At 39.6% G+C, this 70,764-nt stretch overlaps 5 protein-coding genes and 1 long non-coding RNA gene across 10 annotated transcripts in view; 2 read left to right on the plus strand and 4 right to left on the minus strand.

Annotated features, from left to right (window-relative positions):
• Positions 1–11,071: 11,071 nt before the first annotated feature.
• LOC148831647 (uncharacterized) lies at positions 11,072–11,973 on the minus strand. Its single transcript, XR_016091323.1, has 2 exons — positions 11,751–11,973; positions 11,072–11,373 (listed from the first exon to the last, which is right to left on the minus strand). It is a non-coding gene; the product is annotated as an uncharacterized LOC148831647 (long non-coding RNA).
• Positions 11,974–13,669: 1,696 nt separating this feature from the next.
• Positions 13,670–16,224, minus strand: LOC148831648 (tubulin polyglutamylase ttll6-like). The gene is made up of 3 exons (XM_088921093.1): positions 15,977–16,224; positions 14,387–15,503; positions 13,670–13,817 (listed from the first exon to the last, which is right to left on the minus strand). Exons 1-2 carry the CDS (start codon positions 16,133–16,135, stop codon positions 15,282–15,284), a joined length of 381 nt encoding a protein of 126 aa, XP_088777219.1. The 5' UTR covers positions 16,136–16,224; the 3' UTR covers positions 13,670–13,817; positions 14,387–15,281.
• A 765-nt stretch (positions 16,225–16,989) lies between these two features.
• LOC148831649 (tubulin polyglutamylase TTLL13-like) lies at positions 16,990–23,371 on the minus strand. Its single transcript, XM_088920039.1, has 6 exons — positions 23,313–23,371; positions 21,913–22,343; positions 21,603–21,643; positions 20,284–20,402; positions 17,631–17,771; positions 16,990–17,028 (listed from the first exon to the last, which is right to left on the minus strand). Exons 2-6 carry the CDS (start codon positions 22,215–22,217, stop codon positions 16,990–16,992), a joined length of 645 nt encoding a protein of 214 aa, XP_088776165.1. The 5' UTR covers positions 22,218–22,343; positions 23,313–23,371.
• An 828-nt stretch (positions 23,372–24,199) lies between these two features.
• dhdh.2 (dihydrodiol dehydrogenase, tandem duplicate 2) lies at positions 24,200–28,446 on the plus strand. Of its 2 annotated transcripts, none has more exons than XM_088921082.1 (7): positions 24,200–24,317; positions 25,175–25,286; positions 25,822–25,985; positions 26,159–26,411; positions 26,739–26,863; positions 27,107–27,257; positions 28,211–28,446. In XM_088921082.1, the coding sequence occupies exons 1-7, from the start codon at positions 24,228–24,230 to the stop codon at positions 28,318–28,320; spliced, it is 1,005 nt and encodes a 334-aa protein (XP_088777208.1). In that variant the 5' UTR covers positions 24,200–24,227; the 3' UTR covers positions 28,321–28,446. The 2 variants fall into 2 exon arrangements, with proteins under 2 accessions (XP_088777208.1, XP_088777209.1); XM_088921083.1 differs by having other exon boundaries at positions 25,822–25,862.
• A 4,301-nt stretch (positions 28,447–32,747) lies between these two features.
• pkma (pyruvate kinase M1/2a) lies at positions 32,748–54,351 on the minus strand. Of its 2 annotated transcripts, none has more exons than XM_088922026.1 (11): positions 54,282–54,351; positions 44,768–44,958; positions 43,984–44,075; positions 41,163–41,294; positions 40,649–40,835; positions 39,888–40,158; positions 39,625–39,775; positions 39,350–39,502; positions 37,082–37,248; positions 34,529–34,710; positions 32,748–34,267 (listed from the first exon to the last, which is right to left on the minus strand). In XM_088922026.1, the coding sequence occupies exons 2-11, from the start codon at positions 44,928–44,930 to the stop codon at positions 34,161–34,163; spliced, it is 1,605 nt and encodes a 534-aa protein (XP_088778152.1). In that variant the 5' UTR covers positions 44,931–44,958; positions 54,282–54,351; the 3' UTR covers positions 32,748–34,160. The 2 variants fall into 2 exon arrangements, with proteins under 2 accessions (XP_088778152.1, XP_088778153.1); XM_088922027.1 differs by lacking the exon at positions 37,082–37,248 and adding an exon at positions 37,740–37,906.
• Positions 54,352–59,116: 4,765 nt separating this feature from the next.
• LOC148831652 (protein mono-ADP-ribosyltransferase PARP6) overlaps positions 59,117–70,764 on the plus strand; it is a 24,688-nt gene continuing 13,040 nt past the window's right edge. For 2 of the 3 annotated variants that reach the window (XR_016091352.1, XM_088922028.1), the window contains exons 1-11: positions 59,117–59,392; positions 63,891–64,070; positions 64,881–65,044; positions 65,385–65,479; positions 66,475–66,535; positions 66,659–66,749; positions 67,082–67,148; positions 67,716–67,865; positions 68,205–68,355; positions 69,135–69,266; positions 70,623–70,718. Coding sequence is in view for 2 of the 3 variants with exons in the window: in XM_088922028.1 (XP_088778154.1) it covers positions 64,931–65,044; positions 65,385–65,479; positions 66,475–66,535; positions 66,659–66,749; positions 67,082–67,148; positions 67,716–67,865; positions 68,205–68,355; positions 69,135–69,266; positions 70,623–70,718 (957 nt within the window). In the remaining variant the exon portion in view is untranslated. The remainder of the gene's footprint in view (positions 59,393–63,890; positions 64,071–64,880; positions 65,045–65,384; positions 65,480–66,474; positions 66,536–66,658; positions 66,750–67,081; positions 67,149–67,715; positions 67,866–68,204; positions 68,356–69,134; positions 69,267–70,622; positions 70,719–70,764) is intronic. The other variant, XM_088922029.1, reaches the window with a different exon arrangement.

Here is a 70,764-nt window from a genome sequence, read left to right on the forward strand (position 1 = left end):
GGAAGATATTGATCTTCCTATTTAAGATCCAACTTGGCCATGCTAAGCTGACAAGCAAGGTGCATCTGACTGACACTGAATCTAAACTACAATAAATTCTAGGGACTGTGTTACAAGATGGTACTCAAGCTAACCATATGATTGAAAAAGCAGAACAACCAGAGATTGTATCAGTGAAACTGAAGAAACTGGAACCAAACATTATCACTAAAGGTGCATTTCTCCTAGAAGAAGCTTGTGAGATGCTCAAATCATTCTAGGGAGTCTCTAAAACATTATCTGGGGCCAACTATCCAGCCACATCTCATCAGAATTTGCAGAGCTAATGGAAAACGCTGAACAAAATCTGAAGGTTGACTGAAGATGAAAGATCTTTGAGCCAAACAAGGTTTTAACAAGGTTAACAGGTTAACAGGTTAACAGAGTTATGAAGTAAATAGAATGCCCTTAATTGTCAAAATCAAGCTCTGCTGATCCAGGGTTGAAAAACAGATTCTTTGACAATGACCACAAAGAAGCTGTGATCGAAGACCTATTTGATCTATGTGTAACATGAAGAGGATCCAGTTCCATCCAAATGCGCATGCATTCACACAACTATGAGCTGTCCAACAGCAGTCCTCCAGCCCTCCAGATGATGACATGGAAGGATCAGTTTTGCATAATAAGCTGAAAGTGTGTTATGCAGCAAAGAAGAGGGATTTCTTCTCTACTTTGACATATTGGAAAATGTGCAATTATACATTGTCTTTGTTGGCACTTCTGTTTTTGTTTTTACTTCTGCAAGATCTGGTGAAAGTAAAGGGACTTCAAAGTATTCATGGCTTCATAGAATTCAGATCCTGTAAATGGTGAAGAAGTCTTTCTGATCAGCTGTAACCTATCCCTAATTAAGGACTGAGAAATGGGAAACTAGAAAAAAAAGTCCATGTCAAAGAGAGTAAAAGCTTCAAAATACTATAATTGATACAGTGTACAAAACCATGTTACACTGTTTGTAACAATGTTACAATGTTTAAAATTAAATCAGAAATGTGTTTATTGTGTTATTAGTTTTACTCAATTTGTATGCCTTGTTCTATATTTAGCTTTTACTATTACATTTAACAAGTAACAAGAGAATGATTAATTTCAGTCCCTCATACTTTTTATTTTGTTGATACGGTTCATATGTTCACGTATAGTATGTTGATAAGCACCTAAAATGTCATACAAAAATTCTAACGAAACATAAAATCTATGAAGCTTTGAACAGGTTTTTTGAGTGTTATCTGACTCATAAACACATAATTATCTTGGATGCTCTAATGCCAGTACCACCCTAGTTTGTGTTGTTTTCTGTGTCTGTGGAGCTGGAGTCAGAAAAGCAGACAGACCTGGAGCAGCATTAGAGCAGGAGCAGGGACTTCTGCAGCCAGCCTGGAGTTAACCTATGGAAGCTACTCTCAACTGGGAGCCTGCAGACTCGGAGCACTGACAAAGCCAGTGTGGATCTTTTTAAGTTAAGGACTTATAATGCTAATCCTCTCCACGATATGTAAACCATCCATGTTGTTAAGTTTTTAAACTGAGCGAAGACTTTTCCCTTCTTGCCCTGTGAAAAGGAAACTTTCATTCTGCTGAATCTGGGATTCAATGTGTGTATGCAAAGGTTTTAAAATCAACATGTGTTTTTTCAACAGAGACAGCTTTTACTTCTGTCTTCAATTCACTCTATGATTTATTTGAAGTAATTTGTCAATGACAAAGCACCTTTCCTTTCATATATTTCCTTTTTTCTATCATATTTATTCTATAGAAGCAAATCATGTAAATGACGCACATACCCATATATAAACCTTTTTGGCTGAGTATTAAAGACTGAAAAGGGGAGTATCAAATTGCACTATGACACAGATACCCATATATATATACCTTTTATGCTGAGTATTAAAGACCGAAAAGGAGAGTGTCATGATAGTATAGTCTGCTTGTCTCTTATCATTATTAATACTGAAAATATAATGTGAATAATATAAAACTATAATATGAATAATATGAAACTATGAGAACACAAGATAATCCAGCCGACTTAAATGCATCCTGTTCAACTAGTATATGAACAGCAGCTGTAACGAATTGTGACATCTATGTGTCGCACATTTTAAGTCACAGAATATCAAGAAAATTATTAAATTCCACTGGTGTATGATACAAATCAATGTATTTTTGGTATTATGTCTTCAGTTTGTCTTCCCTCTACTGTTTGTACCAGCAGAAGTAAACCAGTTGTGCTCCCTGCATGACACATAAAATATTTTTCACATCAACTTTTCTTTAGTGAAACTCATCAAGTTTGCATAGGATACAAAACCAGGAGAGTAAGAAAACACTGTAGAAGCTACAAAAAACATCCAGAAAGACAAAATTCAAGGCTGGGAAAACATCATATAGAACCCATTTAATTTAGAACAGTGTTACATATACATTTAAAATGGGAAACTGTGATCTTGAAAATGCTGTTAGTAAAATAATTATCAATGTCTTTATTGTGTTGACATTATTTTTGTGAAACTTGACAATGTGGAAAAGCAATAATAAATTGCACTGTTTCAAACAAGGTGCAGTATGTTATGTTAAAATCGCAAAATGCGATAGTAAGAAGCAATTTATTTTACAATAAATTTACAATTTATTTGGTAGTCTCCTATAGAATAGTATCCGCTTGTCACAATACTAGGGCATTGATTTGTAAATTCTGATCCAGATGGAAGAGTGTCGCCTACTTGTCCAGCCAGTACTGACCAGGTCCAGCCCTGGTTTGCTTTCTAGATTTGATGAGATCAGACTATAAGGTGATAGCCCTGTAGTCAGGTAGTTTCATATTATATCCTCAATAAATTCAGGGTTACCCTGCTATCTCCAAGATTAGTTTCTCTTGGGCTGCAAGGTGCATAAAGAAGCTTGTGATGCAATGAACTAAAAATGTATGAGGACTGTAGATCATATGACCATGGTTCTCGTGATCTGCATGAATCAAAACGAGTTCTGCCAGGAGGATACTCAAACATTATCATAATCATACGGTCAGGTATTTAAAACCAGGAAACTGCTTCGGCAGTACAGTACACCTGTGATCCCTGATAAGGTAGTGAGACAGCTCAAACTAAAACAAATGCGTCAGTTATGCGCACGGATCTTTCAATAACCTGTTGCAGAACACACTGATCCAGCGATAAGGGAATCACATGCAGCAGGATCAATGACCCTCTAAAATCTTTAACTTTAACACGTGTCTGAGGAAACCCATGTCACTGAGCTCTGCGTGCAGGTCAATAGGAATGTAGAAAGGGAACTTTAAGGAAAGCTTTTTTTGACAAACTGTATTTGTACCTTTCTTTTGTATCTTCCCATCATACTAATGTCTTTCCTACAACATTTGACAAACAAAATCATATTTATTTAATCGATTCTGCAATTTCTACAGTTTAACCCTTACACACTGACCCCTGAGATGCCAATTGGATGCAGATCAATACCAAAATGAAAATTCACTGAAGCTAAACACACACTTCTATTTCCCAGCACAGGTACATTGTCAGTTTAGTACCATTGTGTAAGAGGGTTGGCAGTTATCTAAGGCTTGTCTGAAGCTTTGTTCTGTATCTGTTGCTCTTTTTTAAATGCGTACACCTTTTTTTAAACCTTCTATGCAATACACGTCTGCAAAATGTGATTTCAAAGATCATTTTAAAAAGAAGCAAAAAGGAAATATTGCAAAGGCGTAAGACAAACCTTATAAGACACAGCATATGTCTTAAATACAGATGGAGCCTCTATTTGTATTTAATCATGTTGACAAAAAAATAAGAATGTTTGAGCTAATTTAGAGTACTAAAAAAATTGTTGGGATACAGGCACAAACCTTCCAATGTACAAAGTTCTGGGGAAGGCAAGAAGGACAAATGAAAATCTTGCTGATTTTAAAGTTGCAAAAAAATGAAAACAGAAAATTGTAAAAATTGCACTTGACTTCAGCTTTTGCAGATGTTTGAGCTGTGCTGATCATTGTCCTGCATGTCAGTTGTGACATCAAAGAAAAGTAGATTTTATACTTACGTGCACAAAACTAAAACAATTCTTTAAAAAAATGTACAGCTTATGCTAACTTCCATATTACAGTGTAGAGAAAATAAGTGATTTAAATTATTTTATCACTTGCTGCTCAGAGCTATTTTCCCTAGATTGCCTTTGTTTACTAAAAAATAAAAATGCCACAGACATTCTAATCAAGTAGATAGTGTATACTAACATTTTTTCCAGTTTTTCTTCTCAATGCAAATTTGTATTGCAGAACAAATAATTATTCGTCCAGTAAGTAAGTGAGTGATTATGATTTCGAATCAAAAGGAAATAATATGAGATGAATGTTAGGGTGAAACTGTTAAAAAGGCACTAAATCTATTGCTTAATAATTTTTCATATTATATGTATCACAGGTGCATGGACTACTACACTTTATACCGTAATTCACTTACTGTAACTCCATCCATCCATTTTCTAACCACTCCATCTAATTCGGGGTCACCAAAGCCCATCTCGGCAAGCAATGGGCACAAGGTGGGGCACACCCTGGCACACAGACACACACTCACACAGAGCCAAATTCCCCAGAAGCCAATTAACCTACCACTGTGGGACTGTAGGAGGAACAGGAGCACTGGGAGGAAACCCACACGAACACAGGGAGAACATACAAACTCCTTACAGATAGTGCCCCAGGAATTGAGCCCAGGGCCCCTGCACTGCGAGGCTGCAATTGTGTATTTTTTAATGCAGCCCCCAAGGACTTAACATTAACATTAAAACATTAAATAAAATAGACAAACTAGCTATGATGGGAACTAGGCATTATGGACAGAAAACCACAGAAAAAGGAACCTTTGTGAAGAGTTCAAAGATGGTTCAAAGAGTTCAAATTTTACTTTTGTTGCGATTGTCCAATGGAAAGTAAAATTTTCTCTTAGCTAAAAATAAAACATAATGCTTCCAATTCGGAAAACAGGTTCTTTGATTCATTCAATCAAAAAACCTGTCAGTTGACTTTGTTGCTGAGATGTAACCATGGACAGAGCAACAATGAAAAAAAAGGCAAAAAACAGTAATCTTTAATCTCTAACTCTGTAGCTATTTCATCTTGAATATTTAGAGTTAAAGAAATCTCAATATGAAGCACTTTATGCCTTTTACATAGTCCCAGAGGATAGACACATACACTCTGTTTTCAGTTTAGCAGATTATTTGTAACAGTCATGGAAGGAGACAGATGCAAATCAGATGCTAACTCGATCGTAGTGGGTCTGTGAGTTTTTGTATTTATTTATTTCCTCCAATTTAAAATGTTTGTCTCCAACGCACCACTATAGAATGGTGAAAAAATGTGTAGGATCAATATTGCAAGAAACACAGAAAAGGGAAGTTCTAGTATTATTGGCAGGTTTTCATCCCTGAAAACAAACTGAAGTAGATATTAAGTAAATAAGTGTTAAAACATATACATCTTTGAATAGACTTTTTTTTCCACATAGCAATATTCAGGTATCTGCTGGACCAGCAGGTTGTGTGTTTTACTGAAAATGTTACTTGCTTTAATTGTGTTATTCCTATTGTTTCGTTGTCACGCAATCAACCCCGTCACTGCAGTGAGTGATATGGCTACCACTCCCACAAAGCAAGTACATGGTTAGCTTCTACTTGCCACTGGAAGGGCTGGATGTTCAGGTTTAGCAACATCTCTGTACTACTTGTTCTTGTAAGAGAGCTGCTAGCCTTTCCAAATATACCGAGCATGCTCCAGTAGAGGACACCTCATGTAAGGAACTCTCTGTTGTCTGTGGGAAACTGAAAATGTTCAGCGAGTTTGATTCCAACTGTAGTTTCTCTCCAATAATGTTTCAGTTTCATGTTAATGTTTTCACAAAGCAGAAGCTATAATGAGGGTGGCACAGTGGTGCAGTGCTGGAGCTCAGGGTTCAATTCCTGATCTTGGGTGCTTTCTGTGTGGAGTTTGTCTGTTCTCCCTGTGTTCACATGGGTTTTCCCCACAGTCCAAAAGCCTACTGGGAGGTTAATTGGCCCTGGTGTGTGTCCATTCTCTGATGGACTGGCGGCTCCCCTTGTGCCTTTTGCATGCTGGAATAAGCTATGGATTACTTGTGACCCTGAATTGGAAGAAAATAGTTAGAACATGGAAGGATGGATAAAATGTAAAAACATCTCATTTTAAATTGGATTTAATATCAGAGCTTTCAAAACATGGACTGTGTTATTATAGTTGTGCTCTCAATAAATCCATTGGTCCTAAATTAACAAAGAACATTGTTCTCCAGTTATGTTAATTGTTAATTAAATGTTAATGCAGGAGTTAATTACGTTCCCGTGCTGTTCTTTGAATTCTTTTTAAAGTTATAATATATGTTTTGTGGTATGGTAACTAAAACTGAATAAAAAAATAAATAAATTGTGTTTTAAAATTATGTTGTAAGCCTCATATTATGAAGTCCTGTTGACTTCAAGTTACATGCTTTCTTCCCTCCCTGTACTGTCTTAATGAGGACATAGAAGAATCTTCATGAACATGGAAAGTCTTTCCATTCATAGATTCCTACAGGTTAGAATCACACATGCCATTTGTATAATTTGTGTCCTGTTAGCCAGTAAAAGCTAAAGATAGTTGCAGTAAATTGACAAGTAACAGGGTTATTGTAAATACTAAGAAATACAATTAACAATCTGCTTGGTGTCTCTACTTTTTAATTGTATAATTATGGTAATAATTAAATTACATTTAAAAGACAAAACCACCTGTTACACTAAAACTCAGACGGAACGATTTTGTCACAGGATAGCTTCACTATTTACCTTCTGTCTGGCAAATAGCACGTAGACTCCAACGGGTATAATCCAGGGGCAGCGGCTGCATGTGGATTCCAAGTTGACTCATAGGGCTACTATTGTGTGATAACTGTCAAGTATCGGGGTGTGTAATTTTTTCCTTTTTTGTTGGTCCATCATTTCTAATCGGTCTTATATAACATTTAAACAAAGGAGTCATGAAACCCTCTTGTGTGTTAATTGATAAATGCCAAGAACAACAATGATAAGATTTATACACTGCACTAACTAGATTAAGAAAATGAGAGCACCTTGATTATAAAAAGCCGCGGTGAACCCAAAATACTTCACTGTAGAACTTCAGCGAATCGACTGGAAGTGATTGTTTTTGTTGTTGTTAATTTTAACCTGGTTCAAACTAGTTTCACTTAACGGACTTTAGCTGGGTAGTGCAGGCATGCAAGAGAGTGAAATAATTTTGTTGACTGGTTCTGGCTTTATTGTGGGTAAGCCTGTGTTTATCTACGTTGTCACTATTATAAGCTATCATTCTCAAATGTCTTATTGTGACTTTATTCTATAGTTGTAAGATACCTTGCTACTGAGGGACCTGCTGATAAAACAAACAGGTAAGATCTCTAAAACTTTAGTGTACTTCTGGGCTCTGGGAGTCGGCTTTTAGCCAGAAGAAAACGATCTGGAGTCTGGTGGTACTTCATTTACGACGAGCAGACCAAGAAGAGACATTGTAAAACAATACTGAAGATGAACAGAATGCGGCTACATTATAAGTTGAGAAAAAAAAGCACATTTGAAGCGCCATCTGATTCAACACGCAGACATCTCGACAGATAAGAATTTCACATTAAAGCTAGCCAACTAATTAAATAGAAGACGAAGGCTCCACGGCCGAAACGTTGTGTTCTCTTTCCTCTTTTTTTTCAGCATGGACTAAACCTATTACTTGTTCCTTTGCAGCCTACGCATGCTGACGCAGCTCCCTCCTGAACAAGTTCAAGTAGGTACAGCAGCTTCGTCAACATACGGCTGCAAAGGAACAAGTTACAGGGGTGAAAACAGAAGAAAGGAAACAACGTGAAGGCACACCCGAAGAAGGCTCCACAGTCGAAGGGTTGTGTTTCCTTTCTTCTCTTTTCAACATGGAATAAACCTTTAACTTGTTCCTAATAAAGAACAATGCGTATTTCACGATTTGAATACTAGGGAATTACTAGTTTTAGTAGTCGCTTGTGCGTGCTGCACATCGGCTTCATAATGGCGCTCTGCCAGCGGTTAAAAGAAAATTCTTCGGGTCTTAGTTTGAAAAAGTTAAACTGAGTCAGTGTCCTGTACATTTCACCATATGTAATAGTCATCAGAAAAGAATGTTCTTTCATCGCATTAAACAATTTGCCTTGTGTAGCTGCCTGTTCACCTAACCGCGGAAATATTATAGTGCCAATATTCTATAGCACATGCAGTCATTTCTTTTCATTTTTTTCAGAATAATATATGTAGAGTGGAAGCGATATGACAGGCGATAACACAGGCATATCACCTTGTCAGCATGATGCTTGCACAACGTCATTAGTATCACACCCTGGCCATGGGGTAGGAAGGTGATATGAGGACAATTAAAAGTGCACTTCGGCTATGGTAGTAGTCTAAAATAATATGGCGTTGAAAGGGCTAGTTAGTTAATGTAAAACGCTGGGTCTGGTTTAAGGTTGCAGGCATTCTTAAATAAAAACAGAACTTGCAGTGGACAGTTATCAAACTTTACCCCCCCCCGGAAACACCAGCAAAACAGTCATTCTTCTTTTTAAAAGATCCACAATTTAACAAGTTGCACAATTGTATCCAAGGGATTTAGAGCCAGCCATTTTGGCAGCACTGTTGTAAGAAATTTGGCAATCAGTGTGAAGCCCTAGGAGTTTTCATATTTCTGCATCCCCTATTTTCCAAATCATGAGTTTTATTTTGCATCTGTTCGACTTGCCGTCTAAAGTATTCTGTTGGCTTTCTTGGGTAAGGCCTGCATCTTCCACTTAAGGTGTAATTAAATTCTATTTCCTGTCTCATTAGTATCAACATGTTTTGCCAAGTTCGTCAGGGACTCATGCAGTGAGCTGCGGCGATCGAGTCAAGGTGACCACCAACAGTGTGTAAAGGGAACTGAGCGCCCTCATCTTGACCAGTATGGGGTAGTGAATGGTGGCGTGTTTTCCTTTTGGTGGGAAGTTTTCTCTTTCACCTTCTCTTTCTCCTTTGAGGTGCTCTTTTGCGCTGGGGTGTTTGCAAAAAGAGTAACATCTCTCACCTCTAGCATCTCTGACATGTTAGGGAGAAGTGTCAGTGATGCCATTAGTAGAAAAGTAAAATGAAACAGAGGAATTTTAGTCAAATAAAGGTGAAGCGGAGATAAAACTTAAATGGCCATCTTGTTTCAGGTCATGTAACACCCCTCCTGCCCCCTGAGGCCAGTTCTAAATTGTGCTGTAATCTGCAGTGTTAGATGGTCTTTAAATCTGCCTTTTAGAGACAGTATGTTTGTATTCCTTCAAGCTGAATTTTGTAAATGGACAATCTTTACAATAGTCATTCTGTTTATTCTTCAGTTTAAAAAATAACCATTTTCTCAATCATAAAGGATGCTAAAGTCGTGCCATTGGTGTTGCTTTCAGCAGGATTTGTAGATAGGGGCTTGTCACTATAGGGGCACCAATAGAAATGGTGTACATTTCTATTGAGCCAGCATTCCCTAACAAAGAAATCACGTTATAATTAGCTTTCACTGTCTCCTCCTAGTGGATAAGTTAGCCACTGCACTATATTCTAAAAAGATCCATCCATTTCATTCCATGTGTGAAGCAGATCACAGAGATTGCAGGAGTGTACCCAGTGGCGTGCCCCCATTACTTTGTTGAGCCCAACTCTGCCCCCCCCAGCTGGGTGGATACTGGAGTTGCAATTGTTGTTGACTGATAATTTATTTTGTATGAACATAAAATTCATAATCATGTTAGTTCCCATAAAATTCTAAAAAGATGTGTGTTACTTACGAAATGAATAAGGAATTCAGAGTTGCAAGCTAGATACTGTAAGGGTGCAAACGGCAAAGGAAGAAGTACAGGTGAATTCCACGCTGCCAAGTAAAAAGTAAAATAGAAACAAAAACATTTTGGCTGTGGGGCCTTTTTTCTTCTCTGTTGTTTTTACTTTACAATGTAGAGTCAAATGTATTGCTTTAGGGCATTTTGCTAAAAAAATAATAAAGTTATTATTTTTCAAATAATTTAAATAACATTTACAAATTATTCCTTTCAATGTACACAAAAAAGTGATTATTTTTTAAGTAGAACCCTCTTCATTCTATTCCTTTCAAAGCAATCAAGATAAAAAACAAAAACTGAAAAAATTAATGTAGATGTATTGGGGCAGGACTGTGGCACAGTGATTAGCATTGCTGCCTTGTAGCACTGGGACCCTGTGTTCAATTCCTGGATTGCTATCTGCACGGAGGTCCTGTACTCACATGGATTTTCTCCCACAGTCCTGGTAAGCTAATAGGTTTCTGGGAAGATTGGCCCTGGTGTGTGTGTGTCCGTGTGTGCCCTGCTAAGGACTGGCATCCCATCCAGGGTATATCCTGCCTTGTGACCGTTGCTCCCCTGCTACCCTGTATAGGATAAAACAGTTAGAAGATGGATGTGTGGATCTAGATTTATTGACATAGTCAAAATAAAATAAAAATGTTACAAGTGGAGAAAATTTCAGTGATTTGATGAAGTGTGTGCTGGAGATGAATGTCAATTGTCAAACAAGCACTCTGGAGAGACAGAAGTACTCTCCATTGTTCTTCAGTATGATATGGGGTAGTGCTGTGTTATCGCAAGACCTAACAGATTTAATCCATAATAATACATGAAATCTTTTTAGTAAGATCATTACTGTCTTAATATGTGCTTAAATCAACCCCACGAGTAAACTCCTTGAGATTTAAACAGCACAGAATATGTACAGTAAATCATTCTTGCTGTGGAAAGGAGAAAAATCTCTCAAGGTCTGTAGCAGGAAAGATCCAGGGCATGCAGTTGTCCTGATATCATAGTGTTTTGAAAAGCAGTGAAAAATGAAATATTTTCAACCATCCAGTATGTGAATTACAATTCAATTAAATTACAATAAAATATTTGAATTGCTTTAAGGTGCAAGAATTTATTAAGTACAAAACATTAATTTAAAAAATGTCTCTGACATGTATGTAAACATACACAACAGAAAGTGGTAACATGGCAAGAATTTTCTGGCTGTGGTGTTAACAGTTTTAAGGGGATGCAGAGAAGTACAGTATGGCTTAGCCTGAAGTCAATATCAGACGCAGTCCCCAAACCCCAGTCAGTAGCTGTCTCAGTCCCAGGCTCCTCCTGAAGCACAGGCCCTCTTATTCTAGAAGTTCAGGATGCAATTGCAAAATGTCCCCCCTGTCAGTTCAGCCTCCTGCGGATTTGACCAGAAAAAAGGGAAAATGTTTAACATAAGAAAGAGCAGGATTTCAAGTTTTTTTTAATTATCATCATGGTGAATGCTCAGAATACATTCTCATTGTTACAATATTTTTGTTGGGTTTCCAGATGCTTACAACACAAATATTAAGTAAAATATTAGGACTGTTTTTTACCTTGTTAACTTCTAACTTGTAATTTTCTCAATAACACATGGCTATATTTGACATATATATATATATTTAGTGTCTGAGAAATCTGACTCAAGAGAATATTTTGTTTTTTCATTGGGAGGCATGAACAAAACTGAAACTGAACAACAAGTTTAGAAAAGTCTTCAAGAATAATAAAGATCACACAGGATGTGCCAACCTTGTGAATGAGGACTCTAGTTCCTCCAGCCCAGCTGGCAACATAGATGGCTCGGTGCCAGGGGCTGAAGGAGGGGGGTCTGGAAGGGTACTGAGGTGCAGGCCTACTGGACATGAAGCTGAGCCAACCAAGGAACCGGACACAGCACCACAGGGAACACTGGGAGAGCTTTCCATGGACCCCGCAAGCACATTTCGACAGCGCCATCTCCCAACAAAGCCAGCTAAGAGCGAATCCACAGCATAAGGAAGCAAAAAAGAAACATGGCAGCTACCTTTAGGTGAAAGAGTCTCATTTGGTAAATAAAGATAAAAGCTACAGTGTTCACACGCTTGACATGGAATAGAAAGAATATTTATTATAAAATAGGAAGTGCAAAATGCATTAAGGAAGTAGGGAGTATTTTAAAATCAGGAAATGCTACTTATATACAAAGGGCTATATAGAATGTTATAAAATGAGTTATTTTAAATTGGTGGCTATGGTTAGGTGTCAGATTCATCCATGACCTATCATATCATATGTCCTATATTTCCTATATGACCTATCATATCATATGTCATATCATATGTCCATGACCTCTCACATCATATCATATGTGGAGTTGTGTTTCCTTTCTTCTCTTTTCAGCATGGAATAAATCTATTACTCATTCCTTTGCAGCCCACGCATGCTGACGCAGCTACCCACCCAAACTATATCGTATGTCCTATCATTATTACAATGATGTATTTTTGCAGTTGTTTGCAGAATATGCTCTAAGCATACTTTGCAAGACATATTAGTAAAATACTTTACCTTTTCTTCTCCTGAATACTTCCAGAATTTCAACTAACTTGACCACTGAAATTAGCATTTAACACTGGAGTGAAAGGTTTGAGTTGTTCAGGAGATAGGAATCACAGCTCTTACACAGATATTTCTGTCCCATGCTGGTTCCATCCATCTGCAGTGAAAGGTCCAACTTGGCCACTCCCAAGGGTAGCTGCGTGGGGTCTCGTTCGCCTGGACATTTCAAAGGTCTGTGAAGCTGCTTCTGGCCAATTTTGGCTAGGCCACGCAGCAGGGTCCTGCTGGACAGGTCTCGAAGCTGGGAGCCACTGGGCAGGGGCTGCAGCTGGACTGGGTATGCAGCAGCTTGCCTGGAAGGAGAGGCAAGACCAGGCACTCTGTGGAGTGGAGAAGAGAAGCCATGCATTTTCAAGGATGCCTGCAAACAAAAGCAAAGGGAAACTGCTGCACTTTTATGAGTTTACCATCCAAATGTTTGTATGTAAACTGCTATGAAAAACCATATATATTTTTATCTTTCATCTTGTTTGGATTATTTTGGAGTAAGTAGATTCGGTCTGTGTTTTAGCCACAATAGATAAAGATGTATACAAAGCTTAGTTTGGATTAAGCTTGATATGCCTTACACTAGCTGTCTTCCTTGATGTTAAAGAAATATTACAGAAAGGTTTACATATGTGTAGCCAAAATGTTACAACAATGGTTATCGTTACCTATCACTTCAGCATAGGACTTACTTTCCTTCTGCATGGGCTATCCAGGTTGTGCTGCTTCGCAATCTCTCGAGGGATGCTGTACATGTTTCCCGCCTGCAGAAGGCAATAGACCAGCTCCACCACCCCCAGTCCCCTCAACAGACTCTCCCGCTGCTCTAGGCCTTGCAGCCTCTCTGCCTCTTCCTCCTCAACAATCAGTCCTGGGCTGAAAGAGTCCCAGCTGGCCTCCTGCCCCGTCCCAGGAAGGGGCGCGAGACAGGATTCGGACACAGAGTCAGGGGACAAGAAAGAGAAAACCACAGACAGTGAGCAACAATGAGAAAGACTAATTGAATTAGAGCCCTTGGGAAGGATGATGGCCCCCTTTTGTCTTTAATCTTCTAATGATTAATGACTGTGCTGTGTGCTCACAATGGAAGGGGCTGTGTGCCGTGTGATTCTGCGACTGATGGCTCTTTCCCCGGAAGACTCTCCCTGCTGCCCCCTGCCGCCTCGCTTTCCTGGGAGCGGAATCCTTCCACCCAGCTCCTGTTTCACCCGCAGCTCCTCCAGCATCTTCCTGAGGGGCACACAGGGACACCCTTGTCTGCAAAGATTTGCAGGTTTAACAGTGAAATCTACGGCAAGTAATGGAGTTCTTGAAGCTCTGGAGGTCTGATGATAACCAGCTCCTTTCACCTCAGCTATCCTAAAGCTTAATCATTCGTCATTATTTCTTGTGAATTCATATTGAATAATAATGTGTCAAATGTAACACTGTACCATTGCTTAAATTAGTGCATTTCTGTTTTAATTGCCATGTCATGGTAAAAGTGCATAAATGCATTAATAAAACAGTAGTAATAGAAAGGATTTCTAATATTTAAGAATATCTTCAGTTTCAACTGACCCTCAACAGCACTGTCTCTTGAGAATGCTTGATGACTCTCTGTTAAAACAGGTATCTTAATGCTAAACGAAGTAAAGTATTCAATCTTTAGAAGCATATTTTTCTATTTACAAATCTGCATTTAGGTTGGAAAGAACACAAAATCCTTGTGATTTTCCTTACTTGCCCCGATCTGCATTTCTTTATTTAATCACCTTTTCTCCATCTTTGACTGCACCCATTTTTTTAAAGTTCCCTACCTGGCACACTCCTCCCTAGCTTTGGAGGCTACAGTTTCCTGGAAGAGGGAGACACTGTGCTGGAGGAACTTGTCATATTTTTCAGAATCAGTCCTGGGGTAGATCCTACGAAAGCCCCCGCTGTGCTGCTCTTCATGCTTCTCCTGCTCAGCAAGCCAAGAAGCCTGAGTACTCAAAAAAAGCTCCCTCCTACGGACAGCAAAGAAACAACAGCAACATGCATCAAAAGAATAAGTAATCCAGATTGGCTCAAGACTTCCACCTGAAACAATTAGTCTCTCCTGAGGCCTTTGATGAACACTTGCTAGAGCATAGCTGTAGCTTCAGTACCTGTGTACAATTCTACAGGCTACAAACAATGTTGTTGAAATATATATCACTGTAATTGAATGTCTTTATATATCTACTATTAGGGGTGTTGCCTTACTGTTTATACAGTATATATATATATTATGACCCTGTTTAGAATGTTCAGTTGCTTTTTAAATCCTATAAGTAGGTTATGGAAACAATACATTGAACTTGACTTTTTTATCTACATTTATTAATCCTCTTCTTTTAGTTTACCTTTTTGTCCTATACATTTATTTTAAGCCCAAAATAAAAGACTGAAAGCAATAAAAAAAATTAAATCACCCAGCAGTGATTACATGATTAACGGATGGCGCTAGATTGATATTGTGACAAACATAGTACCTGTAAAGTTAGATTTGGTTTTTTTTCCCAGAACAATTAAAAACTATCCAGATAAACCCAAAAGACCTAGTTTTACTTTAAGGATCAATATCTTTCCACATTTGAATAGTCTTGAATTAAAATCCCAGAAGTGAAAAACCTTAATACAGTCCAATACTTGTTCATTTCGCCCTACAGTAGAGCTGGTGAATAAAGCTGACTAGTGCAGGGCAAGGCACAAAACAGCTGCTTTGTACCGAGATCTACAAGGGGGCTGGTGTTTCTGCAGCAGGCGCTCTTCGGCCCTGCGCTTGTCCTCCTCCAGGACCCTGCGCCGATCATTGACACCCAAGTTGAGCAGCCGCAGTGTGTCAGTGAGCAGGGCCTCCTTCACCTGGCGATCCAGCTCAGAGTCTGTAGTAAAACTGGGGGAGTGGTTCACCTGCCGTGGGACGGCCAAGCAGAAAGCAAGTTTCGCTTTGTCAGATTAAGTCATGTATGTACTGTACAACATATACACCTAGCACTAAAACACAACAATGTACTTACACTCCTTTCACTACCTTTTAAACACACTATCTATATAACAGGTGGGTAGCTGTGTCAGCATGCATAGGCTGCAAAGGAACAAGTAATAGGTTTATTCCATGCTGCAAGAGAAGAAAGAAGAAGTCATCCACACCTGAAGAAGGCTCCATGGCCAAAACGTTGTTCTTTCTTCTCTTTTCAGGATGGAATAAACCTATTACTTGTTCCTATCTATATTACGTTGTAAATCAGGGCAATAAGTTGTTTTCTACCCCATTGCTAAAAAAAGGTATGTGAAACTAAGTCAGGCCGTCCCAGGTGAAAAACTCAACATCCGCATCCGAACAGTAAGAAGATACTACTGGACTGGGATAACCCCCAGCATACCTCCAAGAGCCAGGGTTTCAGTTTGCTGTCCAGCAGGATGTCAAAACCCAGGATCTCAAAGCAGGAACTTGGTCCCAGCTGGTTGGGGAAGCCAGTGCGGTAATTGTGCTTCAGGATGGGATGGGCAGATATCAGGGTCTTGATTATCACATCCTCCATGTTGCTCCACAGTGCCTGTATGTCATAGCCATGAAGCTCTAGCCATTCCTTTAAAGTTGACAGCTTCCTGTATAGACCAGGGGAAGATGGCGTTTCTAAATTCAAATCAGATTCAAGGCTGCTCACATTATAGTAGGCAAGAAGAACATGAAATGTAAATGAAGTCTAGTAAAAAAAATGTTTGAATAGAGCCATCTCCTGCAAGATGCTGACCTTTTGCTTCCTGTCTCCTCATCATGGATGAAGTTGTCATTATGTTTATTGATGGCATAGTTTGTCAAATGCATGCAAATGTCATCCTAGACCAAAGAAAGAGACAACATAGCAGAGACTTTGCACTGACTAAATTTTAATACTGAAAAAAACATAATGTTAATATACCCGATGTGATGAACAAAATATTAAATAAATAATTTTAAAAATCCTATTGAATCATATTGACTACACCACTTAAGAAAATCTTTATTTTAATGATATCTTCTGTAGTCAGTTTTGTCTACCCAAATCTCCATTGTAAATTACACGGAATGTACATTTCAAATATCAAGAATGATTTGTTCACTCTCAGATTCAAAGTGTGTTGCATATCAAAGGTGTTAGTTAACTACAAATTCACATTCACACACAGCCACAGCAGCACAGACACATACACAAGGGAGGCAGAAGGCTGTGGAGGAGAAGATACATTACCAGGTTGCTGCTGTGGGGATGGCTGTACCTGGAGGTGGCAAATCTCACTAGCCCCTCTTGGTACAGGAACACTCTCAGGGGGTCACAGGAGGTCACTAGCACGTACAGACGCAGGTCAAATTTATAGCCGTCAATGATGAAGGGCTGCAGGAGAGATTAGGAGTTTATATCCTTTTTATACCCAGAGGGAACCACTTTCCAATCTGTTTATACAGGAGCCCCCAACTTAAACAGTAATGTGGAACAATAGTAGTGATTAAGAATTCAGGAAGATATACTGTGGCCATCAATGGATGTTAAGGAAATGGTATTTATTTTTAAAACAAGATTACAACTTAAAATATAAAACTTTTAGTCAACCCTTGAATATTTTAAGAACACTACTCTCACTAATGTGAGTGATCAGCACAAGATTATTATTTGAACTTTAACCCCCTAATTCACCTATAACAACCTATGCTTTTCAGGTACTCATTATGGTACAAAAAGCCAAATGTGGTCAAAGTGGTCTAAATAAATCCCTACACAATACTGTTGTTTGCTTCAACACTCTGCGATATAATATGTTACAATTCTAATAAGGAAAATATTTCATGGCAGTGTTTTTCCTTTTGTGAAATTGCTGTTTGTGGCTATTTGTGGCTCAAAAGCTTCTACAACACCAGTAACAGTTTGCAATCCTGCTGCCCCCCCAACACCACCCCAGTAGTAGATTTTCCATCCTTCCTCTAGCAATGTGGACAGGCAGATATGTTGCCAGCCAGGCTGCTGCGGACAGATGGTTACCCTGGAGATAAGCAGTTACCTTGGAGATGTAGCTCTGACAGACGATGTGCTCGTCAGGGTTGATGTCCCGGAGGTTGCGGGTGATGTAGATTCCTTTTCCCTGACAGCCGCTGTCCGGCTTGCAGATGAACGTCTTGTTCCTCTTCGCCCGACAGTATGCCTGGAAATCAATGTAACTGTAAAATAGGAGGAGAATTTTGAAACCAGATCTGATTTCTTTCCCATTAATACTGGTATTGATATTGGAAATAGGTATTTATTTTGAACTCTTTCTCTCATTTTCGGAATGATTTGAAAAAGATTAATTATGCTCTGAATATAACAAAACAATGAAGTGCTATCGGCACCTTTTTTTATGTTTTTGTCAGCATTTCATAGAAATTTTTTTAAACTTTCCGTCTTAAGAATTTTTTCACATGTCAAAGCCATTGGTGATAGGGGATTTGAATATGGGCTGTGAAGCTCAACGAAGATGATAATCCTCTATTATAATACGGTAATCTTTTCACCCACATTCCTACTGCTCTCTCTTCAGTACTGTACTCTGCTCTCTTTCACTACAATCATCTTCACCAAGAAATCATTTTCTGCAGTTAGAAGACAGTGTCTTTAGCCTGAAGATAATATAACCCTTTCATTCACAGTGTGGATAAGTTAGCTCATCTCTAAAAGATCCAACATTGAATTTATGACTTAAAAAGAACATCCGGACATAATGACATCTAAACATAATGAAAAAACTGTTACTTTGCTGTCTATTATTTTACCTTTAGATTCAAAATGTCTTCCGAACAGTATTGTTGTTTGGACTGCTTTCAAACTTTACTTTTAGGTTTTTAGAAGTTTGTTCTTACATTTACTATATTCACTGTCTTTATTGTTTTTCTAAGTGTATAATATCATTATGAAACGGGGGGCAGCTAAGTTTCAGCTGGAATTATTTTGTCTACAATTCTCAGCTTGATTGCCTCATTCTGAAGGTTTGAAACAATGGCTATTATTTTGTTGTCCTTGAGCTATAAGTCATGTAAACATGGCCAAAAGTACGGATAATTAAAGCAGTGTTCCTAATAATTTACCCGCATTAATCAACTTCACTGTTAAATCATTAAGCCATGTTAAAAAATATTCATATTCAACACCTCCTAAGGAGGTCATTAAACTGTAGAGATTAACCATATTACAAATACAGGTAGAGGCATGCAGACTTTATGGGATGCAAGAACAGAGAAAAAGCAACATTATCATTATCCAGCTTCATCATCACCAGATATTTGTGCCATGGGAGGATGCCTTTCAGACAAAACCAGATTTTGCCCAGGTAATCTGAACACTGAAGGAGTATTGGGCTCTGAGCTTTATTAGAGAAGCAGCTTTTTTATTCTAATCTCAATGCAAAAAAAAACAACATCTGTCCTAAATTAGGATGTATTGGTTCCCATTCCTTTGTGAGCATCCATTTAGAGAGGGACATTTAGTTCTGGTTAGGATCCAAATTGTTTATTAGAACTGATGTTCTCTGTCTTTGGGCTGTTAAGAGGTTTTGTTATACCTAGATTATAGGGATATCATTCTGGAATTTCCTATGTACAGTAAACAGAAGGTAGGGGACTCACATTTACAGATCTGTAAACATTTGTTCATAGTGTTACTATTGTAGATTGTGTAATATTGAATTATTGCATGTGTATTATTTATTGTTAACTAATATGATTTTATAAGCTTTATAGTTATTATTTTGTTATCAAGCTTTTGGAGAATATTATGTATTATGAATAATATTAGCTCCAACATGTTGGAACTATTGGGGAATAACAGACATGACAAGCTAAAATCAGTAATCCCTGATTTTGGGGGGGTGGAATCATTAATCTTTATAATTTGCTTGCATAGCAGGCTGATGTCAGGATCTGATTCCATTACCTAATTGAAAAGCCTCCTTATTTTGTAGATTCAACATCTTTTTTTGTGTGACAATATATTGCTGGTTTAATTAATCAAAACATTTTATTTGCATTATGCTAATTCTTGCAGTTTTGTTACTATTTTGGATGTACATCCCTTTAGACAAAGGAATGAGCAAAATCATTATTATCATTATTATTATAAATCATTATCATCATCATAATTATATCTTACTCAGATGGCAGGCACCAAGTTTTTGGAAAGATGTTGTAATCCTTGGGGAAAAGCTTCAGCATCCTGTTCATATTTCTGGCTAGGAGGTCTTTGCGGCAGATCTCACTCATCCCAGGAAAATGGTTTATTTTCTATTTTTTAAAAAAAAAAAGAAAGTGATTTCAAATTATCTTCAAAGAGTGTTATTTTTTCCCTTTCTCTAAAATTCCACTGAGAACTTTTAGCAGAATAAATCTACATTTAAAGTAAATATTTTTCTTCATGCAGAGTGGTATTAAATTATAGGTACTAATAAATCTTACTTTAGTGGACTGCCAAAAAAGTGGTGTTTCTCTTCAAAAAATTAAAACTGAATGCATAAATATATACTGTATATATATATGCATTACTATAAACAATATACAGCAGCTTTATAAATCTTAATCAAAGATAAAGGTATTTTAGGAAAAAGTGATACAGTGTTAGAATTACACATCTGACTCATTAGGTTTAGTGTTACTAAGAACAGTCCATAGATCTCTAGCCTCTCATACCTGGTACCTCTTCATGTCCATGACTCTCTCCATGGAGACAGAGAAGTCTGTCCAGCAGACAATCCAGCCCTCCTCCTCACTTGCTTCCCTCAGGCCTACTGCCTGGGCGGCTCTTCTCACTGTCAACACACAGACATCAACATACTGTATCAGCAGCAATATCACCCTGCAGCACACAACTGACAACCCACTGAAGCTCAGCAGGTGTGAGCTTGGTCAGTACTTGGATGGGAGACCTGCTGGGAAAAACTATGGTTGCTTCTGGAAGAGGTATCAGAGGGACCAGTAGGGGGCGCTCACCCTGCCTGCTCCTAATGCCCCAGTACAGTGGTGGGGACACTATACTGTAAAAAGGCGCTGTCCTTCGGATGAGATGTAAAACCGAGGTCCTGACTCTCTGAGGACATCGAAAAGAGTAGGGGTGTTACCCCGGCTTCCTGGTCAAATTTCCCATTGCCCTTTACCAATCATGGCCTCCTATGAACTATCTATGAACTGGCTTCATTACTCTGCTCTCCTCCTCACTGAGAGCTGGTGTGTGGTGAGCGTTCTGGTGCACTATGGCTGCTGTCACATCATCCAGGTGGGGCTGCACACTGGTGGTGGTGGAGGGGATCCCCATTACCTGTAAAGCGCTTTGAGTGGAGTGTCCATAAAAGCTCTATATAAGTGTAAGCTATTATTATTATCAAGGTTCTCACACGGCCTCCTGTGGGATCTCTTTGTGCCAGTTTAACGGGACACACAAGCCAGACACTCCTTTCTTTGGTGGACAAAAGGGTAAAACATGACACCTCGAGGAGGGACAGCAGTTCAATATTACATTTCCACTACTGCAGGCAATGTCCAATCTTCCTGTCTGCTATCCAAAATCAATACATATATATGGCATAGTTAGATTTACTTTTGTCCAATCATATAATACAACATTTTGACAAAATAAAATAAAACACTTCTAGAAGATAGAGCTAAGCTTTGGGAAAATTAGAAAGAGTGGGAACCATACAGAACAAACTGAACTAAGTTTTAAATTGGAAGTGCAACCCCAGCTCACCCCAAATCAGCAAAAAAGGTCTCAATGCAATCCAAAACCAAACCAAAAACAGATGTTACAGCTATGTGAGGGTACCTTTGACACAATAGTTCAAACACTACAGGTGTTCAAGCTCATTTTACGTGCTCCTTCATACTTAAAGAAAACAACCCCCACCATACAAGAAGAATGTCAAGGACAATGCAGCTCAAATGCCTGCTACCGGAAGAGGTTAAGTAGGTGGAAAAACAAACTTTGTGAAAAAATATCTCTCAGGTTTCCTTACCACTCTCATACTTGCAGTTAGTCAGGTTTATTCCCAGGGACCTAAAAATAAAAACTGGATCAGATTCCATTCCACTAATATTTAATATAAAAATATACATGCAAGTGACCCTTAAATAAAATTACAACGACTTTTTGAATAGAAAAAAAATACATTGTTTTGCTGGTGATGGTCCAGGAATATTTTGGGCTATAGAGATTCTTCTTAAGACACAAAGATAAATCTTCTAGCTTTATTAAATTTTAAAACAACGACACAAAGTGCTTTTCGACTAGGGTAACTCTTGCATCAGAGAAACTGTGCAATTTACCGTGATTTTTTTCTCTTCTTTATTTTCCTGTGGGAGTCCGACGTGGGACTGCGGTTCTCTCCGCCTAGTCTCCTGACAGGTGTTTGGCCTCGCTCGTCTCTGGGGCTCTCCTCACCCCTCTCTCCCGTCCTGGGGTCCTCATGTGCTTCTGCCCCTGCCCCTAGAGGTCGTAGGGGTCGCTCTTCCTCAGGAACCCCTGACCGTTCCGCCCCCGACCCCTGAACCAGCGAGTCTCCGTCCTCCTCTTCCTCCTCCTTCCCAGACTCCTCTCCTGCCTCACTCTCTGCCCCCGAACCCGAGTTCATTCTGTTCACTCAAGACCTATCAAACCGCATCCAACAGCAGGCGAGGTCCAATCTAAGCAGTGTAGAAAGCACCCTGCGTTGACTTGACTGTGGCAAGAATTAAATCCCTATACCGACGTTTTCCACCTAAAAAAGAAAGAAACCAGAAGTTCACTTGAAAGTTAACTTTCACTCAAGATTCGCAAACGACCACAAACAGTACCGATTAATTATTTGCTTAGAAAATGAATTCTGGAAGTTAGAGATACTAATTGTGAGTTAAGATAAAAACAAATTGTCTTACAACACCGAGCTCTTTATCTAATACACGTATAGATTTTTACCGTAAGGCAAAGATTACCGATCGTAGCATTATTGTTATTGCTCTTGTACTGTTATTTCACTTAAGATAGGACTTTGTTCATACTTATAATAACAATAATACTTTTTAACTGCTTACCATCCGTGTTTTGATCAGCTAGAGACCCCCAGCCTACCTGACCCTTCTGCTTCGTTGTCAACACACCTCCGTTACCTTGGAAACCAGAACGCCAAGCGCTCTGTGGAATTAGTTTTGTGAAGTCTCACGCTGGCTTGTATTCAGTTGTGAGTGTGTGTGACCAAATCACGTTAACATCAAATAAATTATATTTTATAGTTCTTCTTCAAGTCGTGTGACACGCTTAATGCGGTTTTTATAGTAGTTACACATATAGGTGCACACAGAGACTTTGTCGCCCTCTTCTGGAATCTTTTCTTCTTTAATACTGTATCTCACTCATTTTCGCTATTTATTTTTATGTCGTCCAAAAAAAAAAATCGAAATAACAATACAACAGGTAAAACTTCTAACATGAGAAAATAAGACCCGTTTATGACGATTCCAAGACCATTTAGCCGATTAATGCTTGTTATTTATGGATTGAAAACAATCTAGAGCTCGAAGAAGGCTCCTGAGGTCTCCACCATGTGCCTTGCTAATGTATTCCCCGCATTAGAAGAGCCCTACAGGAGCCTCGTACATGAGGACGTATTTCTAATATTGGCGTAAAACCGACTTTTAAATATATCAATTTGATATATATATATATAATAAATGTATAAACTGTGATTTACCTCAATAGGTCCCTTTAAATATTGAAGATCTAAATGAGATTCCCGCTTAGACATCTTGAACTGAAATTAAAAGATTTGGTTCCTTCTACTTTATCTCTGTAAGCACTGAAATAAGTCAAGTTGCTGCTGTCGGGCCTTTCTTGAACTCTTCTGGTCTCTCGTGCAAAGCGCTGCCCAGAACTGAGCGCACTACTCCAGATGTCCGCCACCTTCTGCGACATTAATTTAACCTCTCTTGCATTGTACGCACGTACATTTTATATTGCTTTTTGCATAATGATGAAGCTAGTACAAACAACAAGCATTCAAAACCTCCCTGTACGAAACAGCAGTAATAGCCTTACTGTCCGCTTACTGTATGATTCTTCCTTATCCCTAAAACTGTTTTGCATTTCTCGCGGTATGCATTTTAAAATTTTCCGAGTCTCATCAGCACACCACAGCGCCGAGGCTTATTTTTTTTCTAATGTCAATGTTCTTTATAAACTGCCATAACACCTGCAGTGTCAGAAAGGCTGGCACTGTCTGATCACTGGCAGAAAGATCTTAAACAGCGGTATTAGTGTATACATTTAATCATGATAACGCTAATAATCCTTGCAATAATTGTAACGATTTTAATATTGTTTACAGTGATACTATTAAAAATATTCTTTGTGGTTGTATCTTGTTTTCAGATGACTGAACAACTTAGGAATTGCTGCTAACATTTATGCACTATCTATCGGTGTGCTGTTTTCTTCTGTGTGAATCTGGTAAAAACAAAAAGGTAAAATAGAAACACATTGGAAATAGTAATTGTAGGAGCAGTGAAGTTTGGCTCCACCTGCTGGAGATGTAATTTGTCGCCGAGGGCAGTGATCATGTTCAGTGTCTCAACTCTCCGACTCATACGTACACCAGTCCAGTGAGAACATGGCAACTAGGTGGGGGATCTGCGGTGCAGGTAAAATCAGCCACGATTTCACTGTGGCCTTGAAAACACTTCTTCCGGCAGACCACGAGGTAGGTCGCTTCAAAAGTTTTGATATTTTCAGTGCAGCGTTCTTGCACGTTTCTTCGTTGCAAGTTTTGTAGGTTCCAGGCGTTTACCTTAAGAGAAGGCTTCTTAGTAAAAGACGTATCGAGGTTTTAAACAATATATTCCATGTTTTTGAAATGACACGTTCTAAGTGTATACATGACTACAACCAATACCCTTAGTGACACTTGCAAAACAGAGCAAATGTTAGAGTCCTTATATTACACTTGGTTCGCTAATTTTGTAAATTATAAATTATTTAACGATAAAAAAGTGCGCGAAGTTGTTTTTTTTTGGCTAGTTCTGTAATTAGCTGCAATGTGCTGAGCTTGCTCTGATGGTTACATAAAAGTCACAGTTTGACCGTAATAATCAGAATAAAAGCGCACCAAAACTATTCCACGAATACAAATATAAACCATTTCTAAAACTAAATTAAATTTTTAAAACTAAAAAATACTGTAAAAACTCCTAATTTTGTATTAACCCATAGTTAGTATAATGGTGATAAACAACGGACTGCCTTTATCAAATACTATTTTTCAAATAATATAATTAATTATATGAATATAATGACAATAAACTTGAATTGAACTAAATTACAGACTGAAAGAACACACACACACACATGTATATTGCATGTGTACTGAATTTAATTCTAACGTGTTTGTTATACATCACATATAGATTCCCAACAGTGGTCACACATCCCCCATCCTTTCTCTCTAGGATTGTCTAAGCAGAGTAAGACCCTAATCCTGTTTTTCTTTTAGTAACACCAACATGTCATTTAAAGCTTGTTCTGGTAGTGTCAGTCTGAGAAGGTCCTTGTTTTTCTCAGGTTGTGGCAGTAGCAGCACGCGACCTCCAGCGTGCCCAAGAGTTTGCTCAGAGGCATGGCATTCCTCGAGCCTACGATAGCTACGAGAAACTGGCCAAGGATGCAGAAATAGGTGGGTAACCTCGTGACTGTGAAGAGCAGATCTGAACACAGCACACTTCTGCTCTGCAAAATAATTAAAGCCTGGTATAAAGTAAGAGGGAATTACAGAGTGATGAAATGAGCGATCTGACAGATGGTACAGAAATATAGATCTTCTTGTAGGTTTACCTGTCGACCACACTGTATCAATGGGTGCAAAAACAGGTTGCTTAGGATAAAAATGGCAGCCAAGTCAATGAAGTAGCAAGTGCACAATAGTCATTTAGTGTTTCCCACAGTTTAAAATAAAAATCAGTCCACCTGAATTGTGATTTTAATTTTGCTATTTCTGTTTCATTTAACTTTTTCTTTCAGCTGGGGAAAGACGTCTCTAATTTGAACAGCGAACAGTGTGTGGTGTTATTTGAAATGAAACCATCCATGGAGATTGATAGTTAACAAGTGGGAAGTGGAAGGTGTTTATAGCATTTTATGTTATTAAGCAGGCAGTTTTGCATCCAGACCTCAAACGTCAGTGTTTAATTGCAGCTCGTTTTTCTTGGCAGATGTGATTTATCTTGGACTGATTCACCCTCAACACCTCAAGGTGGGCCTCATATTCCTAAGATCCAAGAAGAATGTGTTGTGCGAGAAACCCCTCGCCATGAACTCCAGAGAGGTGCAGCAGCTTATAGCGGCAGCAAAGGAGAACGATGTGTTTCTAATGGAGGTTAGTCTCTATTGGACACACAGTTGTTTTGGAAAATGCAGCAGAGATTTAGCGAGCATTTTGGGTGATCAGGAAAATGCTCATGCAACGCAGCCATTGGATTTAACTGATGCCACCGTGTAATTGGACTTGGACAGTATGCATAAGTATGGTTTCTTTTGTTCCTCCCTCAGGCAGTGTGGACGCGTTTCTTCCCAGCGTCCATCCAGATCAGCAATCTCCTGGCCCAGGAGGCTATAGGGGAGGTCAAGCTGGTGGACGTTAGCTTTGGAGCTCCCCTGCAACACATTCCTCGGGCCGTAGAAAAGGAGCTGGGGGGAGGAGCTCTGCTGGATATTGGGGTCTATTGCTTGCAGTTTGTGTGCATGGTTTTTAACGGAGAGAAGCCTGAGTCAATTAATGCCACTGGAGTCTGTCTGAATACTGGTAGGAAGCTGTGTACTGTGCTCTTGGGGCCAAAGATCATTTGCTCTGTCATAAAAACTACCAGATGCCTTTTACAGGATGTTTGAGTGATAGATTGTTTGCTATGTCATTGTCGCCGTATCACTCTCTTTGGCATGTGGTGTGACTGAAGAAGTGTAATTAGAAAGAAATGTCTGTTGCTCATATCATGCTTGAATACAGATTTTATCTTCGCAATATTCATTTTCAGCATCATGCAAGAAAGTGTTGAATAATTTTCAGCAACATGAAGTGTAGGGGCCGTGAAGGAGGTGATCAAGTACGGACACGCTATTATCAATGTTTCAGGTGTTGACGAAGCAATGGCTGTAGTCTTGAAGTTTTCAAGGAACAGAATGGCTGTATGCACATGCTCCATTTCTATCCAGCTATCCAATGAAGCCACCATCTTTGGCACAAAAGGGACCATCAAGGTATGCTGACATTTAGCACATAGGCTGGAAAGCAGTGAAGGCACAACCCTTGTCTTGAATCATGTACATCAGGACATATGTTTTAAATTTTACTTCCACTGGTCAAGCATCACATTTTAATGCATTTCTGGTGGAAGTTGCATTTGCAAGGGATGGTCAAATTCAATGCTATCCATATTTTTTGCCCTGATTTCATGCTCGGTACTGATCAGTGTTTTAAAGCTGTCAGGCTTGTCTTCCTAGATCCCAGAACACCAGTGGTGCCCTACAACATTAGTCGTGAACGGTGAGAAGACTCAGTACCCACTGCCAGAGCCATCTATGCCACTGAACTTCCTCAACAGCACTGGGATGCGCTACGAGGCTGAGGAGGTCCGTCAGTGTCTTCTGAAAGGTATGGTTCACTTTCTGGGATGCTTAAAAGTCAAGCTTGAATTCGGGACTAGGACTAGTGTTTCATACTAGTTTGCACATAGTTGTCCAGGGTTGGATCAAGTTGTGGTCAGACCTGGTCCTGCAGGAAGTGTAAGTCACAGAGCCGCAGGTTTTGAATTACCATGTGTTTACAGCTTACAGACATTTCTGATTCCGTCATTTTAGCAAGTTACTGGTTCAGTTAGTCAAGGAAGGACCTGAGACGCTCAAGACCTTGTTCCCACCCCTGAATTAATATAAATTCAGAAGGCTAGAGGTGTCTTATCACTAATCTGGGATACCTAACCAGTTGTCTTGCTCTTATCAGTAACCACTGACCTCTGTGCTAAATTCTTAATCAATTTCAATACACTTTCTAGGATTTCTACAACATTAGTTCAAGTAGGGAGCTGCATCAGCACGCGTAGGCTGCAAAGCAAGAAGCAAATCTTTATTCCATGCTGAAAAACGAAGAAAAGAAACACGTTTTGGCTGTGGAGCCTTCTTCAGGTTGTTTCTTTTCTTCTCTTTTCAGCATGGAATAAACCTTTACTTGTTCCTTTGCTTCCTATAACATAGGTTTGAAAACTGAACTTCCATCTTAAACAGCATCAGACTTGTTTAAATAGAAGTATGTTCTATAAAACACAAGAAGGCTGGAAAATATAAAACCAATTGTTGTGAAACAACTCATGGCTATTTCATTATTGCTCAGACACGAGTTTTAAATCAAATCAATACCTAATACAAAAACAATCTAGGCTGTGCAGCCCCTAATTGTTTTTCATTCTAATTACAGATGATTCTTGGTTGAAAGCTATCACAATAAATATCGAGTTGAAGAACCATTACCATTCTGGATGGATAGAGCATAGAGAAAAACAGTTTGTTGCCGTTTAATGTGGGATGTTAACGAAAGATGCTGTTTTCCAGGTCTTAAGGAGAGCCCTCACATGACACTGGCTGACTCTGCTCTCCTGACCGAAATCATGGACGAAGCCAGGCGCCAGGTTGGAGTTGTGTACATCCAAGATGGTGTCTGAGCCTGGAGCACCACACTTCCAAGTTCCATTTCTGGGATCACAATAAACCAGCCCTGTCGTGTACAACTGATGCCCATTTAAGCAGTGCATTCCATTTAACATTAAAGTGAAATCACTTACATTCAATCTGTTTCCTGAGAAATCTTTTTTTACTTCTTTGGATCTTGGTACATAATAGATGTTAAGATAAGATCACTTTATTGACCATATACAATTTCTTGTCTTAGGAATTTGTCTTTTTGCGTACCCCATCTTGCTCTCTATGACACACACAGACAGAGAGAAGCTGGGGGTCAGTGCGCAGGGGCAGCCATTTTATACAGCGCCCCTGGAGCAGTTGGGGTTAAGGGCCTTGCTCAGGGGCCCAACGGAGTAGGATTCCTCTGCCGGCCATGGGATATGAACCAGCAACCTTCCAGCCACAGGCGCAGATCCTGAGCCACAGAGCTACCGCTCTGCCTCCTATTAACTAGATGTTAATAGTTTGTATGGATCTCAGCTGTTTTTCATGTTGCTCTTGTTTCTTTGAAGCTAAAACATTGTTGCAAACCCTTCAGAGATAAAAGTCTATCCTTATACTAGCTGGAATGCCTAGATTTGTACCCCATGGTTGGGTTAGTAATATGAAGAAGTTTATCTTCTAAATGAGTAAGATATTGAAAAATGGAAACTACTCGGTGGCATCTGCTACAGATGGGTGCTATTTCAGAAATACTGGAGACAGTTGTATTTTAAAATGGAAAAAAAGGTATGTCCTTATTCTCCTTTTAAATAAAACCTGGAATTTAGGAGTGTTTGTTTGAAAAGTAAAATGAATATTACATTTAAATTCAGAACACCTTAGTTTAAATTTAGAGATGCACTATAAGCTATACTTCTTTAGAAAGCTCAGTTTAACAGTAAATGTAAAGAAAAAACTAAAAAGGTGAAATTACAAAAATCTGTTAGTACAATGAGAATATTGACAATATTTCAGAACCGTTGCATAGTGGGCACTTACACTAATTATCTGAGGCCAAGACTTACAGACGATGGGAAACTGGTGAGTGATAGCACATTACCAAGCAGGGTCACAACTCTGTTGCTGAGATATCTTTGAACATGTTCTATGATCTGTTAGAACTACAGTTCATAATTTGTGTAGACAAAATATTACTTCAAAAGCTAGATCACAGGAGATCTTGATGGCAATACTAGTTTTTTCAAAATGCAGATCTTTTCCTCAACCACAGAAAATAATAGCCTCTCTTCACTCTTATACCTTATATCCAGAGAATTACTGTCTGGAATCCAGCATTTTTTTCAGCTGAGTGGGGTTTTTAAACTGAGCAATACACACCCAGTATATAAGGATGCTAACTCAAAAATATATACAGTGCAGTAACACAAGGATTGTGGATTTCCTGAATTTTACATCATCTATCACAGAGAATAAAAAATACTATACTTAAAGCTGCAAAATGCCAATCCTTAGTACAGGTATATTAAGTTTTACTTTAGTAAACTTACGTTCCATCCATAATTCACAGGAATATAATGGGTTATTTTATGTACTGTAGATTAATTTATAGGCATTCTTTAGACATTTAAAATCCTGGTCAGAAGTAAAATAAGGGGGACTTGCAAAAGCAGCAAAGAGAATTTGTCTTGGGATTCACATGCACATGAGCTTGAAAGAAAGATCAGTGTATCTTCTCTCCAGTTTGGAAATAAGGTTAAATACAAAATAAAAAGTGTCCGTCAGACAAATTTGAGTATATAAATTAATATTGTATAATTGTGCATTATTTTATGTGCTAGTAAAATGTTAGTATTTGAGCCTAATATGACTATATTTGGTTCTCATTCTTTGTATTGTATTTAATTTTGAATGTGAACTTTTTTTATTGTAACTAGCTATAAATTCCAAAACTAATCTGCAACCACAAGTATTAAAAGGGCCTTTGATGTACAGGTAATCCCCACAGAGAGAATCCCATGTTTAATGACTGAAACAGCACACAATAGCTGATTCAATTTTTACTGATCACACTGCAGCTTTTTCAAATGAAACAGTTGTATTCAGAAACAAAAGAGTTTAGCTTTGCATGGGACCTCTCCAGAAGCCTCTCAGCCACAGAGAGTGAAATCAGCACTACTTTACTGATCTGTGAATTTCAGCACTACCGAAATTAACCTGCCACTGTGTACCACGATGAAGTCACATGTTCAATACCTTCTCAAGCAAGACTTCTGGCTTCATAAGAGCAGGTACAAATAGCCCTAAGCAGATTTTCCTATTGCAGTGAATCAAACTAGATATAGGACCAAGTTTAATATTTTTGCATCCTTCTATTAAAGTACCTAAATACAGCATCCAAGCAAATTAAAATTAAAAGTTCATAACACTAACGAGACAAAACAAGTGCCTAAACCACACTATTATTACAATGTCCTCTGGTTGATTTTGTTTTGGCTGTATTGAAATAGTTCTTTTCTAGACGAAGGTGTAAGGAACATGTATAATTTTAATGCCTGATTATCTAAGGATAAGCCCCAGGTTAATAAGGAGGGGAGTCTGAAATACCTCAAATTGAAGTTGTTCCTTATTTTGATTAGCTACTAACAACCAAATAAGCTTGTGACATTTTAGGTTCACTCCTGTTTATTTAAAAAGCCACATTTTGGTATTATGTATTATAATATATAGAAGCAACCAACACTGCATTCTCAGCTGGGTGTTTCACTGGAGCAATTGGTGATGCAACTCAGATCTCAAGTGAACAGCAGCAGTATCTGAGATTTAAACCTACAAGTTTCCTGCAGAGCCCAGGGTTTGTAAACTCATTTATAAGTTGAGTCTTGATTTTGTGGGAATATATTTTAGCGTTTAATAGTACTTAAGTGCTAGAAGTCATGAATTTTCCTTTTACCACAGTATGTACTATACCTTGGGGTTAGGTGCAAAGAGCAGGATTAGCTGTATTACAGGCAAAAAAAGATTAAATGTTTCAGTCCGATATGCCGATTTCATATGAAAGTTTATATCCTGTAGACTGGAATTGGGAATTTGTAGATTCAAGAACAGTGTCCTCATTTGGTGGGGGACAACTATTCACTTCAAAACAAATACAATGATAGTAGCTAGTACAAACTTTCTCCCAGTTTGATATAATTGCTTACACTTATAAAGTGCTTTCCTGGATGCTCCATTCAAAGCACTTTACAGGGAATGAGGATTCCTTTCCACCACCAATGCACAGCCCCAGCTGGATGCTGCAACAGCAGCCCTAATGCACACAGTACACTCACCACACATCAGCTCTGTGGGGAGAACAGAGTGATGAAGCCAGTTCATACATGGGATTATGAGGCCCTTCTTGGTAAAGGCCAGGGGGGGGGTAAGTTGGCAAAGATTCCAGGGTAACACCCCTACACTTAAAACTTACACTGGGATTTTTAATGGACAGGACCTGTTTTATACATCGTTTGAAGGACAGTGCCTTTTTACAGTATAGCGTCCACATCACTATACTGGGACATTAGGGGACACAGACCGCAAGGTGAACACTACCTATTGGCCCCACTAACAGTTCTTCCAGCAGTTACCTTAGTTTTCAGCTATCTTACCAGCCAGTACCTTAGGCCTTCCAAGCTCACACCTGCTGAGCTTCAGTGGGCTGCTAATTTTGAGTTGTAGGGTAATCTAGCTGCTGGCTGATATTGTCCTTTGTCAATGAGATTTCTTTAAACATATGGTTCATGTAACAGAATGCAACAACCTGTCATTACCCATTTTAAACTGACAATTTATGAAGGATTAGTCTCAAAAGGAAATGCAATATAAGCGATATAGCCGACCACAAGAAAATTAACTGTCCTCAGTGACTTTTTAATAAGACTAATTACTGATCCTATGAATTTATATATTGCAAGTGAGGGAAGGCTGGCTGAAGAGTCTAAAACCATCATATTAGTACTGAGAGAACATAGTAATCTGAATGACAAATTTAAATGAAGTTTGGAACACCAATACATAAAATGGACAACACAAAGCATTTTGAAAGGTAAAATATGAATTTTGGCAATACAACTTATACCTAAATAGTGCATTATACTATGCAACAATTTACTAGGAACTTAAAATGGATTTTAAACAAAAACTAAAGTAAGGAGTTTTACAGTGTGGCTCTGTCTTCAAAGCGGAGATGTCAAAGGTGGCCTGGGGTGGGGGGGATAAATCAGATAATGAAGACACTCAGATTATAAAAGTACACCCCTAAAACCAAGGAGAAAACTTCAAATAACACTTTCTTTGGAGAAATCAAAGACTGGAACAGATCTTCAGGATGGTTTCAATGGAAAATCTTATTTGCAGCTCTGCTTGATGGTCTATGTTCTATAAGATTTTACTAAAAGGTGTGCATGGTTATGAAAACAAGACAATGTCAGGTGCTCATCACTTTATTGATGGAAATCCAGTCGTACAGGACAACTTGATACACCAGATTTTCTGCCTTTTCTCCTTATATATAATTTTAACTCAACCAGAAAGCAAGTGGGGACAACAAGAACACACACACAAACAGGACACCAGCGTAGGTTCTAGCAGAGGATGGGCATGGGCTCTACCTGCACTGTGTGACAGGGGAGCAGATGGTGGGCGTGGGGAGTAAACACCCCCTCTACAAAAGCTTTAACATGCTGAAGCCTGTCTTGAGCCAGTGAGACTCGGGCACAGAACTGGTTACCCATAAGAGCTGAACTCTGTGACGCAATTAGAGTGGTTTGCCTCAAGCAGGCTGTTCTTTATTCAGAGCTGCCTCATTTCAATCAGATCTATTTGGTATCAGTGAAAAAGTTCTGATGAAATATTATCCTCTCCTTCCCAAGCACCATCTCGGACATTACCAGAGGTTTGTCGTCACTTACACCTTCAAGGCCCACTGTGCAGCTGGTCAACACTGCCCCCTTATCAAATAAACTGGCCATTCACCCACCAACCAAACCCTAACCACTGTGCTTAAGTACTACACTGTGCCACTACAGAAGTCTGAACCTAGGTTTCTACCACTTTCAATATTGCAGAACTGTAACCGATCATCCATGTCAAAATATTCCTAAAAATATGGATTAGTGGCCCATCATCTGTTCAGGACTCAATGATTTCAAACATTACACAAAACCTAACGTGGAGTGCAGCATTTAAATACAGGACAGAAGACAGCAGACAAAACAGGAACCTAGAGTAGCAGGGAGGTCCAGGCAACTCAAATTTAAAACAAGACGAGAACAAAAAGGAACGTTAATGTAATTCATCAGGAAAGAGGTAAGCCTCATGAAAAAGTTGGTTGATATCAATAAAAAGAGCATTGGAAAAAAGATTTGTTCATTAGGTGGCATGCCTAGCTGTACACATCTAACTGACCCAGCGTGGCACAAGAACGTTCTTTTGAGGAAGGTTCTTATTTTAATTAGAGGCCTTCAGCTTCGTTCCATATTTTGTTCTCTATAATCTTTCCAAACAGAGCAGCCTGGCAAAGACTTCCAGATTAAATTCCACTGATGAGTTCTGCGCAAGGATTCCTTTAATAAATACTAGAGATAGACAGCAAGTGCTCTGGTAACTAGGAAGGCTGGAGTGTGGGAGAAGAAAAAAGGAAAATTCACAAACGGACTGTGGTGCAGTTTTGGTTAAAATAAACATACTAAGTGGGCCTCAGAAGGGCCAGGTGTTCTTGTCTTGTTCTTTACTGTAAGGAGTGCTTGAGGGGGGAGACAGCAGAAAATGAAAGGAGAGGGACCTCGCAAGCTGCCGTAGGAGAAGGGAGGGGAAGGACAGCGAAGGAGAGTCCCTCGGTTTAGGGTACAGGGACGACACGCATGGTGTTAGTGTAGCCAGAGCCCGGGCGCCAGCCAGTCAGCACAATGACCACATCGCCCGTCTTGAAGAACCCACGGGTCTTCCCTACAAGAGAAGGAAAATGGGTTACAACAGCTCTGTGCAGGTTTAACAAAGATGCCACACTTCACTGAATTCAAGCGAGTGAAAATTATTTTAATGCATTTTAGACAAGAACCTATGAACGACTTCTAACCTACATTTTGTACAAAACAAGAATGCTAGTCAGACTGTAGTCACCTCCGTTTTTAGTTTAACCTCCGACTTAAATATAACTGAAACTCCAACTCCTCCTTGTTCACATACCCAGGTATGAAGCCTGCTTACCGATCTCCATGGCGAAGTTAACACGCAGATCGACATCCTCTGCCCACACGTCATTTGCAGGCTGAGTGTAGAGCACGGGGAAGATGCCGCGGTACAGGTGGGCCTGGCGTGCTGTCTGCCCGCTACGAGTCACTGCAATGATCGGGGCGCGGGGGCGGTATCGGGAGATCAGGTGGGCCGATCTAAAAGAAAAGGGACAAGTGGGTTCAATTTTGGATATTCAGATACTGAAAAAAGGGCTTCCATATTAAATCACATGCAGTCCCAGTGGAGAACAACCCAATTTTAAAAGGTGGCCATTTATCATAACCTTTCAGCACCTTCAATCTTTTTCGGCAACTTCACGAAGGTTTTTTGATTGCACATACTCTATGTAAAACTAGCATCACTATCTTGGCACTGCACTTCAACATTCAACAGATCCTTTTGCTTGTCATTTAATCATCTAAGCTCAATTTTCTAATAAGGTAACAGAATTTAAGCAACAGTCACTTGAACGTGTCATGGTCAGTCATGACTGACCAGGATACAATCTTTTCCCAAAAAGAAAATGTTCAGTTTATATCACTTCAGAAAAAGTATTGTAAATGTAACATTTGTCAGTTTAGAATGTCAAAGCTTGGACATTGGAAGTTGGGAAAAAGTAAAATATTTTCAGAGTTGACAATTAAGTACACAGATGAAAATTAAAGGCTCATCATACATTCCCCTAATTGCTTAAGGCAAATCAGAAAAATTCTGGACTAAAAAGAGCCTACTCCTGAATTTCAGGCAGACTTGAATTAAGTTTGGGTAAGTCAACACAACCCTATTCTCCTAAAATATAAAGTAACAATTCCCCTATAAGGGGTGACAGGACAAATGCCAAATTCAGCCCTTCACTGCTCAGAGCAGATTGATAAGTAGCACTTGTATTGCGTTAGAGGTTACTGGAATAGTAGCTTCATTTAAACATTTCCAAGAAATTAGACCAAAAAATTATATAAACATCACATAGCCAAGCTATTTTAAAGTGTAATGTAGCTGTGCAATTGTTCTGAAAAGGGAATTGTCATGAACGAAACCTGGGGCCATTAAATTAAAAGTTCCCGCATTGGATCACTTCGTATGGTACTTCAACATCACTAAAACGTTCATGTACTGGAAGCCTACTTTAAAACTCACTAAACATGAAATCAAGGAACTAAAAAGAGATGGCTGAAAACACAATTAATATATGAATAGCTGGTATACTAGTACCAGCTATAGCTGGTGGCAGTTGCTGAAAATAAGGTTTTGACGTGCTTCAACTACATTTCTCATGAACATTTGCCAAGTTTAAAATAAAAACATCACTGAACAAAAAAGTAATTGATATTGAAATATGAAAAAAATGTTTATCCTCATAAGGTCTCTGCACATTTTAGTATTTACTGATTTTAAATTTAAAATAAATTACTGTCAACTGTTACTTAGAAAGTTGTCTACAATAGTTTACAATGGACTTTGATTTCATATTTAATGGTTAAGATCCTCTTTTTATAGAACTTAAAATGGGTCAAGGGACTAAGTGCTCCACGAATCCATGAATTTCTAGTGACCCAAACTAAGTCGATACTGGTTTTCATTCATGATAGTAGCATTTTAATGAAGGTTTTAAGTGAACTGGATTTTAATGAAATTTGGTAATTTGAGTGGTATTTGTTTTCCACGTTTAATATTTTTTTACATGCACACTTGACTTCAATTGACAGGATACCAGTCTGCAGCAGCACAGTGCATTGGAAATCACCGTCATCTGGCAGTGGAACAGAGAAGTGCATTCCTGTATTTGACAAATGGGGGGGAAAAAATAAGGATGAGGTGCCACATGTGACCTCTGTGTGCCTATCATGGTGTACCTATGGACACCTCGCGCATTCTAGTTGGCTGCATCTGTACCTCAAAATCACTTCTCTTCAGGGAAAGATACATTGTTATACTGCTCTTTTGCTCAACCAGACAGCTGGAACAGAACTAAAAATAACTTCAGAAATGTCAAGGATCATGACTCAAAGGTCAGGAGACAGAACTGCAATGTAGCGTACTGCAGAATCCTCTCCATCAGTGTAGCAACAAGCATGTGACCAAATTAGAAAGGCAAACTGCAATGACTGACCATAAAGATGGGGGGGGGGGGGGGCAGGTAAGCGATATAGCTGAGAAGTATTTCACATTTCAGAAAAAAAGTTGAACTATTAGAGGTGTAATACAATAATTTCCACTCTGCATGCCTTTTCAATGGATTTAAAAATAAATGTTAACTATCAAATAGAACTGAAATTGCAATATTCTCTTACATCTGTGTACCAAGATCATCAACCCATGAAGAATTACTTGCAGCCTAATGCAAGCCAGAGAAAGTTGACATCCATAAAAATACCAGATTCTTACATCCTAAAGCCTCCAAAAATCTTAAAACTGCTAGATCTCCAATGGGAAGCATGTACCTGTATCCTTCCACAGCTCCCCCTATGAAGGGAGTATGCACATCTTACCTTGGGGATCCCCCGCGAGTCAGAGCTCTCCCCTTACCTGCCAGACTTGGTAAGAACAATCAGAGCGCTGGCGCAGCACTTGAAGGAAGACTCAACAGCACCGATGGCAGCTGCTTCAGTGGGATCGCGAGTCAGGGGGGACAGACGACGCAGCTCCTCGAATTGCTGCCTGTGGAACACAGCTGCCTCTGCTTCCCGAGCAATCTGCAGCCACCAGAGCCAGTCGGGGAGGGGGTAACACAGTCAGACCACTCCACAACCACCAGGAACAGCACTCAGTACATTGTGATGTGAACAGATAAAGCAAATTAAAATTAATCAAGTCTTTTCTTCATAATTAGACTAACTAAAATGGCTTTCAACATGCCACTTTACCATCCTTCACATCACAATTTATTCCCAAACACCGCAATATTCCATCACCTTACAGACTCCACTGCAGACCCTGACTTGCTTGCTCACCAGGCTGTAAAATGTCACACTTTAACAGCCAACCTTACACCTTCAGCAAAAAGTGTTGAAAACAATCCGGTCAGTAAGCAATACATTTAAAAATTGCTATCCTCCACAAATCCAAAAATGGCACAAGAAAAGAATCCTCTGGACATAGGCTGCATTGCAAATGCTATATCCCGGATTGTTCAAGACTTTTGGAGAAGGTGAAGGTGGCATTAATGCCTCCTTTGTCTGCCTACCTGCCAGACCCGGTCAGTACTATGAAAGCTGAAGCTAAGATCTTAAAGGAAGCCTCGACCGCACCGATGGCAATAGCCTCTGCGGGGTCACTCGAGTGCGGCGTTATGCGGTGCAGATCTTCAAACACCTGGCGGTGGAAGATGGCCGCTTCGGCCTCCCGAGCGATCTGCCACCAAAGCGCAGGCATGGAAGATGAAGGAGCACGCAGGGTAAGAGGGAGAAGGGTAGAAGACAGGAAGTGAAGCAAAGTGGTTTAGTTCAGTTAGTAAGAGAAAGAAGGATGTTAAAGGCAAGTTAGATCAAGAAAAACTAGACAGTGCTCCAAAAATTTAAGATCCTGTGCAGAACATTAGCCTGGGGCACATCAAGTGCCATTCACAAAATAAAATTAAACTCCAGCCACAACAAGCCTTGATTTTTCACAAGATCAATAGTGGATTTTATCCAATTAATCTTTTGTATACAGCAGCCACCTAAAGGGCATGCATCATAGTAATGAATTCAAACACCAACATGTTTTAATTTACAAGTAATGGGTTTAATTCCATGCTGAAAAAAAGAAAGAAAACAACGTTCCGGCCGTGGAGCCTTCTTCAGGTGCTATTCATAAAAACCCCCATGGCTGTTAAGAATGCCTTATAAATCACTTCAGAAACACAGGCAAAACCGGATGCAAACGTATTGGAATAACACTGGTAACAATTCCAGGAGGTAAATGTTCTGCACATGAGAAATTTAAGAAATTTCAATTCCAGTGAAAAAGAGTTCAAGCAACATTAATGTGCAAGCAAGAGTCAGGAGCCTTAAGGAGGCTTTTGAAAATACAGAATGAGGAAAGTACATTTTTAGAGTATATTGTGCTCTTTGTGTCCCAGAATAACCATGACTATGCAGTAAGTTTCAGATAATTTTCATAATTACTGTGAAAATTCAATATGGTATCCAAACCATGTGACCTGTTGACAATTTTCTATTGACCTTCACTATCCATGCCAAATTTCATAAGCATTTGAAAAAACAGTTTACCCACAGATTCCATTCTAAACTGGAGATCTGCTCTTGAACAAAGTCATTTTCACTGAAAATAAACCTGTACTGTATAACAGGGTGAGCACTACACCTTCATAACAGTGAAAACTGGATGTAAACTACTTGGTATGCAGCTTTATATACATTCAATATTCACGGGTTTTGCATTAGTCCAAGAACTTATCAATACTGAACAACTTTGCTACTATTGCCAACGATCAGAGTAGCAGTTGAAAAAAGTTAACTTAAAATAGGTCTTTCAAAAGTTTTAAAAATAGAAAAACAGTCCTCATGGTGGAGAATGGATGTCAGCTTGCACATATTGGTGGCACAGTAAAGTAGAAGCACGCACATTATGCAAAGCCAAACTTAACAATAACCTATATAAATAGTTCAGCTGACAATGAATGCTGCAAAATGTAGCCATGTGGGCATAAGTCAATATCTATAAGAGTATGTACATTACAAATTTTAGACCGATCTTGGATTCCTGTGGGTAATAGCATGCATCAACATTTTATGCCATTACAGACCAGGTGACGGGATGATCAGTAGCTCAGATAAAGGGCATAGAGCTCACCATGTGCTGCATGCGGACAGCCTCCAGGGGGTAGTCTCCCTTGGCTGTCTCCCCACTCAGCATGATGCAGTCGGCTCCATCCAGCACAGCGTTGGCCACATCGCTGCCCTCAGCGCGGGTGGGCCTTGGCTTCTTAATCATGCTCTCCAGCATCTAAAGTGAACGAGGGTGAGATCTTTTAAAGGACACCTAATCCAAACAAGACCTAAAATGAACTTTTCTTTGCTACCAGGCCCCTAGGCTCAATTCTTAAACTACAAACAAGGCATACGCACCTGAGTGGCACAGATAACTGGCTTCCCAGCTTTATTGCAGCGACCAATCATCATCTTCTGTGCAAGAAACACTTTTTCAGCAGGAATCTCAATACCAAGATCTCCACGAGCAACCATGATACCGTCGCTGGCTTCCAGAATCTCATCAAACCTGCAACAGGAAAGGTAAGATTACTTCAATAACTTTCAAATGCACCGTGTCTGCAACTTTAAAAACTGCCACATAACACTACAAGCCACAAACTCCCACGTTTTCTACTCACCTGCGCACACCTTCATGGTTCTCAATCTTGCTGATGATCTTGATGTTCTTGCCCTTCTCTCCCAGCACCTTTCTCACAGCATGCACATCAGCAGCCTTGCGGATAAATGAGGCAAAGACCATGTCCACATCTTGTTCCACACCAAACTGCAGGTCCTGGACGTCCTTCTCGGAGACAGCGGGCAGGTCCACTGCAGCCCCAGGCAGATTAACACCCTTCTTGCTGCCCAGAGAACCTCCATTTTCAACCTCGCACAGACAAAAGTTAGAGCCTATAACCAGACAACAAACCCATAAAACATGCTGATCAGTCTCAAAACAGCTCAGACTTCTCAAACAAGCTTTGGGAAGGAAAATACCATTAGTTTTAGATTTTTATAAACTGATGGTTTAAGATCAGCCTTAAAGCTCAGTTTCTACACTCGTCTGAATCTCCTTTCAAGTTGTTTGCAGTGAATATATAACTTGCCTTCCGTTTAACAAGTTCTCTATGTCTCATGCAACCTCATGGTTGAAAATCCAACAGCTTCCATTGGAAATGGCCAAAAGTCTTTCAATTATATTTTGGTTCACACCCAGTTCAGAAATTTGGAATAGTTCACCATCAGCCCATTTCTGCAAACAGTAGTTACTAACACCTGTCATACTCTATGTAATCTTACCACAAGTCACAAATGCCACTGCTGTTTAATATAGATTAAATCTACACTATTTAAAATACTAAATTTGTGTACAAGATGCAGTTGAATTGGAAGACGTTACCCTTCTCTTTCACAAGGAGGGAGATGAGCCCGTCATCCACATAGATCTTGCTGCCCACTTCTACCACCTTGGTGAGGTTCTTGTAGTCAACCCAAAGAGTGTTTTCATCACAATTCTCCTTGAAGGCATCATCAAGGGTCACTTTCAGGTCTGCTCCCTTCTTTAGCTCCACCTCAGCAGTGCCACTCTACAGGGAACAGTGAAAAAAAATCAAACTCTGGCCATACATCTACAGCAGTATGGAGGGCCTGCAGAAGCAGATCCAACTACCACATTTGTGTTCTGAAAGGAGTTTAAAACATTTAGTCATTATTCATTGTAATTGACACCGGGAATCTATTCAATACAGTATCTCCTGCAAAACTACTTATGGAAAGAAAACACCCTTGATTGAAATATTTAAAAACCAGTAAAAATCTCCCACTTTGCAGGACTAGCCATAAAAGCCATGGACAATCTTCTGTTTGTGGCTTAAAGGTCTTCCTGTCCAAGCAGAGGTGCCTGGGATACTCACTCCCTTGATTAGGCCAGTTCTGATCTCAGGTCCCTTTGTGTCCAGAGCCACAGCGATGGGTCTGTAGAGGATGGGGTTAGCGGCAAAGCTCTCTGTGGCTTCACGCACATTCTTGATGGTTCCTGCATGGTACTGAAAAAGGGATAAAATACAGATCAACCAGGGCAAGATCTCAATGGCATTTTCCCCATTTAGAATAATTCACTTAAGAACACCTGAGAAAATAAAAGGTTTTGAGTTTACATTCAACAACCGATTAAAAATTACCCCTTAACAGACAGATTTTTTAACTTCATGTGGCAGGATTCTCTCAATTTCCCAAATCAGCTAAGGCCCATTCACAGAATGGCATGTGACCATCTGGCTTGCCTCATGCTCACTGGTTATACATTACTATTGTACTGACAGAATCTACAAACAAACCTTTAACATTCTTCTAAAAAGGTCAAGAGAAATCTTTGAATACTTATGGCTATTCATCTTTACAATACCAAGGCATAATTTTGAAGGAACATTCTATATATACACACACATTGTACATACTAGGAGCACTTTTCCCCCCAAGTGTAAGGCTGCTCCAGTTAAGTTGATTTTAGCTCAACTCTTGACCCACTTTAAATCTCCTTGTGGAAAAAGAGGACCTCCAGGACCAGAGCTGGGTGCTCCTGCACGATCTTAATGAAATAGGTTTCCCATAAGGCCTTCTAGGCTGAGCACCCTAATTAGGCAGCTTCCAGAAGTGGACCTGGATCAGGTTTTCACACACTGGCTATGAAAATGCAATCATGCAGACATTTGTATCAAGAATTCAAAGTTAATTTAGAGATGGAAAAACTGCCTGAACTGTACCAAACAGGGAACAAAATTGCAGAGCTTTCCATTTTCTGGATAAAAAAAAGTATGATTCCTTGATTTGCTGTATTCAGCATGTCTAGACAAATGAAAACACTAATATACTGAAACCCCACTGGCTAGGCTGGTATTTTAATGTATTTGACCAACAATGAATCATGAATAAACAGGTCTCATCTCACCCAGTCTTTTCAAAAGATCAGGGATTTTCCTCTTGACCACAGAAATACAAAAGGCCCCGCTGCATGCCCCATCTCTCTACAAAGGAGCTTTGCATTTTCACACAGTCAGTACTCTAACCTCTAAAGTGTAGGTGCCCATTTAGCAGACTTAAATTATATTTGTACAAATGTAACACTCACTTAAGACTTTAAGAACTATTTCCCTACACAGTAAGCATTTCAGACTGGGGAAAAAAATCTACTAAATAACCATCTGCTTGAGCAGGGTATAGGCCACCTACTGTGAGAACTGCTCATCTTCAAACTGTAGTTTCTGCCCATGAGCCAACCAAAAATGAAACGACTTTCAAACTTTATTAGCCTATGAACTTCACAGAAAACACTAGGCTAAAAATGGAGCAATTATATAAACCCCCAAATTTTTTAAAAAGAATGCATTACTAATACAGAGTTATGAAATGGAAGACTTTGATGGACACTGCCTTTACCAACTATTGAAAGTTTGTTTCCACAGAAGATACTCTAGGAAAAAAATGTATATTTCTCAAGACACTTTAGAACTGAACTCACTTTGCAACAAAAGTCTCAGATACTAAGTCTGCTGCCCAATAACCAAGCAACAGGAATTACTGAGCAGTGTTCTTTATACCACACACACATAGAAGAGATATATATGGAAAGCTGGCAGTCATAGATAACATTTATAGTACTTGAGGTCAAGTCATAGATATCAGGTTTCTTTTGCTCTTCTTAGTGAGCATGGACACCCTTTGCCCCTCACCACCCTAAAAAGCCAATGCTCCAGAAGACCTTTCTGGTTATATTCCCACCAGACAAACACTTATCCACCATTAAAGAACATGAAGAAAACATGTCGATAAAAGAAATATAGGGGCTTAACTATAATGATGAAAAGGATTAAAGCCAGCAATAAGAATTTGACATTTTGGCTTAAGGTCTTCCTACAAGAATCCTCCTCTTAAGCTTGGAGAAGTCACCCTCACGTTTAGCAAATCATTTTAGCTGAGCTTTGCAATTTTCTGTCTTACAGTAGGCAAGATTCTATAATCTACTAAAATGCGAGGCTGTTATATGTTCCAATGTTGTCTAGTGCTATACAGAGGTGTACTCTTGGCACCAATATCCACCCTAGATCACACAGACTAGACAGGCTACAGGAACGGAGAAGGGGAGGTAAAGAACACTGAAAGGTCAGATCTATAAATACAGGCAGTTAACAGCCGCAGTGCTACTGCAAAGGTTACACACAGCCGGCCAATGCTACCATATGTAGGGATACACAGGGCTACCAGGACTTGGAGTTGGAAGCAGATTACTACCAGAATGAAAGGTCACTCCTCCCAAGTAGAAAATACCTCTTCACCGAAAAACAATACATTCTCCTTTCTGTTGCAACATTAAGAGAATCCCTAGCAGCTACACTAAAATAGTAACAAATACTCAATAACACTTAAGGGATCACTAGTCTTTCAGAAGGGTAAGCAAATTTATAATGGATGACAGATGCCAGTCCAAAAGGTTTAAAAAATAAAATCAAGTTATTCACCATGTTAATGAACCTAACCTTCACTCCTCATCTTAAACCATAAACACCATTAAGAGTTAAACAAATTGCATTAACTGATTTACAATATTTGAGTTTGCAAAAATACAAGAGATCAGAATTCAAGTACCATTAAAACGGAGCACAAATTTAAACCTTTTCTGAAATACACCACAGATTTTGGAAAAGTAAAATCTCGGTATACATTTAATTTCAGGCCCACCTCATGAGTGCCATGCGAGAAGTTAAGTCGTGCAACATTCATTCCAGACTTAATCATTTCCTTCAAGGTCTCAACAGAGCGGGAGGCTGGTCCTGCAGAGGATGAACACATAATTAGTCATTTCTGGAAGTTTAAACAGGGCTGGGGCTGAAAAATCAGTTTATGACCACCTGGTGAAAAGGGCTGCGATACATTTGAAATGGAGAGATAACAAGGATGAGGGAGGGCATGAAAATGACTTCACTGGATAATAACTTTGACACTGGACCACTTATTAAAAGGAAGACTTCTACTACCATTTAGAGGAGTTTAATCTTCACCTACTCAATACCATCAGGTTTATTTGTATCATGCTTGCTGAGTGATGCTTACTATGAAGGAGCTCCTGACTGCTCATGGCATTAGGTTACAATAAAGGAGGAAGCAATGGTTTTCCTGTTAAACCCCAGTCCAGAAATTACACTCAATGCAAACATTTGGCAAAGACTTTAAAGGGCCCTCCCCCAAAATTAGAAATGATAAATATTCAGAATTGGACAAAAATTTAAAGCAATATGATCAAATATGGGCTTTCGGGATCAAAGCTTTACACAACCAATTTTATTCCCTGGCGTTTAAAGACAATTAAAAGTCCCGTGAAGCTTCTCAAATCCTAGAAAGTATTTAATAAACATTTGAATTTGCTCACAGTAAGAAAGCATGGAAAGTATCAAAGGGTGGTGGCTAAATGAGAACACAAGGACGCCGTGTTAGAAGAATGTGGAATTTGCAAGGAATCCCTCACCGATGGTGCAGATGATGCCAGTGTTGCGGGCAGTGGTTGGCTCTGAGTCAATGTCCAGCAGACAGAGGTGCTCCAGGAAGGTGTCGGCCATCGAAGCGTTGAGCTGCTGGGTCTGGATGAATGCTGTGCCCATCTCCTGGGCCTGCGCCTTTGTTGATGGCATGGTGGAAGTGGTCACGGCTGGGTTTGTCCTGCGAGACAAGAAGATCCTGTGAGTCAGCTCAACAATGGGGGGGGGGGGGGGGGGAACTTGGACAGTGCTTAATGGAAAATGAAATACTAAGACTATTTGACTATTTCAACCTTAAAATACACCTACATTTTATAATAGCAAATTCTTCTAAATGGTGAATTTCATTGATCCTTGACCTCTCTATAAAAGAGAAAATAAAAATAGGAGTGGTGGCACTATGGCTAAGGATCTGCATCTGTAGCTGGAAAGTTGCCGGTTCAAATCCCACAGCCGGCAGAGGAATCCTACTCCGTTGGGCCCCTGAGCAAGGCCCTTAACCCCAAATGCTCCAGGGGCGCTGTATAAAATGGCTGACCCTGTGCTCTGACCCCAAGCTTCTCTCTCTGTCTCTGTCTGTGTGTCTCATGGAGAGCAAGCTGGGGTATGCAAAAATAAATTCATAATGCAAGAAAGTGTATATGGTCAATAAAGTGATCTTATCATAGGGCACACAGACCTATGATGGACATCATACGGCCAATCTTTTCGGAAGCCAATTCAACCACTACGTCTGTGGGAGTTTACAGGGAGAACGTCCACAAGGATAGCAGCCTAGGTCCAGAATTGAACCCAAGGCCCCAGCACTGTCAGGCAGCAATCTTAACCATTGCACCAATGGCACCATTTAATATCTTCAATTAGTATACCTGCAGAAAAGGATCTCAACTTTCACCTTAAAATATTGTAACAGGGAGTAATTCGTTTTCAAATTAAGCTGATAATACATAAGAATTGCTACTCCAAAATCCATTTCAACCAAGTCAAAGAGTTAAACAGATTGCTGTACTTAAACACCATCTTTTTGCAACCAGAAATTTGATACGCAGTTTATAATATACAAGGAGGAATTTGCATGAATACACAGAAGCACAATAGCACTATTAAAAATTCAGTAGTTTCTTGGAAACTCCATTCACAAGGACTCTGCCTACACCTAGGTAACCTTGCACAAAACAAACTCTAAAGTCTACAGTACATATTTAGAGAAGGCATGGAAGGTATTGGTGTTAATGTGCCCAAACCTTCCAATAATAGTATCTTAATATGAAAACTAAAATATCTTTATATCACAAGGTCTGAGGAGTAAAAATTCACTATATAGCTAAATTATCATAAGAATAAACAAATATGTACACGTATCCTGCATTTTGGGTGAGGATTTTTATAACCTAATAACTTGCATAGAGCCATAAAACCAAAAGTAGTATTTACATACTACATAGATAAAGATAGGCATTAATAAAAATCTACCAAACATTTCAGAAGGCAGTATTGTTTTCATTACTTATTTTGTATCCCTTGCCTCAGATGCAACAAGCCCTACTCCCAAACCCAAAGACTTCAAAAACGAAGCTTTACCGAGTGACCACAGGGCATATGAGCAGGACAAGGGAAGCAGGAGCAGAAGCCCAGGCTTTGCAGGAGAAAACTCTGGCTCTGGCACACTTCCCTGTGCCAGCCCCCTCCCTCCAGCACTATGAATCACCACCCCCACCCATTTTATGGCACAGTAGCTTTAACTGCCCAGCTCCATACTTCCGGACAGATCTGCTGATGAAATCTGCATTTCTCAACTCATTTCAACAGAGGATGTTAATCAAGACTGTGATAGCAGTTAAACTGTTGAAAGGAAAGAACCAAATCTGTTGTTTAGTTGTTTAGAATTCAAAGCGGGTGATTTGTAATAAAGCCTTCAAGTAAATGGAGAACATCCTTTTTTTCCCCCACAATGACAAGCCAGAGAGAACCCATTATGAAGCCAGAGTATATTACTGGAGCGCTGCAGGTGAATTACTGTAAGGAACCCTACGCTATTAGAAAAGGGAGCTTAAAAAGGAAGAGGTTGGGGGCTGGGTGTGGACTCTTCTACCAGTGCCAGACACTGCACTACAGACATGAATTATGCAACAGGAATCAGTTTGCCAGTAAATTTCCACCACACCCAAAACATTTCCAAAGGCACTGAGAAGAGACTAGAAGGTACAGACTACATGAACATTCATCACTATTTCTATCATACCTCACTAAGTGAGAATGTAATGCTTTGGTTTAGTTCTGAAACTTCCAAGAGTAGAGCATTGTGCTCAAGAATTAATATGTTCCAATGATTTTCAAAATGTACGTGCAATTCTATACAGTCAGGTTAAGAATATATACCATGTCCTGGTCATAGAAAAAAGTACACGTGTTATTCCTTATGTACATGAATAACATACAAAAATTGACAATACAGGCAAGTTCTAAAAAATTAGATGGCATTTAAAACTTTTCCCTTTGATACAGTCTGCATTGCATCTTCACACACTTTTGAAAAACTCCCGATTCTATCTTGGTGTTCAACAAATCATAGTTCTTTCAGAGTACTAGTGGAAAAATAGTTAATTTACTGCAATATTCAGAGTAACACCCATAACTACTATGCAGCAGTGACCTACATTCCTCCTCTTACATGCAGATTATCTGCAATAAACTGACTGTGCATCAAGTCACCACTACAGAAGTATTACATCATTTAATAACATATTAGTATAACAATTTAGACAACCCTAAAGTATAACAACCCTTTAAAACAACTATTAATGCAAAGGACACCTAAGAAATGGCAAAGTATTATTAAATCCAATAATGGCAATGAACACAATTGCTTTTGTTAATGGTACAGACCTAGGGTCATAAAACAAATAGGGAAAGCTTACAAAAAGCAGAAATACAGTGACTGCAATACAGGTTATAACCAAAACTACTGATTACAACACTACTGCAAGTTTCCCACCCCCAAAATAACAGTTCCTAACTCATTACAAAGGTACTGTATTGAATTAGACCCCATGCTCAAACTCCAGTACGTTCTTAACCAGTTCAGTTTAAGAATGATAGAACGGGAAGTACTGTATAGACTCAATCTGGAGACTAAAACCTATTGCAGTGCAAAAAAGGCCTAAAGTGTCTTAAAACTATGACTTGGAGGTAGAACTATTTGACTCCAAAAACATTTAATGACCTATTATCCATCCATTCTGGTCCAAGGTCACCTTTACAGTGCTAAAGAGGTCTTATACTTATGAAGAATCAGAATTTTCAACTAGGAGATCATCTCCTGAATATCTGCAAAGAAGTCAGCACAGTAGAATGCAGGATATACAAGTCAACAGAAGAGCTTAAAGGCTACATGCCAAGCTGGAACAGGACAGGCATTTGCTGAGCAAGTAAAATAAAGTACTGTCACCCAACAAGTCTGCCAATCTTTGGCTTAAGATGGGAATTAGAGTGACTCAAAGTCTCTGCCTTCAGAGGTCATGTGCATGTGACAAACCTGTAGCCAGTAGATGCACCCTGCATCAGACAGCAACAAATCTATAAACTCCAGGGTCAAAATTATCTAAGCAACACTACAAAGTCACTTTGTTGAAGACAGCATTTCCTTTTCCACATGGAGCATTTAAACATTGTATTCAATCTGGGTAAGGGCATGTTATAGTACAGAAACTTGCGCTCATCATTCACTAAAATGTGCCAAAGGGCACTCTTCGTTCTAGTGGACTTAAAACCCAACCTATGAGGCATATTCTTCTGTTGTGTGGGTAGTATGTTGATACATTTCCGGATTAATTTAAGAACATGCATTTGCTGCTTAATCTTAACGCATGGAGTCCCTATGACGTCTGCACAATGAGTTTCTGGTCCCGTTAGACTTCTTACATCTCGTAACAAAATTGTATTTCTTGAAACTAACTTTTCAAGAAACCCTAAGCACTGAATGTGGTCCTACATAAGTTACATGGGGATAAAGTTTTGAGAAAAGTCTTACTAAAATTGCAACTGATTCTTGAAACAACAATTAAATTCTGTATTTTGCAAATTAGGAGCCACAGATTGGCCAGGATACATAGCTTGTTTGTTGCTAGGCATTTACAGAAATTTAAGTGCAGCACTGAAGGTGAAATTGAGAAACCAGGACTCAAAATAAACATGCACAGAGAAAAAAAACTATTTCTAAGAGATCACATTCCACAGCTAATGCTACATCAACAAGGACCATGATTGCTGTATAAATGTACAAATTACATTTGAGATATGACCATACAAAACCACAAGTCTGAGATCTGAAGTTAAATGTAAATTGCTTCGATTCTTAAAACCTGCTCCCGGTGTTCTAGTTTGACTTTGCATACTTAAGCTGTAGCCTCTGAATCAGCATCCGAGTCAGACGCGTCATTCAGGCGCTGCAGTACGTGAGCTGCCTCACATCCCCCTGCAGTGCTGCGCTTCCAATGCGTGCAGGGGCACGAGCAGTCTCAGAGGGAATTCACCTCTTCACATGAATAGACAAAGAGAAAGGCCCCAGCATCACAGAGAAGACAGTCCACATCACAGAGACGTTAGCTAGCAGCATTAAACTGCAGGCTCGGAAATAATACCTCCTGTTCAGACAGATCTTATTTCAGATAACAGTCCACAGTACATTCTCTTAAAGCTTCGAATGCATCATTCAGCTCAGCTGTAATGTTCTCAAACAGCCAAAATCATTTACTCACAAATGACTGCAGATAAAGGAAGACTTTTGAATCACTCAACTTTAAAACTAGCCTCCTAAACAAGAAAATGTGAACTCGGAGAGACTGAATCTGGTTACATCATCCCCCCCAACTCAAGAGCACCTTTACTTCTTTTGCCATCTCAAAAGATGCACTAGAAAAAAAAGCTTCTAAAATTACTGCTGGATCAAACACACTTGTAAACAAACCAAAGAGTTGAGAAATATACTTAAAGCTTATCACTTTTTTTACTCTGCATCAGCACAGAGTTAAAGCACTGAAAATCTTGTTACACTTGGGATTAAAAATAGTAAGAGACGGCAAATTACTGTAGCATTTGCTTTAGGCCAACTTAATCCAAAGATGTAGTTTCCAAATCAAAATAAGGTGAAAAGTGAAAGGTAACCTCAATTGTGCAGACAGTGCAAGCTACCATGTTTTTTAAGTGCAGAGAGGAGATCACATTAACAGCAGTGTCAAGTCACAATTTCCTATTCTGTAACGCTTTCACCAAACTTGCAATAACTACATTGCTGCAAGATAACTTGTCTTTTGAACACACATGCCTGCCAAACAGAATTAGTAAAGGGGGTGTTCACACTAACCTGAGAAAATGAAATAGGTAACTATGTAAAAAAAATCAGTATCACTCATACAATACTCCCTCTAATCTAGAGCAGTTAAACTTCAAATAGCTTTAACAACTAGCAATGCCAACCAGAAACCTAGAAATTCAGAACCTGACACCAGGAATAGTGCTGAAGCTCCACATTCATTCCAATGATGTAATACCTGAAAAAACACCAATACATTTATTGTAATTACTCATTCTCAATTAAAAAGGACAGGTCAGTGTTCTATGCCACAGAGTAACCAGGAATGATTTCCACAGAGAAATGTAAAATGTTCCCACCAAAGCAAGTGGCATGATGATTTAAGCAGCAATAAACTTAATCAGATGAACACTGATCTCCAGGGATGATTCCTTGAAGGTCAGCTGCTTTGGAATAATTGATCCACAAAAGCCTTATGAAGTCTATTTGAAAGTACTTTTCAAAGTGACTTGCTCAGCTGTGTACAAATACTGGTCCAGAAAAACAAGACTTACAGTTAGGGATTCCTTTAAAAATTACATTGCATTTAAATCCTTCATATACCTCTCAGACAGAATGTAATGCATCTTCACTCTTCTATTCCTAACAGGCTATCATGGGAATACAGTTAAACTACACTAGCTTTCTTTTAATTCCTGAAAGTGTCATTTCACCTGCTATAAAAATCTTAATTTGGGAACGCTGAGAGCTGTACTGCACCTCAGCTTCAGTGGAGTTCTTATCAACTTCACAAAAGCCTTTTTCTTGAAAAGAGGGATTACTTAAAATATAACTTATTCCTGTAGGTAAGTATATGCTGAAAACCCGTACCTCAGGAAACCAGATGCTATAAAATAAGTTTAAGTTTGAAGTAAATTATCAATGAGCACATACTGAAAAGGAAAATCCAGAGAGGAGGTCTGAGTCACAAACTGCACCCTACCTAACAGTGAAACTTTGGTTATTGCCACAACAGTAACACTGCTCATGAAATGGAGGCAGACTCAGGGACCAACCTTCAAGGCTAGTGGGGGTGTGAGTCAAAGTCTAAACCAAATTTCCTCTGGTTATAAAAAAACTGCATTAAACCCCTTTCAGGTCCTTAATGAGACAAAACTGCATGGTATTTCCCCTGACTGAGAAATTCCTTTTTGAGGTCAGTTGTACTGGGTGACTAACGGAAAATGTCCTTTCAACTATTCATCATAAAACTCAGATGGTTCCACAGTCTTCATTAGAAGTGCTAAAAAGCTCAGTATTCACCACAAAACATGCCAGATTTTAAACATTTCCGTTGCATTGACCTCATATGGTCCCCAATTACTGCCCGTTTTAAGCTGAAAATAAGACTGAAATCAAGTCATATGCTTGCCACCCACACTGCAAACCTTGGCCTCGTTCTTAACCACAAAAATCAGCCACAAATGAATTGTTGGTCTGCTGCAATAATCACAGGTGTAGGAGTCACAGACTTCTGGTACAAATCTGAAAACATTAGGAAGGAGGCAGAAGACTGAATCTGACCCCTCAACTTGGAATTTTTCTAACTTGCAATTTAAGTGCCACCAATCAATATGACCCTAGCCTATAGCCATTGTTCCTCATTTAACCACTACAGAAAACAAGGGAACAGTTTGCCAGCCATAAATATCAAAGTAAATTCAGGCTGCCGTTTACAATGTTAAGGGGGAAAGTAAATCATGCATGTTGTCTCAGCCAAAAACCTTTTAGTTTTGAAGGCAAGCAGTTTTCCATGATTAAGAGTTGGAGTACAGGGACACAGGTCCAGTCATATGCACACTGAAGCATGTGCTTGCTCAGGTCACGTGACATTGCAGGACTGGCTAAAGATGACTCACAGATGGGCTGACAGGCTGCGAGGCTGGTCATCAATATCATCCTCAGAGCTAACAACTGTGACAAGAGCTCTAGCATGAACCACCTGTTCAATTACTGAAATCTTGTCTACCAGAGGATAAAGAATTAAGAATGAGAAGGTTAAGTAAAATCTCCAATTAAGGACCTGCTAAATGAACCCTAGGCCTCCATTAGAATTTTGAACATAATTTCAGTTTAAAATTAAGTTAAACTTTTTGTTCATCTCTGGGAACTAATTTCCAAATTCAGAGAACCACACATAGTACTACACCCCAATTAGCCTGCATATTAAAGATAGTACTTTTTCCACTAGTTTCAAGACTCAATACAGACAGATGTTCCCTAATCAATGGCCTCCACTTCATGGGCAAAGGATAAAACTGTTTCAAAACCTTGGTGGCAGATCCATTATTCACTGAAGACAACTGTGCTCCATTACTATGCAATAGCAGGAAGTGATGAAGCAGTTTATACAGCTTTCAGAGCTATGCAACAGAGCTTAACCTACTGGAGCAAAGCTTAGACAGAAACTTCAACTATTTCTAGTATGATTTTTTTATAACCCAAGATTTTTACTGTAGACTAAGTCTACATCATGCAGAACACGAGGCAATCAAGAAATGCCCACCTTTTCAAATATTCTACCCTTTTGTCAAACTACTAATTGTGATAGACCTTTTAATTAAAGCCAATATTTTAGGTTCCAAGAAAATGAGTTAGAGCAAAAATCGGGCTCATCTGAAAGTGGCCCCATCTGCATGACCCAATGATGTGCAATGATCCTCTCCTAAACTCATTTAAAGCCAATGCTGTTTTACATCAGCACAGTTCAATTCCTCCATTCAGTCACATCCCTTGGCCATGAGATGCAATCTGAGAAATAACTGCACTGACAACTATAATTAAGTCAGATAGGAAAATGTATATTTTCCTCTAGCTACAGGAACCAACTGTGGTTTGTATACCAGAATAAAGCAATAAAACAAATCTTACACTGTAGTTTAAAAATCTTCAACTACATGTCTTTATATTAGTGTATTACATAGCCTTTCATATAAAAACAATTTGGATATCTAAAATATTCCTAATTATTTAGTAACAGAAAAATGTATAATAGGACGGCATTTCTATTGAAGAGAAACGTGGGTTTCTCACTAATTACTGCATCCTCTGCTGACCACATCGCCATCCCCCGGGAAAGAAAAGGCAGAAACCTTTGAAGATGAGCAGACGCAGAAGTCGGATCAATGAAGACGGGGAATCTAAACGGCGCTAGAAGTACCGCATTTTCCCCGGTTACCGGAAAAAGCAGGTTCTCCCTTCCCAGCGGCCCGCAGTCGGTTTCGTGACGGAGATCCGTCACCCGCCGCGCCGCCGCCGCCGCGCGGAAGCGGGCCTGGTTCCGGGACGCACGCGCCGCATGGTGGCCCGCCGTCGCCCGCGGGCGAGCTCGCTCGCGCCGCTGCGTCACATTTAAACGCGCTAAACCACGAGCGGGCAGAGCAGCTCGCAGCTGCGGGGCCATCGATCGCCTCAACGGACCCGCACCCACCCCGCCTCGCTCCACCCCGCCCACGGCTGCAGCCGAGACCCCGTGCTGCTACAGCACCAGGCAGCCCGAGCCGCCCGTTACACGGCGTTGCTTTTAGGTTTAGCCGGTAGGAAGGCACCTGGAGCACAGGACGGCTTGTAAATTTTACACGGGTATCTTATTACGTTCCCAGTTTTAGTACGTGTGCTGCCGTTACCTAACTTTTTAAAGTGATAAGGGACAGAACAAACAGGAAACACCGAATTGATGCTAGCAACCTCCCATTTTTAAGGATGAGGTCCAGATTTAGGTTCTACAAAACGGGCAACTACAGTAGGACCTGAGAACTCATTCTGGGCTGTAAGACTATATAAAATACAGCCTAACATCCTGCTTTAAAAAAAAAAAGCCAAGACCTGGCAGAGAGGAATGAAAAAAAACCCTCATAGACTAGGCAGGAGGATGACCAGATTCGCAGCTAAATCAGCGTCTGATCTTCCCAGAAGCACTTTAACTCGCATATCAATGACAGAAACAAGTGATGTTAAGACAGAGGCGGAAAGAAAAGCTGAAAAAAAAATAGCGAAGTACCGCAAATACGGCGCTCCCACTTTGGAAGAAAGCACCCTGCATCGTTAAAGCCCTACTGACGCCACTATATTATGCTCTGAATGCAAAGGCTATATTACGTTAAAAAATCTTATCTTCATTGAACTGTCCGCTTCCCAGACCACGGCAAACTCACCTTGCACCGATGAAAGCTACCAGGGACTGACGCAGACACGCCAACAGGCTCAAGGTGATCCCCTTTAGACGTCGGAACTACTTTGTGGCGTCATTTTCCATTATCATTCCGAGACAAAATAGACCCTGCCAGTGGAAGGCTCCCCTGTGCTGAATTCTATCCAAAGCCAGGATAAAATGAAATATGCACAAATAAATGAACACAAAGGAGATTAAATATCAGAGTCCTGCAATAAGCCCATTTGTCATTGTCATTTTCCTTAGCGGACGATTTGACTGCAGGGGTTGCACTGCGGTCTCCTCGCCGCCAATCAGAAGGCGTACCTTGGTCTATTAGAATGGGGGTGATCACGTGTTTAAAGGCTGCGGCAGGGCATGGCATCCACTTAGGAAAGTGTGTTATACAAAGATTTATTTTCCGTTTTGTAGTAATGCAGTGATTTAGAATGCATCTTAGACCACTTTAAAACGCATCGCAATTGAGGAACATCGCGAATTTGTATGTTCCACCTTTCGTAACAGTACCAAAGCAATGTTATCAAAACGAGATGCAATGTGATGGATTTTTTTATTTAGAAATTTCTTTCGGCCGGTGGGGAGCGCTGTGTGCTGGTGGTTTCCAGACACGTGCATACTAGCATCATAGTGTGCATGCACAAAGACGCACGTACGCACCCTGTACCAAAATTGGGTAATATTCATGTAGATCCATTTTAAGGAAATATCACGGTTATGTGCAATGTAATATATATTATACTTACGTACATTTACACTTTTGTATGAAATTAGAATGTACAATTTTATTTATTTATAATACCTAACCCGTGCCTTTTTAAATAGTTTCTTATTTGCTCTTCAAGTTTACAACTAATGTTTTATAGTTTTTAACTATCAATCACTCACAGTGCAACTACAGTTTAGGGCGTGTTGAGACCCCAGGTTCACCCAGAGAGTGGATATGTTGAACATTGAACTTACATTGGGATATATTTATGATTCCAGTTCAGAACACTGAACTTCTTGTTGATTCCATTTTCTAAGCACTTCATCCAATCAGAGTCACTGAGGAGCCGGAGCCTATCCAAGCAAGCAACGGGCACAAGGCAGGATACATCCTGGACAGGACACCAGTCCATCGCAAGACACACCCCCTCACACCTGGGCCAGTTTTCCCAGAAGCCAGTTAACCTACCAGTGTGTCTTTGGACTGTGGGTGGAAAATGGAGCACCTGGAGGAAACCCACAGATACAGGGGAGAACGTGCAAACCCCAACCAGATAGAAGCCCAGGTCCAGAACTGAACTCCAGGTCCCAGCGCAGTGAGGCAGCAATGCTAACCACTGTGTCACCGTGCCGCCCACTGAACTTCTTATTTCTTAGTTTCTTTTAGTTTGATCTGAATCCAGTTTCTCAGCAATGTAAGGGTGGTGTACGAGCTAAGCAAGGTCGGCTCAGACAGTAGGTTGTTGCTGCTGAGATTGGTGTTGCTATACCTGTCGGTGTTGTTCTTTCCTCTAAACCATGGGCGGGGCGGCACGGTGGTGCAGTGGTTTATAACAATAATAATAATTGCTTACACTTATATAGCGCTTTTCTAGACACTCCACTCAAAGCGCTTTACAGGTAATGGGGTTCCCCTCCACCACCACCAGTGTGCAGCCCCACCTGGATGTTGCATTGCTGCCTCTTAGCACTGGGGCTTTGGGTTTAAGTCCAGACCTGGAGTGTTATCTGCTTCAAGTTTGTATGTTCTCCACAAGTTAGCGTTGGTTTTCTCCAGGTGCCCCGGTTCCTTCCAATGTCCAAAGGCATACTGTACTGGTAGGTTAATTGGCGTGTGAGAAAATTGGCCCTGGTGAGAGTGTGTGTGCCTGTGCCTGTATGTGCCCTGTGATGGACTGGCATCTCATCCAGGGTGTATCCTGCCTTGTGCTCCTTGCTAGCCAGGATAGGCTCCAGCTCCCCCATAACCCTGTAGTGTATAAAGCAGTTAGAAAACGGATGGATGGATGCTCAGTATGGTCATGGTGACCAGGGACACCTGTGGGAGGTGCCATCCTCATCCTGCATATAACCTCAGATGGCAACACTAGTGTCCTGGCTAAATTCCATCTCGGGGTTGGACAGTCTTGTGTCTCCATTAAAGATCCCCTTGATTTCCCCTTGAGTGAGACAATTCCCAGTTCTTCACCTCAGATACTCTGAATTGGGGATGCTGGCGGATAATGATTGCTGCATGTCAACACATAAACACGGTGGGTGTAGCATTTCGGTGGAGGATAAAGTAGTACATGTAAGGAGTTCTGAGAACCTTTGGGATGAAAAATGCAACAGAAATGACAGGAAATACTATCTAATATATTTCATGTGCTTTTACCTCATATATACGTGTACATTGCTGATTCATGAGGAAAAAAACCTCTCATGTAAAAGTATAGTTACAATAATAACCTCTCATTCTCAGTTTTTTTCATTTTCTTTTCAGGTTGGTAAAAGCTATAATAGAAGAAGGTCATTTGGAACTAATTTTATGAGTAAAGACAGTTCCTCTTGCTACGTTTTTTATTTTATCCCGTTTTCCCAAGGTAGTAATAACTTACGAATTTGACCTCCTCCTTTCCTTTTCCGATGAATTTTAACCACATCGGAGAGCACTAGCGTCCTCCTGTGTTCAAATGAACGTAATAAAATAGTTTTACTACAGTACATTTCCCCTAGATGGTGCTAAAATGTTCTGTTTTGAAACGTAAAGCAACGAACATCGTCGCCTTACAACACTAATGCAAATAATAGCACACGTTATATTTACAAGTGAGGCATATAAACTGCATGAAAACAATTATTAACAACAATACAACTACATGTAATACTTTCAAAGATAATGTTTATGCAAAAGTAAGATAATACTTCTACTACGATGATGATGATGATAATAATAATAATAAAACATTTAATTTTACTTATTTACCAGTGCAAGAAAAATCAGCAGACTGCCAATAAATACAAACAAAATGTTAAAACAAAAGCCTCATCAGTAAAATCAGTTGATTTTAGTCACAGAAGAAAGAGTTCCCTGCAAGCTAAATCAGTCTAGCATTTCAGAAATTACAGTTCTAAAGTCTTTTCCCCACACCATCAGATGAACAGCATTCTCTAACTTTAGTATCTCTGCTACTTTTGCCAGTGACGTTATACCTCAACCACTGAACATTGTTTTGCCTCTTTCCTAATATATTGGAATCAGTAGCTAAATCTCCACTAATGTGCTCTGTAGTTTTTGGTGAAAAAGCTTTAGCCCAAAACTGACACGCTCATTAGAGAAACTGTTATTATTGTACTCACACTTACAGCTTAAATGCATGAATTAGATGTAAATTATTAGGCTTGCATGAACTTGGTGGATTGATGTGATAAATATGGAACTCTTGCACATACTTTGTTGCATGTGGTGAGTAAACACTGCATGGTCCTAATCTTCTGCCATGGAGTGATTCCTATGGCCAAACAGTGTCTTTGTATCATGGTACCCCTTTGTCCCCCCCTTCGTTACCTGTTCGGACTGTTGCTGCTGCCACTGCCCATGGTGTCCTGTCCTTACCCCTGTCTCCACCACCCCCACCTCAACCTGCATCTGCTCTTCAACCTAGCTCAGCACAGCCAATGGCCATGCCTGGAAAGTTGATGGGCAGACCTGTGAACCAATCGGTTCATCTTCAGGTTCACCATGTGGCCCCAAGTCTATCCCCAAGTCTTTCCACTAAGCACTAAATCTCCTGTCTCTCATAAAAAAAGCAAACTCAAATCCAGGTGGCTTACTTACAGGACATGTGAAATCCCACAGTCAGCTCACAGTAAATTTCTGCTTCTCTTAGGTGTTGTAGCACCCTCATGGGCATTTGAGCCAGTCCTAAATACAAAAAGCCAACTTAAAAAAATAGTGTGTATTTCGTCCACGTTCAGCATAATGTGTTTCTTTGTAGAAGAGTAGTATGTAACCTGCTCCATTTAAGACTGCACCTGGATTGTTCAGCGGTGGCTGTTTTTCATTGTTCATTGGTGACAGGGAGTTGAGTTGGGAGAAGCACGTCAGGAGCCTGTTTCTTTTTTTATAATGCTTCAGCTCAGATTTAACCCAGAACAGCACGCGGGGGAGGTGAAAATGCAGCTACGCTTGTCCCAGGAGCACAGGCAGATGTCTGCAGACAGAGAACTGCGTGCATCCTCACCTGTAGCCATGCCCCTGGTCTTCAGGAACTCAGTTAATCTGCCAGTGCGTCTATCTGGCAGATTACTGCTAAGGAGGGTAAATACTGATTAAGGACACTGTTTAGGCTCAAGGGGGTTACTTGTTTCTTAAAGGATATTTTCAGATGAAAGCTTCCATGCTAAAACATCATTATTATTGCACATATTCATCAATATTGGCTCATTCTTTGAAAAGACACCCAGCAATATTAATTTATCGATACATTTAGTTGGTCTTAATGATAACTTAGTACACCTTAATCCAGTTCTAGTAATGATCTCCTATAGGATCCCATTTTAAAGGCATCTGGTTTAGTGAGCAGACAAGGATTGTAGTCAATTAGAGAGAATCTTACTGATGTCTGCAGCATTGTCCAGTGGCTTGTTTAGCTGAATGCACTGAGACATTAAATAATCATGAGAGGCCCCAGTTCTTTTCTTGGGACATTCGGTATCATCAGAGTTTGTAAGACCATAAGTAGGCACCCACAGTTTTCCCTTTAGACAAGGATAGCTTCCCTTAGCTGAAAGTGGTTTCTCTCCTCCAGCCTGTTCTCTGTCTTTCTGTGCCCAGTCAGCTGGAAGTCACATGAGCAGCAGTGGCTGAAACGCACTGAGCATGCCCACAACGGGCTGTGTTGTCAGGCAAAATAAGACAGCAGAAGGAGCAGAGATCTGCAATAGATAAACACACACACAGCTAGGCAGACATAAAGAGAGAGAATAGAAGAGGGGTAGAAAGATTCGATTCCAGCTACCATTGTGCTTTTCTGAGGAACAGAGACAGAAAGCTGGGAGCTCAGTGCCACAACAAAAAATTAAACAAAAAGAAGAAGGCAGCATCTCTCTTTCTACCTCACGAGAAGGGTAAGTGTGAATTGGGAGAAGAGGAATGTGTGTGCATTTTTAGCTTTTATTCTTTTTGTGGGGAGGGGGGAGAGTGGGAGGTGGTGGTGCACTAGAATATGTCTCCATAGGTAACCAAGGCTACCGTGAGGGGAGTGAGTCTGGGCCCACAGAAAATGGATGGGGAGGGTGGGAGGATTTGGGGATGCTGGAGGGTCAGACTGGTAGAAAATGCAAATACAGTACAGGTATATGCATTTGATTTCTCCGTGTATATTGACTGGAGCTCAGATGTTAAAAGTGTGTGAACTGTCACACACTGCATAGAAAAGGTAATGCTCATTCTTGGGAATAAAAATAAAAGCTTGAATAGAAGGTACCAGACAAAAGAAACTATTCTCTGTCCATTTTTAGCTGTGCTTCTTTGCTTAGCCCTTTAAGGTGAATGCAGTGGACAAAATGGCTCAGCGACAGAAGGTTGAGTTTCATTCCAAGATAGCAGAGTGGGATATTAAAAAAAGACCAGCTCTTTATTGCCAAATGCCAGACTGTGGCAGGAGACGGTGAGATATAGCCAGAACTGAAAGCATGATTTCGGAGAAAACTGGACCCTGAACACAGAGCAGCATCCTCTGTTATATGGAGAAAATACAAAATGTCTGAAGACAGGATTTGTAAAATTGAACTTTTTCAGCAGGGATGGAGCAAGGCTTTCAATGTTTTATAAACGAAAACTGTCTCCCAAAGATGAAGCACCTGCAATGGTTTCATAAGGTATAAACGTATACTGTCAATAAACCTTTTTTTATCTAAAATATACACCTTGTGGAGTTCAGATAACATTCCATGAGTTTCAGAACCACAGGGAGGACAAGGGTTCAATTCAGTCATATTCTGTGTATAGCTAAAGGTGTGTATGTTTGAATTGAATTGAAATGAAGACGTATTTTGCGAGGTCTAAAGTGATTATGTATGTTTTTGTGTTGTGTGGTAGGTTTTTCTGTTTTATGATCATGCTTGGGGAAACGATTGAACCAACTTTGCAAACAAAATTGCAGATGACGATTATTGCGTATTACTGCATTATTATTTTATTCTGCTGAATTTGTTTTCTTTGAAATTTTCATAATGACTAATTTCTTAGACCTTTAACTCGAAATTGATCCTACATTTTTAGCAGCAACTGTACATCACACTGCTAGTATTATTCATGTTAGATTTAGACATAGTAATTGATCTACTTCACAGAGGTGTATGTTTAAGTAATATGGCTGTAATGTAATGTAAAAACTCAAGGCTTTTAAGGCCAATGAGCAAACTGCCAGACCATGTGGTAAAAGAAATGGCTTGGTGAGGTCCTTGGATCATACGTTGCTAATATCTGAACAAAAACTAGGCTGAATAGATCTCTTTTATTGTTTTCACCTGTCTTTGTCTTCTTAAATAGATTGGTTAGGTATACTCTGGAAATCTCAAGAGTTCGATTTTCTATGGGTTTTTCCAAACCCACAATGCCATCCCCTCATGTTTCTGTGTTTTGGAATATATTATAATTGTCATCTGTGCTGGAAACCAAGGGGACTCAACATTTCAGATCACTCCCAGCATTTCGTCTCTTATTTAAAAAAAAAATCCATCCATTTTCATTTTCATAGTCCAAGGGTTGCGATGACCTGGAGCCCAACCTGGCAGTGGGGGCAAAGCAGGATACACCCTGGGCAGAATGCCAGTCTATTACAAAAGTACACATATACATGCACTGACACGCACAGAGGGTCTGCGGTAAGGGCGGAGCGGTGGCTCTGCGGCTCAGGATCTGCACCTGTGGCTGGAAGGTTGCTGGTTCAAATCCCGTGGCCAGCAGAGGAATCCTACTCTGTTGGGCCCCTGAGCAAGGCCCTTAACCCCAGCTGCTCCAGAGGTGTAGTACAATGGCTGACCCTGCGCTTTGACCCCCAGCTTCTCTCGTGTCTGTGTCTCATGAAGAGCAAGCTGGGGTCTGCGAAAAGATGAAATCCTGATGCAAGAAATTGTATATGGCTAATAAAGTGATGTTAGGTTATGTTACACTGGGGACAATTTGGAGATGTCATTTAACCTAGACAACATGTCTTTGAATTGTGGGAGGAAACTGGGACCACTTATTGAAGACCCTCATGACCACAGAAGGAACATACAAACTTCACACAGAATGTGACCCAGGCCAGAATCGAAGCTAGGAAGCATAACTAACTCCCATGTCAACACGCAGCCCCTTATTTGAATGAATTGTATCGAAAATGTGGGGCACAGTGTGTGGACAGCGTGGAGTTTGCAGGCTCTCCCCATGTTCATGTTAGTTTCCTCTGGGTGCTCTGGTTTCCTCCCACTGTCTAAAGACATAACGGTAGGTGAATTGGTTCTAAGGGAAACTGGCCCTGGTTTGAGTGTGATTGTATTGGTGTCTTTGTGTTTCTTGTTATGGACTGGCGTCTCATCCAGGGTGTATCCTGCCCCTGCCTTGAACCCACAGCTTTCCAGGATAGGCTTCAGCTCCCCTGTGATCCTGTCCTGGATAAAGTGGTTAGAAAATGGATAGATAGATAAAAATTTGTAGAACAGTACCACAGGAAATCTGTAACAAGAGAGACCTTTAGGGACAAGCACAATATTCAGAGACATCATCTGTCTTTCAGCCCTTTGTATATCCCTTTTGAGTTGCCATTTCTTTCTGTTTTACTGGAGATGTCTGAGTTTTGTTTTCTGTTTGAAAATATTTTCTACTTCAGTGTTTGTTGCAGAATCACATCACATGATGTGAACAGGGGCTTCACTAGGATTGAAAAACACAGCTGAAGGAAGCTGAGACTCCACCTAGGCTCATGCAATAATCATAATACAATAATGGACACAGAACAAGCATGGCAGTGAACACTAAACTGCGTGTCATGGAAACAAACCATAACAGTATCACAGAAGGACAGAGACATGACATTTTCTGATATGACACCCTATTAGACTGTTTTAACATTCTCCATATATAAAACATGATTATCCCATCTTGTGTGCTTGTTTGTCTAACAGCTTCAGTCATTTCCTTTTGGGGAGGTTACAAGTTAATTCAGTACAGAATTTCTAAGAGAATAATCAATGTTTCTGTAGGATGTCACTGGAAGGTCTGTAAAACAAAATGTGTTGGAAAAATGCTGCAATTTGTCCAAACAGCCTTAATCAAAGTCTGTGTTGCGTTCTATAACACAAATTTAATGATATTGGCCATCTAAATTAATTATTAAAACATATTTTTAATAATTATTATAATTAAAAATAGAATTTCAATGATAGCAATTATTGTTATAACATGTAATTGACATAGTGGTGTGAAATAAGATGAAACACATTTTGTAATTCTGTCATCTTTTTTTGGAATCATCTTTTTGTAGCTCTGTATCGTAGCAACACGCAGGTCCATTGTCTTCATCAGCAGCACATTAATCATTCCGCAATAATAGTGTCTATAGTCTATAGAGTTTTCAGATGTCGTTTTGTGTGGGCTTTGTCTCCACAAGCCTAGTTTCACTCTTGTTTTAAAGAAGAGAGATGCAGTTCTTATATGGGATATTTATTGTGCAGTGTCTCACTGCTGTTTAGCTTCTGGTTAATATTAAAGTTTATTTAGAATGTGAGATCCACGTTTCTCCTTTTACACCCAACTTGAAAAGGTCAGTTTATTTTAATTCCGCTGTCTCCTACTCTCCCAGACTGACATGAAGGAATGAAAGGCACACACATTCTTCAAGAAAGACATGTCTGACTTGCAGATTCCAGTAGGTGGTCATACAAATTCAAATTGACTCTGTTCTGCACCCTCCCAGTGGAAGTACTAGCATTATCACAGGGGACTCACGGCCACAACTGATGATTGACACAGCCTGGGCTGGGAGTACCTTCAGGGCTGGAGAACTTATCCTGTGCTGCAGGTAGCATAATCTGCAGGAGAGGCCATTCAGGAGCAAAGTGTTAAAAAAGCAGTAAGCTTTACAGTACTAAAAGTACAAATAAAACCCCAACAACAATAACAAAATTGGAGTGATGTGAACTATTATTTAGAAAAGATGGGTAATTTCCATACTGGCTCATTTAGTCTTTGAGACATCACATGACTCCCTCCTTGATGGGACTCCATTACAGGAATTACCCTCCAGAAATGCTGTCCGAAGTGAGGACCTAAACTTATACCAGTTATTATGTCTTTCTGCTGGAATATACCCATTTAAAAAATATCTATATACATGTACAATATAATGTATATACAATGTATACATTTATACCTGGAAGAACTAAACAGATTTAAGGTCTTTCAATTTTAATTTCAATTTTAAATCCTAGGTCTCTAAAGTCAAAAGATTTGTCTTAGTCAGCTAATGCGTTCAGCTCTGAAGCTCCCATTGTTTTCTGCTGACCACTGACCACTTCTGACTTGCTACATCGCTAATTTATAGGGGTGTCTCTTTTGTTCTTTTGCTTCCATGTTAATCAGCTGAAGTAGTTGTGTGAAACAGTGGTTGCCACGGAAACAGCAGAGAGAGCTGCCTACCCAGTGGATGCTAAATCTACAGATTGCCTTGCTTCTCGCCCTACTGTGAACAGTTCAGCGGCCGGAATGGAGGAGAAAGGCCTAGTCCTATCTGAGCTACACCTATGAACTGCAAATCCAATGGTGAGTTCCATGGAGACCATTTCCTGTTAAGAAATATGATATACATTCTTTCTGATTAAAATAACTCCTGCCATTTTGTGAACTAAATAATTTACATTATCTGTAACCACTACTTTGAAAAACTTGATTAATTTAAATGGTTAAATTAATACATTTTATAAACATGTTTTCAGCCCTCCTTGTAATTTTAAACCTCTCAAAAGTGTTATTAATATATCTTACAAAAGACACTCTTTTAATGCTGATTCTGTTAGAAATATTTCTATTGGTTTTTTGCTGATATAGTTAATTGGAAGTGCAAGTAACAGCTGAAAAGGCCATAACAATATACAATTACATAATTTTTAAGAAGCTTAAGACATTAGCAAAAAGTTTCATAAGAAGATACGAATTTATCTTGAATAATATCCATATCCCAGCATTTTGTTTGCCTCCTAATGTAAAGAAAGCCAGAATAGCCTACTGACTTATTAGCATTAAATAGTTTTAGTTTTATTTATATTTAAAGATGACCATATATTAGCATTTGGATTCAACACAAAGTATTTATTGCTGTAATGTCTTTTGTTATGCTTTGTGTAAAAGAAATGAAAAATTAGCATGATGCTGCAAATAACAGCTTACATATTTAAGTCACATAGCCCACAATAATGTGAGGTTATGTGCTAAAGCATGATGCTTCCATGTGTAAAACTGAGAGACCAAAGACTCAACTTTGTTGTTTCGATTGCTGAATGTTCTGATGATGTTACTTTGCCTGTGCTGTAATGATGCCAAACCTATGCCCTGTTGTACCCCTTGGTTATGCAGATTGGCTGCTGAAGACAGTGAGAAGGTAGTGACTTCACTGAGTGACCTCAATGCTGAGGCTGCCCTGTCAATCTCTCTGTCTGCAGGACGTCAAAGGCCAGTATTGGACTGATGAGGAATCTGATGGAGACAATGACTCCGAGGAGTTCCTGTATGGGATCCAGGTAATGCTTGCTTCTCTCTTAGCTGCTCTAAACTATTACTAAACCCATCTCACTGGAAATTCTATCACAATCATAATCTTCTTGCACACTTTTTAAGACATTTTAAAATAACCCCTCGGAAGATAACCAGATATTTAAAACTTCACGAGATGAAAATGTTTCACAATGAAAATACAGACATTTGTAGCAGTTGAAAATTGAAATTAAAATGGAAGTCTCCTGAATGAGTGCAGTATATACTGTATGCTCCCCGTGTCTAATCCACTCGCTCTCCCTCTCTTTCGGAAAGCAGGAGTGTCTGCTGGCAGTGTTTCTCTCACGCCCTGCTTTCTGTTCCCAGGGGAGTTGCGCCGCTGACCTATACCGTCACCCTCAACTGGATGCTGACATTGAGGCTGTGAAGGCCATTTACAGTGAAAATTCTCTATCTGTCAGGTAACGCTCAGTTGGTGTCACATCCTCCCTGGCAGATCAGTTTGACTTGTGTTTTCGCGTGAGTTCAATACTTAGTTGCTCTGCAATAGCACAGTAAGGAGTGTGTGACATTATAGCACCTGGTAAAGGAACTGGCTTATCTCAGGTGACAGATTTATTTTTTCAATTATAATCAACTTGAACTGGGTGGCATTTATGGTTGTGCTTTTTTTATATCTGCAGAAACTTTTCCGCCATCAAATTTATCATCTCAGTTTTGTATTTTACCTTTGGTAAAAAACAAACTAATTTATTGAACTGGAATCTGTTTGAAAGTGTAGAAAGGGGGAAATTCACCTTTTTGACATGCACATACATTAAAATACAAGAGGTGTGTGCTAAATGAAAATTGGATTTTCAGGGCAATACTTCTGCATACTGCTGAACAAACAACAGTGTTTGAAGTACGTGCCGTTTCTCCTGTAATGAAAAGTTCCATGTAAGTTTTATTTGGAGAGAACATTGTAACATGTTATATACAGGAGCAAAAACAGGAGTTTTTATGGTATTGTTTATTGTACAAGCCGAATGTGAAAAATATACATTAGGTGGAGCAGTTCTTTTTGACATTTTTAGACTTTAGTAGCCTGTCACAAAAGTGACGATGGTGTATATGATTGCCTTCTAAAAGAGGCTGTGATACTATTTTTCTTTGCATCAGTTATATGGGTAACCCTGTTGTACACTGTGGGCAAGGTGGACATCACACACACACCAAAGTCAAAATCACCAACCATTTACAACATAGGCTGCAGTATATGTATACTCAAAAACATTAGGACCTGTCGTAACTGTTTCCTATGTTTTTGTTGACTTTCATTGGTAAATTTACGACAGTATGGGATTTCAGATAAAAATGGGATGGCAGCTGGGGATGCAAGTTGCCCCTCTGACCCCTGTGAGTGTATTAATTATTTGTCCATTGCCATCTTTTTTTCTGCCTCTTTCTTGGATAGGGAGTATGGAACCATTGACGATGTGGACATTGACTTGCAAATTAACATCAGTTTCTTGGATGTGAGTACGTTTTCATCTCTGAGTGTGCTCTCTCTGCCTGAAGTACCTAGGCAGGAAATTCTTAGTTTTACATCACCCCACATCTGTCCATGATCAGAGCTGGTCTGTGTGCTGTCTTCTCAGGAGGAGGTGGCGACTGCATGGAAAGTTATAAGAACAGAACCAATCGTCCTCCGTCTCCGTTTCTCCTTGTCTCAGTACCTCGATGGACCGGGTGAGCGTTTTATTTTATTTATTTGATCATTTTTTCAACCAGGAAAGTCAATAAGGAGCAATTTATCATTTGCAATGACTACACCCATTAAACATACTGTATTTCCTGATGGGTAATTTACTATTAGATGCTGCCAAGACATACTGTTGAAAAATGAGTGTTTCACTTTTGCAATGTTAATTCCTTAAATGTTGAAATTGCATCCATTCAAATAAATTAAACTATTCAGACAACAATCAAGTTTAGTTTACTTGTTTAGGTTTTTGTTTCTATTCTTGCAGCTGCTGCTTTTCAATTCCTGATTTTTTCCTCTTATTGTTTTTGCCTTATAGAGCCTTCAGTGGAAGTGTTCCAGCCTTCAAATAAAGAAGGTTTCAGTTTGGGACTGCAGCTTAAGAAGTAAGCTATCTTTGCTTTTTATCCTGTTCTGTACATGTTACCTGAATAAATATCTTCCTTTTGGGTCACTAGACTTGTCTAGGAGCAAGGTAGATAACAGTCTAAGTAAAGACTTTAATGGAAATCTCCAGAGAATAGGTACAGTATGATTCAAAAGGCAACAATAAGAAAATTTAAAGAGAAGACAAAGGCAGATGACATAATTCAGTCGTTTACCTGTCAGTACCTTGTAGGATTTAGAATTATATCTCCCTGATAAGATTCTATGCAAGTTAAAGAACATCAATCTGATTTCAGTCATCCATGCACTGTACGAAGTACTATTCCTTCAAATCAAAGATTCTTGTTTGTAGAAATCTACAAGTATTTGTGTTCATTCGATAACGTTATATATTTTGTTTCAAGTAGGCCATGTCAACACAAGGGAAATGTATTAGGAAAATCAGGCAAAGCACATACAATGTAGAGATGTGAGTTAACAGGATATCTTATCAGCAAAATGCCCCCTTTAAAAAAGATCTTAAAGTTCCGCCATATAGCTGCTAATTAGCGTCTTGTCTTCCCCAGGATCCTCACCATGTTCACCTCGCAGCAGTGGAAACACCTGAGCAACGAGTTCCTGAAGGCTCAGCAGGAGAAACGGCATAGCTGGTTCAAAGCTGGAGGCACCATCAAGAAGTTCCGTGCTGGCCTGAGCATCTTCTCCCCCATCCCAAAGTAAATACAGCACACTAGTGTACATTGACCAGGCAAACCTCTGGGAATGCATGTGCTCTGCCTGCAGCTCTCCAGTGCAGTGAAGGTATTGGGTCCTGCATGTGATTTGTCCTGGACACACATCCCAGTCTGTATATCACACAATCTGTAGGGGCCGCATAGCAGCTATTTCAATCCACACATGTGAAGTAAGCATTTTATATCACAGTACCCTGTCAGACTATATCAGCTTTTGAGAAACTGTTAAGAAGGGAAAAGGGTATCGTGGAAGGACATTATAGAAATCACAGAACCTGTACTGCAATGTGAGACACCCTCTCTCTTTCTGTCTCCTGGCAGGTCTCCCAGTTTCCCTCTGATCCAGGACTCCGTGATGAAGGGGAAGTTGGGTGTGCCGGAGCTGCGGGTGACCCGGCTCATGAACCGCTCCATCTCCTGTACCATGAAGAACCCCAAGGGAGAGCTCTTCAGCTACCCCCCCAACAGCCAGGTGAGTTCCTGCGATGACGGCTGAAATGCCCTTTTTAGAGTGCAACACAGACAGGTATATACTGAAATAAGGTAAATAACTACTTGCTGATTACCATATTAGAAGGTACAGTATGTAATTTTTTATATATGCTGACTCAATATCTTCTAAAAATGCTTTTACACACATGTAATGAAATACCATTGGTTTCAAGCTGCCACATCTTTTGCATTGCTGTATATCGTTAATTTTTAATTGCATTTTTAAATGGACATTGTGTCACAAAGCATAAATAGAAAGATAAATAGACTGCCATACTGGCTCCACAACAGCAGATGAGACGCATTCTTTACAAATTCCCCAAGGGTGATATTTGCAACTTTTTTAGTTCAGTACAATTAGTCATTTCCATTTTTGTTTGGGTCCTACCACGCTGGTTAATTTATTTGCTTAAAATTTTAAAGAGCCGCTTCTTCATCCAATCGATATGAATTTCAAATGCTGCTGCACAAGAAATTGCAAGAGGAAGGAATTTTAGTTTTAAGGTAAAAAACGCTGCAAAATGTACGTCTTAGCAATGCAGGCACAAAATGTAGCAGTGCAGTTTTTGCGAAACAGCCATAAGAATCTAATTAGTCTGCCAGAAGGCCTGCATTGTGGCTCTGATAAGCACACTTCCACATTTCAAGATGAATGTGTTTTTTTTATGAAGCGTATTCCTGCTCTAATAACTCCCCACCCCCTGTTCAGTCTGACTGGCACCCTTCCCATAATGCCCTTGTCTCCACTTGACCCATCAGAGTGTGGCTGTCCCAGCGGCCAGGCCTCCTGCGCAGATTACCACGAAGCAGCTGATTGAATTGTTTTTCTCATCCCAGGCGGGGGGCCACTGCAAGAACATTCCTACCTTGGAGTATGGCTTCCTAGTGCAGGTAGGCTTTGTAGAGGGTGCAAAAAGCGCGGTTCAGCAAAAGTTTGAAATGAGTTTTATTTTGTTGCAAAAAAAGGTCGATTGCTGGAGAACACTGAAGAAGACACACTGAAGGTGTATCCCCCACAGTACTCTGAATGCAAGCAGTTATACAGATGTTTTATAGTCTGAGTACAGATCCAGTCACCCTGTGTTATTACTGCGAATGGGTGTGTAGAACTGACCATTGCATGTGCATTAGAACAATATAAAGTATTATCACACATGACACAATGATTATTTCTGATGTTTTCCCCACCTTTCAGTTATTTGTCACAAATTTCCTATACAAAATAACCTCAGAACAATATACTCCGGCCATGTCAGGAATGAATCCAGGTCAGGTCAGATGCTACAGCTTCATTCATGACGTATTCTTCGGTCCACACTTTTGGTTTTAATATGCCTTTCTCACTGTTACAGCCTCAGTCAGCTTTCATAACAAAATGGGGACCTTAAAAATATACACTCACTGTAATAGACATCATCTTGATCGCCTTGTCTTTTACATCCTGATTTGTAGAAGAAGCCAAGCTCATTTGTACCAGGCATCGTCCTAGACATTGTCCAGCTAACGTAATCAAATGTGGAGCAGAGACATGACTTTCTTTTCTGTAGCCCCTAAGAAACAACAGACCATGGTGCCTGATCAATTACAGCTGCTGACAAAGTTGACAAAAACTATTCTACAAACTTCTGTCAAGTGCACCACACAAGTAGTCTTCAAGCACAGTCTGTAGAAATTCATTATTGACATCTTGTAGTCATTCTGTAGTCACTCTCTCATGACAGCAAACCATTTTTAATTGCATTATATTATATATTTTGTATTGTAATATTTTATTTTTATTGTAATATTTATATTGGAGCAAGTAGACAATGTATCCAACAAATATCACATTCTGAGCATGAGATGAATGAAATCTATTTGTCATGTATTATTAAAATGGTCAATTTTATTGTACTTTTTCCAGACTTTCCAGTGTATTCATTATTTTTCTTATTGCTATAGTCTACCTGTATTCTATAAAGAAGACAAGAAGAAACATCATGAGTGCAAGAGTGCCATTGTCTATTCAAACCAAATTCTGGCTAAGGTGGCGATAGAATAAAATTACAATATATCACAAAAAAGGCACAGTACTGCACACCCGGACATATAGTAAATGCAGAGCAATGGAGGTGCCTTAGTGTTATTTTGTATCAAAATGAGAATTTGTCAGTAATATTCAACTCATCAGTCACAAAATCTCCTCAGGACTATAATCTCTAAGAAAAGAGAATAAACAGATAGGCAAGAGTCTGTTTCTGTTCGCAGATAATGAAATACTCTGAGCAGCGGATTCCTACTCTAAATGAGTACTGTGTTGTCTGTGATGAGCAGCATGTGTTTCAGAATGGATCCATGTTGAAGGTAAAAAATGATAAATCAGAATTATATCTTTCTCCCTCCTGGTGAT

Source organism: Atractosteus spatula, chromosome 7 (assembly GCF_055471065.1).
Source record: "Atractosteus spatula isolate fAtrSpa1 chromosome 7, fAtrSpa1.hap1, whole genome shotgun sequence".
Classification (NCBI taxonomy): Eukaryota; Metazoa; Chordata; class Actinopteri; order Semionotiformes; family Lepisosteidae; genus Atractosteus; species Atractosteus spatula.

Bases quoted from the DNA above. Each gene is read 5' to 3' on its own strand.
- LOC148831648 (XM_088921093.1), bottom strand. From the start codon at position 16,135: ATGGAGGATGTGATAATCAAGACCCTGATATCTGCCCATCCCATCCTG. The intron at 15,504-15,976 runs GTATGCTGGGGG...GTCCCACGGCAG, and splicing joins TGAAACCCTGGCTCTTGGAG to GTGAACCACTCCCCCAGTTT.
- LOC148831649 (XM_088920039.1), bottom strand. From the start codon at position 22,217: ATGAACTCGGGTTCGGGGGCAGAGAGTGAGGCAGGAGAGGAGTCTGGG. The intron at 20,403-21,602 runs GTAAGGAAACCT...GTGTGTTGACAG, and splicing joins TAACTGCAAGTATGAGAGTG to TGAGAAGAGCCGCCCAGGCA. The intron at 17,772-20,283 runs GTATGAGAGGCT...ATTGATTTCCAG, and splicing joins TGGACATGAAGAGGTACCAG to GCATACTGTCGGGCGAAGAG.
- dhdh.2 (XM_088921082.1), top strand. From the start codon at position 24,228: ATGGCAACTAGGTGGGGGATCTGCGGTGCAGGTAAAATCAGCCACGAT. The intron at 24,318-25,174 runs GTAGGTCGCTTC...TGTTTTTCTCAG, and splicing joins TTCTTCCGGCAGACCACGAG to GTTGTGGCAGTAGCAGCACG. The intron at 25,287-25,821 runs GTGGGTAACCTC...TTTTCTTGGCAG, and splicing joins GGCCAAGGATGCAGAAATAG to ATGTGATTTATCTTGGACTG.
- pkma (XM_088922026.1), bottom strand. From the start codon at position 44,930: ATGCCATCAACAAAGGCGCAGGCCCAGGAGATGGGCACAGCATTCATC. The intron at 40,836-41,162 runs GTGAGTATCCCA...TGTTCCCTGTAG, and splicing joins GAACTGGCCTAATCAAGGGA to AGTGGCACTGCTGAGGTGGA. The intron at 40,159-40,648 runs GTAACGTCTTCC...GTCTGGTTATAG, and splicing joins CCTCCTTGTGAAAGAGAAGG to GCTCTAACTTTTGTCTGTGC.